A 71,104-nucleotide genomic window follows, 5' to 3' on the forward strand; every position below is an offset into this window, starting at 1 on the left:
GTGACCCCTTGTCCTGGACTTCCCCAACATCGGGAACAACCTTCCTGCATCTAGCCTGTCCAGCCCCTTAAGAATTTTGTAAGTTTCTATAAGATCCCCTCTCAATCTCCTAAATTCTAGAGAGTATAAACCAAGTCTATCCAGTCTTTCTTCATAAGACAGTCCTGACAAAACACACACAAGAGACAAATATACAGAAGGTTTTAAGCCTACAAAGCTATGAGAGAAATTGATCGGGTAGATGCACAGAGCCTCTTGCCCAGAGTAGGGGAATCGAGGACCAGAGTACATAGGTTTCTTGCCATAGAGGGAGTACAGAGAAGGTTCTCCAGACTGATTCCTGGGATGTCAGGACTTTCATATGAAGAAAGACTGGATAGACTAGACTAGAATTGTACTCGCTAGAATTTAGAAGATTGAGGGGGGAACTTATAGAAACTTGCAAAATTCTTAAGGGGTTGGACAGGCTAGATGCAGGAAGATTGTTCCCGATGTTGGGGAATTCCAGAACAAGGGGTCACAGTTTAAGGATAAGGAGGAAATCTTTTAGGACCGAGATGAGAAAAACATTTTTCACACAGAGAGTGGTGAATCTCTGGAACTCTCTGCCACAGAAGGTAGTTGAGGCCAGTTAATTGACTATATTTAAGAGGGAGTTAGATGTGGCCCTTGTGGCTAAAGGGATCAGAGGGTATGGAGAGAAGGCAGGCACAGGATACTGAGTTGGATGATCATATTGAATGGCGGTGTAGGCTCGAAGGGCTGAATGGCCTACTCCTGCACCTATTTTGTATGTTTCCATGTTTAAGATGAGGGGAAAGATTTAATAGGAGCCTGAAGAGTAGCTTTTTCACACAAAGGGCGGTGGGTGTACGGAACGAGCTGCCGGAGGAGGTAGTTGAGGCTAGGACTATCTAAATGTTTTAAAAAACCCATTTAGTCAGGTACATAGATAGGACAGGTTTGGAGGGATATGGGCCAAATGCAGGCTGGTGGGACTAGTGTAGCTGGGACATGTTGGCTGCTATTGGCAAATTGGGCTGAAGGGCCTGTTTCCACACTGTAAGACTCTATGATATGAAGTTCCATCTCTGTTTATGGAGCATTGTTCTACAAAGGCACTCGGGGCTGGATGAGGTTACGGAGAAAGGGAGGTGCCAGTCGTTTCCTGCAATGCCCATTTTATGTGTCCGGATTTTCTGAATAACTTTCTTCATTCAGCAAGGAGATAAGAATAAGGGGTCGGCCATTTAGAACGGAGACGAGGAAACACTTTTTCTCACAGAGAGTGGTGAGTCTGTGGCATTCTCTGCCTCAGAGGGCGGTGGAGGCCGGTTCTCTGGATACTTTCAAGAGAGAGCTAGATAGGGCTCTTAAAGATAGTGGAGTCAGGGGATATGGGGAGAAGGCAGGAACGGGGTACTGATTGGGGATGATCAGCCATGCTCACATTGAATTGGCCAAGACGTGAATTGGCCAAGATTGACTGGCAATTAATTCTAAAAGGGTTGACGGTGGATATGCAATGGAAGACATTTAAAGACTGCATGGATGAACTACAAAAATTGTTCATCCCAGTTTGGCAAAATAATAAATCAGGGAAGGTAGTGCATCCGTGGATAACAAGGGAAATCAGGGATAGTATCAAAGCGAAGGATGATGCGTACAAATTAGCCAGAAAAAGCAGCATACCGGAGGACTGGGAGAAATTCAGAGACCAGCAGAGGAGGACAAAGGGCTTAATTAGGAAAGGAAAAATAGATTATGAAAGAAAACTGGCAGGGAACATAAAAACTGACTGCAAAAGTTTTATAGATATGTGAAAAGAAAGAGATTAGTTAAAACAAATGTAGATCCCTTGCAGTCAGAAACAGGTGAGTTGATCATGGGGAACAAGGATATGGCAGACCAATTGAATAACTACTTTGGTTCCGTCTTCACTAAGGAAGACATAAATAATCTGCCGGAAATAGCAGGGGACCGCGGGTCAAAGGAGTTGGAGGAATTGAGTGAAATCCAGGTTAGCCGGGAAGTGGTGTTGGGTAAATTAAATGGATTAAAGGCCGATAAATCCCCAGGGCCAGATAGGCTGCATCCCAGAGTACTTAAGGAAGTAGCTCCAGAAATAGTGGATGCATTAGTAATAATCTTTCAAAACTCTTTAGATTCTGGACTAGTTCCTGAGGATTGGCGGGTAGCAAACGTAACCCCACTTTTTAAGAAGGGAGGGAGAGAGAAAACGGAGAATTACAGACCAGTTAGTCTAACATCGGTAGTGGGGAAACTGCTAGAGTCAGTTATTAAAGATGGGATAGCAGCACATTTGGAAAGTGGTGAAATCATTGGACAAAGTCAGCATGGATTTACAAAAGGTAAATCATGTCTGACGAACGGGGCTGCAGTCCGTTTGTCTTTTACTTTTTTGTGTTGTATTTTTTCGTTTTGTCTAGTTACGTTTTTGGTTTTTAGGTCGTGTTTATGTGGGGTGGGGGTGGGGGGGTGAAACGGGGCTTGCTGTCTCTCCCTACGGGGGAATACGACCTTTTTGTCGTATCCCCCTTCTCTGCCTCCGTCTGCACTGAGGCCTAATGGCGGAGCTGGCGACCTCGGGACTCTGGAGGCAGCTGACAGGACTCGCCCTGAGCTCCCGTGAGGGTGGCCCAGCCCGGGGCTGGAACTGCGCTCTCGTGAGAGCGGCCTGGCGAGGGGCTGAGAGACTCTCCCGTGAGGGGCTGTGGCCCGTCGGAGTGGCCCAGCCCGAGGGAGAACGGCACTCACGTCGGAGTGGCCCAGCCCGAGGGAGAACGGCACTCACGTCGGAGTGGCCCAGCCCGAGGGAGAACGGCACTCACGTCGGAGTGGCCCAGCCCGAGGGAGAACGGTACTCACGTGAGGGCGATCCGGCTCGGGGCTGGAACGGTGCTCCGGTGGCTGGGACGGCGTTCTGAGGCGGTGACCTGAGTCCTGGGTTCAGCCGCGGGCCAGCGGCTGCGTGTGCTGGACTGGAGGGCGGCAGCTTCGACCACCCCCGGGCCGCGGTGTTTGAACCGGCCCGTTTGCGGGGTTCGGTGAGCCGCGGGACTGTTGGTACCATCGCCCGGTGGGGAATCTCCTCAGCGCAGAGGGAGAAGAGGAGGGAAGAGACAGTAACCCTAAGATTTTTGCCTCCACCACAGTGAGGAGGTGCTTGGAGGATACACTGTGGTGGTGTTAATTTGTGTTTATTGTTGTTTATTATTGTATGATTGTATGTATGACTGCAGGCACGAAATTTCGTTCAGACCGTAAGGTCTGAATGACAATAAAGGTATTCTCTATTCTCTATTCTCTATTATAGAATTTTTCGAGGATGTAACTAGTATCGTGGATAGGGGAGAACCAGTGGATGTGGTGTATCTGGACTTCCAGAAGGCTTTCGACAAGGTCCCACATAAGAGATTAGTTTACAAACTTAAAGCACACGGCATTGGGGGTTCAGTATTGATGTGGATAGAGAACTGGCTGGCAAACAGGAAGCAAAGAGTAGGAGTAAACGGGTCCTTTTCACAATGGCAGGCAGTGACTAGTGGGGTACCGCAAGGCTCAGTGCTGGGACCCCAGCTATTTACAATATATATTAATGATCTGGATGAGGGAATTGAAGGCAATATCTCCAAGTTTGCGGATAACACTAAGCTGGGGGGCAGTGTTAGCTGTGAGGAGGATGCTAGGAGACTGCAAGGTGACTTGGATAGGCTGGGTGAGTGGGCAAATGTTTGGCAGATGCAGTATAATGTGGATAAATGTGAGGTTATCCATTTTGGTGGCAAAAACAGGAAAGCAGACTATTATCTAAATGGTGGCCGACTAGGAAAAGGGGAGATGCAGCGAGACCTGGGTGTCATGGTACACCAGTCATTGAAAGTGGGCATGCAGGTGCAGCAGGCAGTGAAGAAAGCGAATGGTATGTTAGCTTTCATAGCAAAAGGATTTGAGTATAGGAGCAGGGAGGTTCTACTGCAGTTGTACAGGGTCTTGGTGAGACCACACCTGGAGTATTGCGTACTGTTTTGGTCTCCAAATCTGAGGAAGGACATTATTGCCATAGAGGGAGTGCAGAGAAGGTTCACCAGACTGATTCCTGGGATGTCAGGACTGTCTTATGAAGAAAGACTGGATAGACTTGGTTTATACTCTCTAGAATTTAGGAGATTGAGAGGGGATCTTATAGAAACTTACAAAATTCTTAAGGGGTTGGACAGGCTAGGTGCAGGAAGATTGCTCCCGATGTTGGGGAAGTCCAGGACAAGGGGTCACAGCTTAAGGATAAGGGGGAAATCCTTTAAAACCGAGATGAGAAGAACTTTTTTCACACAGAGAGTGGTGAATCTCTGGAACTCCCTGCCACAGAGGGTAGTCGAGGCCAGTTCATTGGCTATATTTAAGAGGGAGTTAGATGTGGCCCTTGTGGCTAAGGGGATCAGAGGGTATGGAGAGAAGGCAGGTACGGGATACTGAGTTGGATGATCAGCCATGATCATATTGAATGGCGGTGCAGGCTCGAAGGGCCGAATGGCCTACTCCTGCACCTAATTTCTATGTTTCTATGTTTCTATGAATGGCGGTGCTGGCTCGAAGGGCCGAATGGCCTACTCCTCCACCTATTGTCTATTGTCTATATAACATAAACCCTAAACTTAAGCCCTCAACTTAAACTGAAACTAAATGTGAAGTAAGGAGCACACTTGTCCACGTTGGGTTTAGACACTGCTTCAATAAGACCAGATACTTATTAAACAAAGAAGGAAACTTTATTTGCTTTGTCGTCTTCCTGTTGCTTTGAAGGTTAAAATGGAGCCAGGTGGTGGCGGTGGTCTTCCCTACTGTTGGACCCTGCGGATGGATTGGATCTGGAAGGTGTGAGCGTGGGACCCCCACTCCCGCCAGTGCTTGTACTCGCCTCCATGACGGTCGCACTCCATGATGAACTGGAAGCCACGGTAGCCGGGGTACTGGTAACAAACCCACCTGGAGCCGAGGGAGGGGCAAGGCAAGTGGTTACTGAAGGTCGAACATCACAAGCATCCACATCCAATAGTCTCTATGGCACGGACTTAAACCCAGACCTCAGCCACCACAGATGGGGGTTTACAAAACCCTGGCGCAGTGGTAGAGTTGCTGCCTTACAGCGCTTGCAGCCCCGGAGACCCTGGTTCGATCCCGACCTCGGGTGCTGTCTGTACGGAGTTTGTACGTTCTCCCCTGCGTGACCTGCGTGGGTTTCCTCCGGGAGCTCCGGTTTCCTCCCACACTCCAAACATGTGCGGGTTTGTCGGCTTCGGTAAAATAGTAAATCGCCCCCAGTGCGTGTAGGACAGTGCTAATGTACGGGGTGATCGCTGGCCAGCATTCACTCGGTGGGCCGAAGAGCCTGTGTCCGCAATGTATCTATAAAGTCATAGGGTCACACAGGATGGATGCAGGCAATTCGGCCCGACTTGCACACACCGACCAACATGTCCCATCTACAGGTACACAAAAAAGCTGGAGAAACTCAGCAGGTGCAGCAGCATCTATGGAGCGAAGGAAATAGGCAACGTTTCGGGCCGAAACCCTTCTTCAGACTCATCTACACTTGCCAGCGTTTGGCCCATATTCCTCTAGAAGTGTAAAGTCTAAAGTTAAAGTTAAATAGGAATATGAGGGGTAACTTATTCACACGGAGGGTGGTGGGTGTATGGAACGAGCTGCCAGAGGAGGTAGTTGAGGCTGGGTCTATTCCAACGTTTGAGAAGCAGTTAGACAGGTACATGGATAGGACCGGTTGTGGGCGGGTGGGACTAGTGTAGCTGGGACATGATAGTCGGTGAGGGCAAGTTGGGCCAGTGTGGGCAAGTTGGGCCAGTGTGGGCAAGTTGGGCCAGTGTGGGCAAGTTGGGCCAGTGTGGGCAAGTTGGGCCAGTGTGGGCAAGTTGGGCCAGTGTGGGCAAGTTGGGCCAGTGTGGGCAAGTTGGGCCAGTGTGGGCAAGTTGGGCCAGTGTGGGCAAGTTGGGCCAGTGTTGCAAGTTGGGCCAGTGTGGCAAGTTGGGCCAGTGTTGGCAAGTTGGGCCTTTGTGGGCAAGTTGGGCCAGTGTGGGCATGTGGGCCAGTGTGGGCATGTGGGCCAGTGTGGGCTGGTGTGGGCCAGTGTGGGCCAGTGTGGGCCAGTGTGGGCCAGTGTGGGCATGTGGGCCAGTGTGGGCATGTGGGCCGGTGTGGGCATGTGGGCCAGTGTGGGCTGGTGTGGGCCAGTGTGGGCTGGTGTGGGCCAGTGTGGGCAAGTTGGGCCAGTGTGGGCAAGTTGGGCCAGTGTGGGCAAGTTGGGCCAGTGTGGGCCAGTTGGGCCAGTGTGGGCAAGTTGGGCCAGTGTGGGCAAGTTGGGCCAGTGTGGGCAAGTTGGGCCAGTGTGGGCAAGTTGGGCCTTTGTGGGCAAGTTGGGCCAGTGTGGGCAAGTTGGGCCTTTGTGGGCAAGTTGGGCCAGTGTGGGCAAGTTGGGCCAGTGTGGGCAAGTTGGGCCAGTGTGGGCAAGTTTCCACACTGTAGCACTCTATGACTCGCTGGAGGCTTTGACTGGAGTTTAGGTCGCGTGGAGGAACACGCTGGTGTCCGCGTGCGTTTTCTGGGGAGGTTATCGGTCGATACTTACGCGCCAGAGTGGACACGGAAGGATCCCACTTCATTGTTGCACCAGCCCATGGCCTGGAGGGAAGGGTAGTCATCACTCAGTTCCCCCTTCCTGCCCAGGAAGTTATCCCTCTCGAACATGGTCATCCTGCACTCCCGGTGATTCTGCGCAGGGGAACAAGCGGAACAAATCAACCGAGTCCGGAGATCGACACAGAATGCCGGCGGTCACTTCAACCCCGGGCGACACAGTGGCGCAGTGGTAGAGTCGCCACCTCACATGCAGCGCCAGAGACCTGGGTTCGATCCCCACTACGGGTGCTGTCTCTACGGAGTTTGTACGTTCTCCCCTGCGTGGGTTTTCTCCGAGATCTCCGGTTTCCACTCACACTCCAAAGACGTGCAGGTTCGTAGGTTAATTGGCTCAGTGTAAATGTAAATTCTCTCCAGTGTGTGTAGAATAGTGTTAGTGTGCGGGGATCGCTGGTCGGTACAGACTCGGTGGGCCGAAGGGCCTGAAGGGCACTGTGGATGGCTCGAATGTACCGAGTCCATGCCGACCAGCAATCACCCCCTCACACTAACACTATCCTACACACACTAGGGGCAATTCACAATTTTATCAAGCCAATTAATCTACAAACCTGGAGTGCGAGATGAAACCGGAGCACCCGGAGAAAACCCACGCGGTCACAGGGAGAACATGCAAACTCCGTACAGACAGCGCCCGTGGTCAGGATCGAACCGGGGTCTCTGGCGCTGTGGTTTCTTGTGGTCCGGTGCGATAGAGTGGCTGCGTGTTGACGGGAATACTCACAGCGCAGGCGATGGGCTTGAAGGAGGTCAGCCGCTCGGTGTGGTATGAATTGCTGCCGCTCCAGCTCTCCCATCGAGGGTACTCGCCTCTCTCCAGCACAAACTGCTGGCCCTGGAAGCCCGAGTGCTCGTACCCCACCCAGCTGCGGAGGAAGCACAAAACCGTCAACCATTCGGCCCATCAGGTCTACTCCGCCATTCAATCATGGCTGATCTATCTCTCCCTCCTAACCCCAATCTCCTGCCTTCTCCCCATAGCGTTTGACACCGGCAGTAATCAAGAATCTATCTATCTCTGCCTTAAATATATCCATTGACTTGGCCTCCACAGCCTCCTGTGGCAAAGAGTTCCACAGATTCACCGCCCTCTGACTCAAGAAATTCCTCCTCATCTCCTTCCTAAAAGAACATCCTTTAATTCTGAGGCTGTGTCCACTGGTACCCTTGGACAATAACTAGTTAATTAACGCACACCTCGATGTTGGGGGAGTCCAGAACCAGGGGTCACAGTTTAAGAATAAGGGGTAGGCTCTTAAAGATAGCGGAGTCAGGGGATACGGGGTACTGATTGTGGATGATTAGCCAGTGAATGGTGGTGTTGTCACTAAGGGTCGAATGGCCTACTCCTGCACCTCTTGTGTATTGTCTATTGACTGTTGCTCCTCGTTGGATTGCAACCTTGTCGAGGTCGGGGAGCTTGTGTGTCTCAGTGACCCCTAGAGCTATGCCAGAGGGAGATTCGTCTCCTGTTAGGGTCCCCCGTGCTGGACAGGTCGAAGGGTGGAGGCGAGGCGAGGAGCGATCCACTGGTCGTCCAGGTTGGAGGTTGAGCACAGGGCCAACAACCCTGCCTCGTAAAACACATACGTTACGGAAACAGCAACTGAAGGAATCGACACTACTGAGTGGAGGACCTTAGTTACTGCCCTACATGCCAGGAGGCAGAATAGGCAGTAAGTAAGTAAGTATTAATAATAATAATAATGGATGGGATTTATATAGCGCCTTTCTAATACTCAAGGCGCTTTACATCGCATTATTCATTCACTCCTCAGTCACACTCGGTGGTGGTAAGCTACTTCTGTAGCCACAGCTGCCCTGGGGCAGACTGACGGAAGCGTGGCTGCCAATCTGCGCCTACGGCCCCTCCGACCACCACCAATCACTCACACACATTCACACACAGGCAAAGGTGGGTGAAGTGTCTTGCCCAAGGACACAACGACAGTATGCACTCCAAGCGGGATTCGAACCGGCTACCTTCCGGTTGCCAGCCGAACACTTAGCCCATTGTGCCATCTGTCGTATTGACTGTTCGCAGATCAATTTCCCTCCTGGGATAAATAAAGTCCTATCGTATTGTATCGTATCGTATATGGTTGTCATGGTGATTCGTATCATAGCGTATCGTATCATTATGGTAATTCGAATCATTCCAGGTTGGAGCGCTCCGGGTTTCTTGGCCCTCCAAAATATTTCCAACTGGAATTTAAACTGGAGGTGGTGAAGGGAGGGCTTAAGCCAGAAAGGGTTATTGGGAAGAAAGAGCTACTTTAGCTAAATTTAGTTCCATTCCCGGCGTTCCCGGCCATTCCCGGCCATTCCCGGATACTCACGCTCCGCTCTCCACCTTCATGGAGCGCACGGTCTCGAATCCAAACTCCATGGTGTTGTAGCACTCCGCGGTGTATTCATGCCGCCGGCCCTGGAAGCACTCCTCATCCCAAATCACGATCTACAGGAGAACGGGATGCAGGTGAGAAACAACCTTCGCGGGCGCTGACACCACCCCCCCCCCCCCCGACCCCCACCCACCACCATCGACGGGATCGAAAAAGGCAGCCAGCATCACCATCACCAGAACCCCACACCACCCTGGCCACACACACATTTCACTCATACCATAGAACCATAGAAACATAGACAATAGATGCAGGAGTAGGCCATTCGGCCCTTCGAGCCAGCACCGCCATCCAATACGATCATGGCTGATCATCCTAAATCAGTACCCCGTTCCTGCTTTCTCCCCATATCCCTCGATTCCTTTAGCCCTAAGAGCTATATCTAACTCTCTCTTGAAAACATCCAGTGAATTGGCCTCCGCTGCCTTCTGTGGCAGAGAATTCCACAGATTCACAACTCTCTGGGTGGAAACGTTTTTCCTCACCTCAGTCCTAAATGGCCTGACCCCTAATCCTTAATCTTAAACCTTAATACCATTGGGAATAAGTTACCGGAGCCATTCTTGGGCGGCACGGTGGCGCAGCGGTAGAGTTGCTGCCTCACTGCGCCAGAGACCTGGGTTCGATCCCGACTACGGGTGCTGTCTGTATGGAGTTTGCACGTTCTCCCCGTGACCTGCGTGGGTTTTCTCCGAGATCTCCCATTTCCTCCCACACATCCAAAGACGTAAAGGTTTGTAGGTTGGTATAAATGTATAATTGGTCGGTATAAAAGGTTGATACAAATGTATAATTATCCCCAGTGTGTGTAGGGTAGTGCAAGTGTGCGGGGATGGCTGGTCGGCACGGACTCGGTGGGCCGAAGGGCCTGTTTCCGCGCTGTATCTCTAAACCTAAACAAAACTAAACTAGATGTTTTTTCTTTGCGAATCTGGCAATTTCATGGTCACCATTGCTGATGAAGAATTTCTATTACAGATTATTTAATTAACTTACACTCCCCGGTTGCCATGGCAAGGGTTTAAATCGCAATCCTGATCAAGGTCAACTCATTACCACTACAATAAGCCAACCACTGTGTTCGCTCCACCTTATTATTTGTCTCTTTCACGAATTCTCTTTGAGACTAAAACAGCCGTGCGGCACGGTGGAGTTGCTGCCCCGCAGCGCCGGAGACACGGGTTCGATCCCGACCACGGGCGCTGTCTGTCCGGAGTTTGCACGTTCTCCCTGTGGCCTGCGAGGGGTTTCCTCCGAGATCTCCAGTTTCCTCCCGCGCTCCAAAGACGTGCGGGTTTATAGGTTAATTGGCTTGGTGTAAATGTAAAATTGTCGCTGATGTGTATGCAGGATAGTGTTTTAATGGTCGGCACGGACTCGGTGGGCCGAAGGGCCTGTTTCCGTTCTGTATCTCTAAACTAAACTAAACTAAACTAAGTTGCCATGGCAACAGTTTGAGTTGCAATCATGATCGAGGTGACCAGTCATGCAGAACTCATGGACTTCATCAACTTCAATTTTCATCCTGCACTCAAATTTTACTTGGATAAATGTATTTATCTCTGACACCTCCCTCCCCATTCTTGATCTCACAGTCTCCATCACAAGAAATAGACTATTGACTGACGTCTATTACAAACCCACTGACTCCCACAACTATCTAGACTACACTTCTTCCCACCCTGCTTCCTGCAAAGACAGTATCTTCTACTCCCAGTTCCTCTGTCTACACCACATATGCGCCAAAGATGAGATGTTCCATACTAGAACACCCGAGATGTCCTCATTCTTTGGGGAACGGGGGTTCCCCTCTCCAATCGTAGATGAGGCCCTCACTCGTGTCTCCTCGGTACCCCGCAGCTCCGCCCTTGCTCCCCCTCCCCCTAGTCACAACAGAGACAGAGTCCCCCGGGTCCTTACCTTCCACCCCATCAGCCGTCGCATACAACGCATAATCCTCCAGAATTTCCGCCACCTCCAACAGGATCCCACCACTGGCCACTTTTTCCCATCCCTTTCCGCCTTCCGCAGAGACCGTTCCCTCAAACTCCCTGGTCAACTCATCCCTTCCCACCCCAACCACCCCCTCCCCAGGTCCCTTCCCCTGCAACCACAGAAGATGCAACACCTGTCCCAATACCTCCCCCCTCGACTCTGTCCAGGGACCCCAACAGTCCTTTCAGTTCAGGCAGAGGTTGACTTGCACCTCCTCCAACCTCATCTACTGTATCCGTTGTTCAAGATGTGGACTCTTATACATCGGCGAGACCAAACGCAGACTGGGCGATCGTTTCGACGAACACCTTCGCTCAGCCCGCCCTGAACCAACCTGATCTCCCGGTTGCTGGACACTTTAATTCTCCTTCCCATTCCCACACCGACCTTCCTGTCCTGGGTCTCCTCCATTGCCAGAGTGAGGCTAAACGCAAATTGGAGGAACAGCATCTCGTATTTGGGCAGCTTACAGCCCAGTGGTATGAATATTGATTTCTCTAACTTCAAGTAGCCCCGGCATTCCCTCTCTCTCCGTCCCTCCCCCACCCAAGTCGCACCAGCTTCTCGTTCTCACCCAACAAACAGCCAACAATGGCCTGTTTCCTTTGTCATCCTTACTATTTTGCACATATTTCATTCATTGTTCTTTATCTCCCCACATCACCGTATTGAAACATATAAGATTATTAAGGGTTTGGACACGCTAGAGGCAGGAAACATGTTCCTGATGTTGGGGGAGTCCAGAACCAGGGGCCACAGTTTAAGAATAAGGGGTAAGCTACATAGAACGGAGATGAGGAAACATTTTTTCTCACAGAGAGTTGTGAGTCTGTGGAATTCTTTGCCTCAGAGGGCGGTGGAGGCCGGTTCTCTGGATACTTTCAAGAGAGAGCTAGATAGAGCTCTTAAAGACAGCGGAGTCAGGGCATATGGGGAGACGGTAGGAAAGGGATACTGATTGGGGATGATCAGCCATGATCACATTGAATGGCGGTGCTGGCTCGAGGGGCCGAATGGCCTACTCCTGCACCTATTGTCTATTGTCTATTGTCTATTGTGTATATCTCTTGTTTCCCTTATCCCTAACCAGTCTCGAGGGTCTCGACCCGAAACGTCACCCATTTCTTCTCTCCAGAGATGCTGCCTGTCCCGCTGAGTTACTCCAGCTTTTTGTGCCTATCTTCGGTTTAAACCAGCATCTGCAGTTCCTTCAAGGTCAATGGATTACCACGACAATAACTGTGTTAGCTCAACTTTTTTTTGTAGTATGTTTCTCACGAAATCTATTCCAGGCTAAAAAATCGTAACAAGTGAGGTCTTTACGTCAGTGGAGGATTTAGCTATCAAGGTCCCCAGAGACTCAATGGGATGGAATATGCTGCATCATTTAACACTGCCCTGATGTTGTGTTGGATCTAGTATAGAAACATATAAAATTCTTAAAGGATTGGACAGGCTGGATGCAGGAAAAATGTTCCCCATGTTGGGCGAGTCCAGAACCAGGGGTAACACAGTTTAAGAATAAGGGGTAGGTAGACAAAAATGCTGGATAAACTCAGCGGGTGAGGCAGCATCTATGGAGAGAAGGAATAGGCGACGTTTCGGGTCGAGACCCACCCGCTGAGTTTCTCCAGCATTTTTGTCTACCTTCGATTTTTCCAGCATCTGCAGTTCTTTCTTAAGATTAAGGGGTAGGCTATTTAGGACTGAGATGAGGAAAGACTTCTTCACCCAGAGAGTTGTGAATCTGTGGAATTCTCTGCCACAGAAGGCAGTGGAGGCCAATTCACTGGATGTTTTCAAGAGAGAGTTAGATTTAGCTCTTAGAGCTAAAGGACTCTAGGGATATGGGGAAAAAGCAGGAACGGGGCACTGATTTTAGATGATCAGCCATGATCATATTGAATGGCGGTGCTGGCTCGAAGCACCTATTTTCTATGTTTCTATGTTTCTATGTTTCTATAACAGGCACACCAAGGTCAAATGAATCCACTTATTCACCACTCATTCTACTCACCTTCCAGTGACTGGAGAGTTTAGTGCAATGAGACATCTTCAATTCAGATTATGTTTTAGATTCAGCCCTAGGGATTAAAAGTAAAAACGGACAAAAATAAACACATTGCTGACAATGTCAAGTTTGCCTCTAATTGAGTCGCTAATTCTTACCGTGTAGAAATGTGTCTTTGATCTTGCCACCTTGTAGTTTACTTCAGAGATGCTGCCTGTCCTGCTGAGTTACTCCAGCTATTTGTGTCTATCTTTAGTTTAGTTCAGGTTAGTTTTTAGAGAGACAGCGGGCAGAAACAGGCCCTTCGGCCCACCAAGTCCGCGCCGACCAGCGATCCCCGCGGATACTAACACCATCTAGGGATGATTTACATGTACACCTACCTGTACATCTAAGTAAGTAAGTAAGTAAGTAGGTTTATTGGCCAAGTATTCACATACAAGGAATTTGCCTTGGTGCTCCGCCCACAAGTAACAAGCCCTGGGTAGACAAAAGTGCTGGAGAAACTCAGCGGGTGCGGCAAACAGGAGAACGTACAAACTCCGTGCAGACAGCACCCGCGGTCAGGATCGAACGCGAGTCTCTGCCGCTGTGTGGCACGGAACCCTGCAGGGTAGAAACCGGGAATCGCAGGTGCTGGTTTGCAGCAACAAAAAAGACACAAAGTGCTGGAGTAACTCAGCGGGTCAGGTAGCATCCCTGGAGAACATAGATAGGTTCTACAGCTGCACCACTATGCGCCAGTATCAGCTAAACTAAAAACTAAAAAAATCCACTCTCATCTTTTGAAAGGACAACTTTTATTTAGTTCTAATCCCTTCTGCCCCTCTGCACTTTAGTTCCTGAGATCGAGTAGCTCTCCTGATATCATTAGGCCATAAGTGATAGGAGCAGAATTGGGCCATTCGGCCCATCGAGTCTACTCTGCCATTCAATCATGGCTGATCTATCTCTCCCTCCGAACCCCATTCTCCTGCCTTCTCCCCACAACCTCTGACACCCGTACTAATCAAGAATCTATCTATCTCTGCCTTAAAAAATATCCACTGATTTGGCCTCCACAGCCTTCTGTGGCAAAGAATTCCACAGATTCTCCACCCTCTGACGAAAGAAATTCCTCCTCAACTCCTTCCTGAAGGAACATCCTTTAATTCTGAGGCTGCGACCTCTGGTCCTGGACTCTCCCACCAGTGGAAACATCCTCTCCCACATCCACTCCGTCCAAGCCTTTCACTGTTCTGCCGCATTTCAATGAGGTCTCCTCCCCCCCCCCCTCCTCCTCATCCTTCACGATGACACAGAAACACAATGTCTCACTCACCTTAGTGAACGTACAGTGTGAAGTACAGCCCAGGGAACGGTTTGCGTTCCCTCCCTGGGTTTTTATAGCGAGCAATTTCCACGGCTGGTCATTTGCTGAGATGTGTATTCTTCAAACTCCCTAGCTCAGCACGAGGGAGGAGAGGAGGGTGGGTTCACCGAGGGGCTCATTGTGTTCACGACAATATAGGATAATGTCCCCCGATCTATAGAGAACAGAGGGCAGGAGTGAAGGAAACTGCGTGCACATCACATCAGTTGAAACAACTTTGGATTTAACTCTTTGACCCAGGAATGTTACGCAGGAAGACAGGCTCAAAGAGCTGGAGTAACTCAGCGGGACAGGCAGCGTCTCTGGAGAGAAGGAGTGGGTGACGTTTCGGGTCGAGACCCTTCTTCAGACCAGATGCTGGTTGAAACCGAAGATTTCAAGCTGAAGAAGGGTCTGGACCCGAAACAATAGACAATAGAGAATAGGTGCAGGAGTAGGCCATTCGGCCCTTCCAGCCAATGTGATCATGGCTGATCATCCCCAATCAGTACCTGTTCCTGCCTTATCCCCATATCCCCTGACTCCGCTATTTTTCAGAGCCCTAGGTCTCGACCTGAAACGTCACCCATTCCTTCTCTCCAGAGATGCCGCCTGTCCCGCTGAGTTACTCCAGCATTTTGTGTCTCTCTTCTGTGTAAACCCGCACCTGCAGTTCCTTCCGGCACATTGCTCACAGTCTTGCTTTCTTCAATGGAAGGAGACCGGGCCTATTTGTATCTGGTGCCTATTAACTCTGAGTCCAGTCTCACACTTTGACCTCCAATAAACATTGACTTCTCCAATTTCCGGTAGCCCTTGCTGTCTCCTCCCCTTGTGTCCTCTCCTTCTCAGCTCTCCGTCAGCCCTCGGGCTCCTCCTCTTCCTTTCTCCTTTCTTCTCCCCGCACCCCCCCTCCCCCCCCCCCACCCTCCGATCAGTCTGAAGAAGGGTTTCGTCCCAAAACGTTGCCTATTTCCTTCGCTCCATAGATGCTGCTGCACCCGCTGAGTTTCTCCAGCACTTTTGTGTACCTTCGAGTTTCCAGCATCTGCAGTTCCTTCTTAAAAAATGACACTTATCAATCCTTTTTAGTTTAGATTATTGTTTATTGCCACGTGTACCGAGGTACAGTGAAAAGCTTTTGTTGAACCATCCTGCCACAACTAGAGAGCAGTGCTGATCAGCCATGATCACATTGAATGGCGGTGCTGGCTCGAAGGGCCGAATGGCCTATTCCTGCACCTATTGTCTATTGTCTACTATCAACCTGTTGGATTTCACTGCACCTTCGGGTGCACGTGACAAGTAAAATTGACTTGGACTTTGACCCTTGGACTTTGACCCTTGGACTATCCTTGTCTTTACTACAGTCTGATTCGAGAAATTCCTCCTCATCTCCTTCCTAAAGTAACGTCCTTTAATTCTGAGGCGACTGTATGTCCTCTGGTACCCTAAGTATATGTGACAGTAAGGTATCATAAATTAATCAAACAATGAATGAATTAATTATGCAATTAACGCACACCTCCAGATTCGGGGACAGTTTCTTCCCCAGCTGTTATCAGGCAACTGAACCATCCTACCACAACCAGAGAGCGGTCCTGAACTACTATCTACCTCTTTGATGACCCTCGGACTATCCTTGATCGGACTTTGCGGGCTTTACCTTGCACTGAACGATATTCCCTTATCATGTATCTGTACACTGTAAACGGCTCGATTGTGACCATGTATTGTCTTTCCGCTGACTGGTTAGCGCGCAGCAAATGCCGTCCACTGTACCTCAGTACACGTGACAACAAACTGAACTAAAGTGACAAAAACGAAACTAAACCAAACCAGTCAACGGAAAGACAATACATGATTACAACCGGGGCAACAGACAATGGGTGCAGGAGTAGGCCATTTGGCCCTTCGAGCCAGCACCGCCATTCAATGTAATCATGGCTGATCCTCCACAATCAGTACCTCGTTCCTGCCTTCTCCCCATATCCCCTGACATTTTCCTCCTCTCCATTCTAAATGGCTTACCCCTTATTCTCAAACTGTGGCCCCTGGTTCTGGACTCCCACAACATTGGAAACATGTTTCCTGCCTCTGGCGTGTCCAAACCCTTAATAATCTTAGGTACACAAAATTGCTGGGGAAACTCAGCGGGTGCAGCAGCATCTATGGAGCGAAGGAAATAGGCGACGTTTCGGGCCGAAACCCTTCTTCAGACCCTTAATAATCTTATATCTTTCAATAAGATAGCCTCTCATCCTTCTAAATTCCAGCGTGTACAAGCCCAGCTGCTCCATTCTATCAACATATGACAGTCCCGCCATCCTGGGAATTAACCTGGTGAACCTACGCTGCACTCCCTCAATAGCAAGAATGTCCTTCCACTAATTAGGAGACCAAAACTGCACACAATACTCCAGGTGTGGTCTCACTAGGGCCCTGTACAACTGCAGAAGGACCTCTTTGCTCCTAAACTCGACTCTCTATCCTATAGTCAATACACATTGACAGTGTAGAGATTTAAAGAGTGTGGAGTGATATGTGATTGTAGATGTGCTTGTGCGGCTAGGATGCAAATGGTCACTTGGGTTGGGTGGCGATGCAATGTCATCACTCATTCTGTGCCATACCTCTAAACCAAACCAAACTAAACTAAACAGTGTAGTACAGGAGGTACACAAAAATGCTGGAGAAATTCAGCGGGTGCAGCAGCATCTATGGAGCGAAGGAAATAGGTGACGTTTCGGGCCGAAACCCTTCTTCAGACTGATGTGAGGGTGGGGGGGCGGGCGGGAAGAAGAAAGGAAGGGGAGGAGCCACTGGGCTGAGGGAGAGCTGAGAAGGGGAGGAGAAAGCAGGGACTACCTGAAATTAGAGAAGTCAATGTTCATACCGCTGGGGTGCAAACTGCCCAAGCGGAATATGAGGTGTTGCTCCTCCAATTTACGGTGGTCCTCACTCTGGCCATGGAGGAGGCCCAGGACAGAAAGGTCGGATTGGGAATGGGAGGGGGAGTTGAAGTGCTGAGCCACCGGGAGATCAGGTTGGTTACTGCGAACCGAGCGGAGGTGTAGGACGAAGCGATCGCCAAGCCTACGCTTGGTCTCACCGATGTAGATCAGCTGACACCTAGAGCAGCGGATGCAATGGATGAGGTTGGAGGAGGTGCAGGTGAACCTATGCCTCACCTGGAAAGACTGTTTGGGTCCTTGAATGGAGTCAAGGAGGGAGGTAAAGTGACAAGTGTAGCAATTCTTGCGGTTGTAAGGGAAAGTGCCCAGAGAGGAGGTGGTTGGGGTGGGAAGGGAGGTAGTACAGGAGCTGGCCCTTCGGCCCACAATGTCTGTGCTGAACATGATGCCAAGGCCAAATTATCTTCTTGGTCTCGAGACTTGATCTTGCAAACGTCTGCCTTCTTTGCCCACAGGCGACACCCGAGCTTACCCATCGATGTACGTCGCGATATGTTTTTCCCAAATGCCCAGCCGTGTTGTTTGATTAACAAAACCGCCATGTCAGTCGCCTCTCCTTTGTGTCGGGTCAGCCGACGTGCAGATCAGCGGGGAACAAAGCAAACTGCTTCATTCAGCCGTCAGCGGACTGAGATTATTCCACCTCACCGGCTGGGAAAAATACTATCCTGCAATATGTGATGACTGCGAAGTTTGGACAGTGGACAGTGATGAGTTGTCAGAAGCATTGTCTGCTGGAGTTCAGCGACTGCATTTGCCAGAGTATAAATCAAGCCCCGTCCCTCCGTCTGACATCAGGTTGGACCAGCAATCCGCAGGTAAGAGACCTCTGGGAGCTGAACGAGGAAAGCGGGGAGGACCTAGAGGGAGGACGGACAGGATGGCTGGGGCGGCCAGCTGGTAGAGCTATTCCCTCCCAGCGCCAGAGACCCGGGTTCGATCCCGACCTTGGCTGCTATCTGTCGGTGTGTGTGTGTGTGTGTGTGTTTGTGGGCGTGGAGTTTGCACGTTCTCCCCGTGGCCGTGTTGGTTAGACTATAGATAATAGACCATAGATGCAGGAGTAGGCCATTTGGCCCTTCGAGCCAGCACCGCCATTCAATGTGATCATGGCTGCTCATCCCCAATCAGTACCCCGTTCCTGCCTTCTCCCCATATCCCCTGACTCCGCTATTTTTAAGAGCCCTATCTAGCTCTCTCTTGAAAGCATCCAGAGAACCGGCCTCCACCGCCCTCTGAGGCAGAGAATTCCACAGACTCACCACTCTCTGGGTGAAAAAGTGTTTCCTCGTCTCCGTTCTAAATGGCTTACTCCTTATTCTTAAACTGTGGCCCCTGGTTCTGGACTCCCCCAACATCGGGAACATGTTTCCTGCCTCTAGCGTGCCCAAGCCCTTAATAATCTTATATGTTTCAATGAGATCCACTCTCATCCTTCTAAACTCCAGAGTGTACAAGCCCAGCTGTGACAAGCCCAGAGACCCAGCCTGCTCAACCTCTCACTATAGCTCAGACCTTCAGGCCCTGGCAACATCCTCGTAAATCTTCTCTGTACCCTTTCCAGCTTGAAACAGTGTACAAGCCTCCTCCGGGTTTCTCCGGTTTCCTTCCACGTCCCAAAGACGTGCAGGTTTCGCAGGTCGATTGGCCGCCTGCTTGCGTGCGGGGAGCGGATGTGAGAGTGAGGCGACGTATGAACGGGTGATCGATGGTCGGCGTGGGCTGGGTGGCCAGTTTCCATCCTGCACCCTTCCATCGACCATTCACCGGCACGACCTCTGCCGAGTTTGCCCTTGACTCATACTGGCAGCATGGTCGTCACGAGGCCGTAGGAGATCGTGGGTAGGTCGTAGCAGGCCGCGATGCTAGTCGTAGGTACTCGTGGCATCAAGTAGGTCGGGGCGATTTTTCTTGCCTGATGAAAAATGTCCACGAGTAAAAAAGGTCGTGAAAGCCCTTAACTCAGCCGGTCAGACAGCACCTCTGGAGAGAAGGAATAGGTGACGTTTCGGGTCGAAACCCCTCGTGAGAGTTTAAAAATGAGGGTTTAAGAGTCAAGAATGTTTAATTGACTCATATATTGACAAGGGAACAATGAAGGCATGCCAACATCAACAAAGTTGAATTAGAAAGCAAATTTTAAAAGAAGCTTGGATCAAATCATGTTGTTAAATTAAAGACAGCAGTGTGAAGATAATGCAGCAGAGATCTGGAAGGTTTGGATCGAGTCAAAGTATAAGAGGAAATATCAGTGGTTAGAGTTTTAAAGTTGAATTCCGTTTTGTTTAGTGTCACCTGTACCGAGGTACAGTGAAAAACTTTTGTTGCGTGCTAACCAGTCAGCGGAAAGACAATACAAGATTGCATTCGAGCCATTTACAGTGTACAGATACTGTACGTGATAAGGGGATAATGTTTAGTGCACGGTCTGATCAAATATAGTCCGAGGGTCACCAATAAGGTAGATAGTAGTTCAGGTCCACTCTCTGGTTGTGGTAGGATGGTTCAGTTGCCTGATAACAGCTGGGAAGAAACTGTCTCCGAATCTGGTGGTGTGTGCGTTTTCACACTTCTGTACCTCTTGCCCGATGGGAGAGGGGAGAAGAGGGAGTGGCCAGGGTGAGACTGGTCCTTGATTATGCTGCTGGCCTTGCCGAGGCAGCGTGAGGCGTAGATGGAGTCAGTGGAAGGGAGGTTGGTTTGTGCAAGTCTGAAGAAGTTTCTCGACCTAAAACGTCCTTCTCTCCAGAGATACTGCCTGTCCCGTTGAGTTACTCCAGCATTCTGTGTCTAGATTGGTTTAAGAAACATAGAAACATAGAAAATAGGTGCAGGAGGAGACCATTCGGCCCTTCGAGCCAGCACCGCCATTCATTGTGATCATGGCTGATCGTCCCCTATTGTGCGATGGGTCTGGGCTGCGTTCACAATTCGCTGCGATTTCTTGCGGCCTTGGACGGAGCCGTTCCCAAACCAACCCGGGCTGTGATGCATCCCGATTAAATGCTTTCCACGGCGCGTCTGCAGATGTTGGTGAGAGTTGTTGGGGACATGAGGCTCTTCTGCGCAAGGGATGTAGTAAGTAATCTGGTTTAATAGGGTTATAAATCTCGAGGGAACCAGTTGTGAATTGCTAAGATTAACAAGATGATGGGAAGGCAACAAAACTCCAGAGAGTGAGACACAAAATGCTGGAGTAACTCAGCGGGACAGGCAGCATCTGTGGAGCGGAGGGAATGGGTGACGTTTCACAGAGTTACTTCTGTATGTTGTGTCTAACATAGAAACATGGAAAATAGGTGCAGGAGGAGGCTATTCGGCCCTTTGAGCCAGCACCGCCCTTCATTCTGATCATGGCTGATGGTCCCCTATCAGTAACCCGTGCCTGCCTTCTCCCCATATCCCTTGACTCCACTAGCCCCTAGAGCTCTATCTAACTCTCTCTTAAATCCATCCAGTGCCTCCACTGCCCTTAGTGGCGGAGAATTCCATAAATTCACAACTCTCTGGGTGAAAAATATTTTTCTCACCTCAGTCTTAAATGACCTCCCCTTTATTCTAAGACTGTGGCCCCTGGTTCTGGACTCGCCCCAACATTGGGAACATTTTTCCTGCATCTAGCTTGTCCACTCCTTCTATCTTCGGTTTAAACCAGCATATGCAGTTCCTTCCTATCCAAAGAGTGGGATTTGTTTGCTGTTATAGCGGCTTGTTTAGCTTACTGTAGGGGGCTGTAGTGAGAGCGGGATAACATAGAATGCAGTAAGGATCCAAATCATTTTTTTGAGTCTTAATTGAGGTGGCACGGTGGCGCAGCGGTAGAGTTGCTGCCTCACAGCCCCAGAGACTCGGTTCGATCCTGGCTACGGGTGCTGTCTGTACGCAGTCTGTATGTTCTCCCCGTGACCTGCGTGGGTTTTCTCCGGGTGCTCCGGTTTCCTCCCACACTCCAAAGACGTGCAGGTTTGTGGATTAATTGGCCTCTGTAAATCCTCCCTGGAGTGCAGGATAGAACTAGTATATGGGTCATCGGTCGGCACGGACTCGATGGGCCGAAGGGCCTGCTTTCGCGCCATACCTCTAAACTAAACTAAACTAATTGGACAAATCATTTGCTGATGGGAATGGAAAATCCAATATTTGCGCATTCCTGTTTGTTTTCCTGCATTTTGGCATTGAAAATTCTTGGAAATGCTAAATTATTAATGGAGACATGATGGTTTAGTTTAGATCTTGTTCAGAGATACAGCACGGCAACAGGCCCTTCGGTCCTCTGAGTCCACGCTGACCACCGATCCCCGCACACTAACACCACTAGGGACAATTTACAATTTTACCAAGCCAATTAATCTGCAAACATGCAAGGAGTGCGGGAGGAAAGTGGAGCGCCCGGAGAAAACGCACGCAGGTCACGGGGAGAGCGTGCAAACTCCGTACAGACATGCAACCATGGTCAAGGATGGAACCCGTGTCTCTGAGGCAGCAGCTCTGCCGCTGTGCCACCGTGCCGCTCCTCGTGGCATTGAACGGTGTTGCTTTCCTTGTCTTCATCCCCTGTATGTCAGAGAATTGATTTTAAAATCCTGCTGCTCACCTATAAATCACTACATGGTTTAGGGCCAAAGTATATCACTGACATGCTTCCACTATATAAGCCTTCTAGACCGCTAAGATCTTCTGAAATCAATCTGCTAGTGATTCCCAGAGTAAATACAAAACATGGGAAAGCAGGATTTAGTTACTATGCAACAAATAGCTGGAATAAACTTCCTGAAGATTTAAGACTTGCCTCAACTTTGACCACTTTTAAAACAAGACTGAAAACTTTTATGTTTACTTTAGCTTTCAGCTAAATCTTAACTACATTGCACTTTTAACTTTTGCACTTTTTATAATGCATTTTTAATTTTGCTTTCTTTTCTTTTAGTTCTTCTATTTTATTTCATTTTATTATTTCATTTATTGTATGACATGTTTTTATGTGAAGCACTTTGAGTCTGCCTCGTGTATGAAATGTGCTATATAAATAAAGTTGCCTTGCCTTGCCTTCATGTTTTGCTGCTGTGTTGTGGGAGCGCGTGACATTTCTGTCTCTTGTCGCCAGCTTCATATTGTACGTGAGGGTGCAGAATGTCTCAGACCACCAAGAGCACCACGCAGGATAAGGGCAGTGCCCCGGTTGCCACCCCAGGCTTCAAGAACCCAAAGACCAGAGAACCAGCTATGGGCAACTTCAAGGTAAGTTCACCACCCATGCCCCAAGCAACATTCAATGGTTTTGTACACTGGGCTTGTCACAGCTGGGCTTGTACACTCTGGAGTTTAGAAGGATGAGAGGGCATCTCATTGAAACATATAAGATTGTTAAAGGGTTTGGACACGCTAGAGGCAGGAAACATGTTCCCGATGTTGGGGGAGTCCAGAACCAAGTGCCACACACAGTTTAAGAATAAGGAGTAAGCCATTTAGAACGGAGACGAGGAAACACTTTTTCTCACAGAGAGTTGTGAGTCTATGGAATTCTCTGCCTCAGAGGGCGGTGGAGGCCAGATCTCTGGATACTTTCAAAAGAGAGCTAGATAGGGCTCTTAAAGATAGTGGAGTCAGGGGACATGCGGAGAAGGCAGGAACGGGGTACTGATTGGGGATGATCAGGCATGATCACATTGAATGGCGGTGCTGGCTCGAGGGGCCGAATGGCCTCCTCCTGCACCTATTGTCTATTGTTTATTGTTTATTGGTTCACTAGAGTCATAGAGTCATACAGACCTGGTCCTCTTTCCTGTCCAGCTTCCTTGTTTCAAGTGTTGACATCGCTGTCATCGTCCGTCCTGAAAAGGACGCAAGCTTCCGGCGACCATCAGTGGGAGCCATCACTTGTTGGAGTAGATGATGGAGGTAGCAGAATTAGCTCGGGATACTTCCAGCTTCCAGCCCCGCGACGTGGACGCTTCTGCTACGGGGGCCACACACCTGGTTGACTAAATGTGTAGGAAGGAACTGCAGATGCTGGTCCAAACCCGAAGATAGACACAAAGTGCTGGAGTAACACAGCGGGACAGGCAGCATCTCTGGAGAGAAGGAATGGGCGACGTTTCAGGTCACGACACCCGTTCCTTCTCACCAGAGATGCTGCCTGTCCCACTGAGTTGCTCCAGCACTTTGTGTCTATCTTAGCCCGGGTAGATCATCAGGCACAAAACGCTGGAGTAAGTAACTCAGTGGGACAGGCAGCATCCCTGGAGAGAAGGAATGGGCGACGTTTCGGGTTGAGACCTTTCTTCAGGCTGATCAAGATTGGTAGACTATCAGGGTTGATTAAGAGGGATCCAGTGGATGTGACTGATTTGAATTGTGGAAGAGGATTTGGTAAAGTACGAAACAAAGATTTGTTTGCTTAGAGGACGTTAATCCTCTGGAGCACCCTGCTCTGGAGAGCGTACTGATGCTGAATTGTGGAGTGGATATATGTTTAGGACTGAAAGATTTTGGATGGTGAGGTACTTGGCAAAACATGAGAAACAGGCAGGAAAGTAAACTTGACGTGGCCCATCAATTAGATTAGCTCGATCAGCATTGTGAGTATTCTTAGTCTTTCAAGTTGGATCATAGATCAGCTGGTTTCCAATTTGCAAGCCAAATGTTCCTTTCCTGTTAAGTCCCCTGTGCGTGGAATTATTTCAGTCTAATGCCGTTGACTCAGCACCAATTAAGGTTTGCGGATGATACTTCCAAACTTGCAACAAACTTTAAATGCTGAGGAGTTTCTTAATTATTCCCAGTGAAAGAACAAGTCCGATTTTTTTAGGCCAAGTCTCACAGGTCTGGATTCTTCATTCAATGGAACTAATTTCCCTTTATCAATCCATCAATATCTCAACATGAGAGGTTCGAGCCATCCACCCTAGACATGCAATGGTGTTATCGTCGATGAATCTCCGACCGTGACTCTCAGCACGGTGGCGCAGCGGCAGAGCTGCTGCCTTACACCACCGGAGACCCGGGTTCGATCCTGGCCACGGGCGCTCCCTGTACAGAGTTTGTACCTCCTCCCTGTGACCTGCGCGGAGTTTTCTCCGAGATCTTCGGTTTCCTCCCGCACTCCAAAGACGTGCAGGTTTGTAGGTCAATTGGCTCGGTGTAAAATGGAAAATTGTCCCTAGTGCGGGTAGGATAGTGTTAGCGTGCGGGGATCGCTGGTCGGCCCGGACTGGGTGGGCCGAAGGGCCTGTTTCCGCGCTGTATCTCGAAACTAAACTAAACTAAACTAAGTATCCTAAGGGTCAAATTTGACCTGAGATCAAATTGCATCAATAGACAATAGACAATAGGTGCAGGAGTAGGTCATTTGGCCCTTCGAGCCAGCACCGCCATTCAATGTGATCATGGCTGATCATCCCCAATCAGTACCCCGTTCCTGCCTTCTCCCCATATCCCCTGACTCTGCTATTTTTAAGAGCCCTATCTATCTCTCTCTTGAAAGCATCCAGAGAACCGACCTCCATCGCCCTCCGAGGCAGGGAATTCCACAGACTCACAACTCTCTGTGAGAAAAAGTGTTTCCTCGTCTCCGTTCTAAATGGCTTACTCCTGATTATAGACAATAGACAATAGGTGCAGGAGTAGGCCATTTGGCCCTTCAACTTATTCTTAAACTGTGGCCCCTGGTTCTGGACTCCCCCAACATCGGGAACATGTTTCCTGCCACTAGCGTGTCCAAGCCCTTAACAATCTTATATGTTTCAATGAGATACCCTCTCATCCTTCTAAACTCCAGAGTGTACAAGCCCAGCTGTGACAAGCCCAGAGACCCAGCCTGCTCAACCACTCCCTCAGGCCCTGGCAACATCCTCTTAAATTTTCTCTGTGCCCTTTCCAGCTCGAAATCGAGTCTCATTTTTAACCCATGGCTGGGTATATTTGTACTTGTTGTGGTGTCCAATGCAAACACAAGCTGCGAGTCCCACGGCTGTGCTTGGTACGTGACTGACTCTTGTCCTTTGCCCCAGATCTACATCTACGAGCAGGAGAACTTCCAGGGGCGATTCATCGAGTTCTCCAGCGAGTGCGTCAACCTGTGCGACCGCAACTTCGACAGAGTGGGCAGCGTCCGAGTGGACTGTGGGCCGTAAGTCACCCAGCAACGACCGGCCACAAGGTCGAAAAAAATGCTGGAGAGACTCAGCGGGTGCAGCAGCATCTATGGAGCGATGGAAATTTTCCTTCGCTCCATAGATGCTGCTGCACCCGATGAATTTCCCCAGCACTTTTGTCTACCTTCGATTTTCCAGCATCTGCAGTTCCTTCTTAAACACAATGACCACAAGGTCATCAGGCTAGGTGATAGGAGTAGAATTAGACCATTCAGCCCATCAAGTCTGCTCCGCCATTCAATCATGGCTGGTCTATCTCTCCCTCCTAACCTGTCTTCTCCCCATAACCCCTGACACCCGTACCAATCAAGAATCTATCTAGGGTACACAAAATTGCTGGGGAAACTCAGCGGGTGCAGCAGCATCTATGGAGCGAAGGAAATAGGTGACGTTTCGGGTCGAAACCCTTCTTCAGACTGATGGGGGGTGGGGAGGGGGAGAAAGAAGGAAAAGGGGAGGAGGAGGAGGAGCCCAAGGGCGGGCAGATGGGAGGGTGGGAGGAGACAGCTAGAGGGTTAAGGAAGGGGAGGAGACAGCAAGGGCTAGCAAAATTGGGAGAATTCTAGAGAGGAGGTTGTGAAACTGTCTCCGGAGAGAGGAGGAGAACTTCTTCAAAGTAGGCATACCTTGAGGAGATATCGCAGTGGAGTAGACAAAGTGTTCAAAAGAATCTATCTATCTCTGCCTTAAATATATCCACTGACTTGGCCTCCACAGCCTTCTGTGGCAAAGAATTCCACAGATTCACCACCCTCTGACCAAAGAAATTCCTCCTCATCTCCATCAGACAAAACGTCTTGTAGGAAGGCTTGTTGAGCCAGAGTGCACAGCGATTGTGTTTCCTGTTATGTGAGCTGGGCTTGTTTCTGCTTCATGTTCCAGCTGGGTTGCTTACGAGCAAGCAAATTTCCGTGGGGAGATGTTCATCTTGGAGAAGGGCGAGTACCCACGCTGGGATTCTTGGTCCAACAGCTACAGAAGCGACCGATTCATGTCGTTCCGCCCTGTCTGTATGGTGAGTGGTCACTTCACGCTCGAGTCTGCCGGGGCGGTGAGAACGCAAAGAAAATGGCGATCCTCGGGGCTGCAGTCTCCGCCAACGAGTGGTTCGGAAAGGAACTGCAGATAATAGATAATAGACAATAGACAATAGGTGCAGGATTAGGCCTATTCGGCCCTTCGAGCCAGCACCGCCATTCCATGTGATCATGGCTAATCATCCACAATCAGTACCCCGTTCCTGCCTTCTCCCCATTTCCCCTGACTCCGCTATCTTTAAGAGGCCTATCTAGCTCTCTCTTGAAAGTATCCAGAGAACCGGCCTCCACCGCCCTCTGAGGCAGACAATTCCACAGACTCACCACTCTCTGTGTGTTGCGGGTTCACACTGAAGATAGACCCGCAGAATGCTGGAGTAACTCAGCATTGGGGTCAGGCAGCATCTCTGGAGAGAAGGGGTGGGTGACATTTCAGGTCGAGTGTGAAGAAGGGTCTCAACCCGAAACGTCACCCATTCCACCCCTCGAGTGGTGCTGCCTGTCCCGCTGAGTTACTCCAGCATTTTGTGTCTTCCTCCGCCAACAACTCCTTCAGGCCCACTTTGGTTTTACGCTATGCTGGGGTGGCACGGTGGCGCAGCGGTAGAGTTGCCACCTCACCGTGTCAGAGTCCCGGGTTCGATCCTGACAACGGGTGCTTGCCTGTACGGAGTTTGCACATTTCTCCCCGTGACCTGCGTGGGCTTTCCTCCGGTTGCTCCGGTTTCCTCCCACACTCCAAAGACATACAGGCTTGTCGGTTAATTGGCTTCTGTGTTTGGACAGAACCAATGTACGGGCGACCGCTGGTCAGTGCGGACTCGGTGGGCCGAAGGGCCTGTTTCCACGCTGCTGGGATGATTTCTTCAGTCTGAAGGGTTTCGACCTGAAACGTCACCTATCCATGCTCTCCAGAGATGCTGCCTGAGTTACTCCAGCATTTATTGTCTCTTTGTGCATTTACCAGCATCTTGCAATCCGAAGGAGGGTCTTGACTCGAAACGTCACCCATTCCTTCTTTCCCGAGATGCTGCCTGTCCCGTTGACTTACTCCAGCATTCTATGTCCGACTTCAGTTTAAAGCAGCATCTGCAGTCCTTCCTACACATCTCGCAGCTTTCCTTGTTTCCGCACTATCCTGGTGAATCTCCCACGAACCTCTTCCCCTGCCGCCATATCCTCCGCTAGGGAAGGGTTAGACCAAAACTGTACACGGCCTTCCAGGTGTGGTGGCCTGACCCAACAGTGGAGAGGTGGAATGTTGCATCTCCTGAAGGGCCTTCTCCCAATTTGCGATTTTTTCGGGCAACTGCGAACGTCAGTGACTGGCGCCCTAAAAACCGCCAAGTCGTACGACACTCCGCGCCACCGTCGTGTCAAGCCGCGGCACTCCGCGTCACCCGCCTTCACAACACAAGAAGGTTACACCGAAGTATAATGGCTACATTGGAAATGAACTTATCTACAATAAATCTAAGGACCGATAACTTTTTAACGGATTAGTCGGCGTTTTATATACCCGCGTCACCGGGCGTCACCCGCAGGACAGCGTACGTCAGCGCGTGACACCCAGATGTCGCCTGAAGATTTTGAACATTCCAAAATCCAGGGGCGACAGGGAGACACCGCCCGTCACTAGTAAAGTAAAATTAAGTACATTTTATTTATAAAGGACGTTTAAATCAACTCGCGCTGAAACCAAAGTGCGTTACATAAAAGAAATAATAAAGTTTCCGTACATACATAGAAAAAATAAAAATAAGAAAAATGACACAACACATAATAGAATTCAACATGAACGTCCCACCACAACAGAACAAGACCAGGTAGGGACTAGGAAATACAGTTTCCCCTCCCCCCCCCCCCACATAAAAGACCTCCAACTAACATTTGGTTTTTTTTTAAACAGGACTAAAAATAAAAATAAGAAAGGGTGAAAGGGTGTACTGCAGGCAGAGCAGCCGTACACAACGGCACCCCACTCCTGCAGTCCGCACTTTCTACGCCCCGACCACGCCGCGACAACCTCTTTCCAGGCCGCCGCCGCCGAAAATGTGGCCCAAGTGGGACAGGCCCTGAACTGATTGCTTCTTGTATACTTGATTCACAGGATAACCAAGAGCATAAAATCAGCCTGTACGAAATGGCCGAGTTCCAAGGGAACAAGATGGAGATCATGGAAGATGACATCCCCAGTCTGTGGGCCTACGGGTTCAGTGACCGAGTGGGCAGTGTGAGGGTCCACAGTGGAACGTGAGTATCTGCAGAGCGATTTATACGGAGGGACAGCCGTACACGGGTTTAAGGTGCATTGTTTAGTTTGGTCTGGTTTAGTTTATTGTCACGTGTATCGAGGTACAGTGAAAAGCTTTTGTTGCGTGCTAACCAGTCAGCGGAACGACAATACACTATCGAGCCGTGTACATGATAAGGGAATAATGTTTAGCATCTAGGGTGCTCTTTTAGAAAGGAGGTGAGGCGGAACTTCTTTAGTCAGAGGGCAGTGAAATCTGTGGAGCTCATTGCCACAGAGGGCTGTGGAGGCCAAGTCAGTGGATAATTTTAAGGCAGAGATGGACAAATTCTTGATTAGAACGGGTGGGGGGGGTTCAAGGGTTATGGGGGGAAGGCAGCAAAAATGGGATTAGGAGGCAGAGATCAGCCATGCTTGAATGGCGGAGTAGACTCGATGGGCCGAATGGCCTAATTCTAACCCTATAACTTGTGAATTTGTCTAAATGTACTGCCCATCTAATGGCGGTAGATGGGGAAACAAGGCATTTGGAACAAGCACAAAGTGCTGGAGTCACTCAATGGGTCAGGCGGCAACTGTGGAAGACATGTGCAAGTAGTTTAGTTTAGTTTAGTTTATTGTCACCTGTACCGAGGTACAGTGAAGAGCTTTTTTGTTGCGTGCTATCCAGTCAGCGGAAATCCTATACATTATAATCAAGCCGTCCATAGTGTACAGATACGGGATAAAAGGGATAACGTTTAGTGCAAGGTAAAATCCCGTAAAGTCCGATTAAAGATAGACCAAGGGTCTCAAATGAGTAGATGGGAGGTCAGGACCTCTCCCTAGTTGGTGATAGGATGGTTCCGTTGTCTGATAACAGCTGGGAAGAAACTCCCTGAATCTGGAGGTGTGCGTTTTCACACTTCTGTACCTCTTGACTGAGGGGAGAAGAGGGAGTGGCCGGGGTGAGTTTGGGCCTTGATTATGTTGCTGGCCTTGCCGAGGCAGCGTGAAGTGTAGATGGAGTCAATGGAAGGGAGGTTGGTTTGCGTGATGGTCTGGGCTGCGTTTGGTCTCAGCGGGAGGGAACCTTTAACCTGCTGGATAGACACATGCAGAGTCATCAAATCAGATAATACCGTACAACATAGTTTGCAATATTATTATTATTATTATTATGTTTCAAAGGGGATCTGAGGGATAAGTGCTTTACACAGAGAGGGGTTGATATCTGGAATGGGCTGCCAGAGGAGGTAGTGGAAGCAGATACAATCATTGTGTTTAAGATACATTTAGACTGACACTTCAACAGGCCAGGCATAGTCTGTAGGAAGGAACTGCAGATGCTGGTTTACACCGAAGATAGACACAAAACGTTGGAGTAGCTCACGGGACAGGCAGCCATCTCTGGAGAGAATGGAGTGGGCGACGTTTTGGGTCGAGACCCTTCGAGACGGAGACACGGAGATAAGGAAGTGTAAGGTGTGAAAATGAGAGATCAAAGGGGATGGGTTTCAGATTGTTAGCTAACGTGGGTGAAGAGTAACCGATCAAAGGCTGATATCTTCCCTTCATTCACGCTCTTGTTGCAGTTGGGTCGGCTACCAGTACCCTGGATACAGGGGCTACCAGTACCTGTTTGAGATGGGAGACTTCAAACACTGGAATGAATGGAGCGCTCAGCAGCCTCTGATGCAGTCCATCCGCAGACTGCGAGACATGCAGTGGCATCAGAAGGGTTGCTTCCAGGTGTCCAGCAAGTGAGAACGTTCCACGCCCCACCACCCAGCTTGGACTCACGTTCAGACGAAGGTTTCGTCCCCATTTTTAAATCACTTGGAGCTGGCGATTTCTCTGCCCTTTACAATGTAAGGCAGGTTTTGTTTCAGAATCCCAAAATGTACTCTGTGATGCAAATAAAGAAAGTGGATGTAACGTCAGCTGCTTGGTCTCGTTCATAGGGCGGGCGTGCGATTCCCTGATCTTTCCAGAGGGGTGGAGTTTGGGAGGGGAAAAAATAACCTTTCACTGTACCTCGCTACACGAGAAAATAAAACCAAACTCAACGAGATGAGGAGGAAGGAACTGCAGACGTTGGTTTACACCGAAGATAGACAAAAAATGCTGGAGTAACTCAGCGGGACGGGCAGCATCTCTGGAGAGAAGGAATGGGTGATGTTTCAGGTTGAGACCCCTTCAGACTGAGAGTCAGAGGAGAGAGAGCTGCAGAGATAAGGAAGGGTAAGAGATCAAAAGATGCAGCACAAGGAAAATGTAGAATAGACCATTGTTAGCGAGGAGAAGGTGACAACGAAGCAAACAAAGATAAGATATAATCAGGGGGATAGTAAGACTGGTGAAAAGTAGTTTGTCTTTGGAAATTGCAGGGGAGGTAAACTAGAGGGGGTTGGGTCAGGATAGAGTTGAAGTGGACAGAGGATGTTTCCATTAAACTTTAGATTTACAGCGCGGAACCAGGCTCTTCGGCCTACCGAGACCACGCCAACCAGTGATCACCCCGTACACTAACACTATCCTATACAATAATCAAAATAGACAATAGACAATACTTGCAGGAGCAGGCTATTCGGCCCTTCGAGCCAGCACCGCCATTCACTGTGATCATGGCTGATCATCCACACTCAGTACCCCCTTGCTGGCTTTTCCCCATATCCCCTGACTCCGCTATCTTTAAGAGCCCTATCTAGCTCTCTCTTGAAAGCATCCGGAGAATTGGCCTCCACCGCCCTCTGAGGCAGCGAATTCCGCAGATTCTCAACTCTCTGGGTGAAAAAGTGTTTCCTCGTCTCCGTTCTAAATGGATTACCCCTTATTCTTAAACTGTGGCCCCTGGCTCTGGACTCCCCCAACATCGGGAACATGTTCCCTGTGTCTATCGTGTCCAAACTCTTAATAATCTTATATGTTTCAATAAGATGCCCTCTCACCCTTCTAAATTCCAGAGTATACAAACCCAGCCGCTCCATTATATCAACATGTGGCAATCCCCCCATCCAGGGAATTAACCTCGTGAACCTACGCTGCACTCCCTCAATAGCAAGAATGTTCTTCCTCAAATTTGGAGACCAAAACTGCACACAATACTCCAGGTGTGGTCTCACCAGGGCCCTGTACAACTGCAGAAGGACCTCTTTGCTCCTATACTCAACTCCTCTTGTTATGAAGGCCAACATGCCATTCGCTTTCTTCACTGCCTGCTGTACCTGCATTCTTATAGAATATAGTTGAATATCATTGTCAAACTCAAGTACAATAGGTGGAGCAAAGGGGAAGATACAGAGTGCAGGATATAGTTCTCAGCATTGTAGCGCATCAGTTCCAGAGACAAAGTCCAATGTCCGCAATGGGTACAGGTGAATTGGACAGTACCCTAGCTAATGGAAGGACCGTTCAGAAGCCTGATAACAGAAGGAAGAACCGGTTTAGACTATAGACTTTACTTCAGAGATACAGCACGGAAACAAGCCCCTTCGGCCCATCGAGTCCTACTATTGATCACACTAGTTCTGTGTTATCCCACTTTTGCGTCCTACACACTAGGCACATTTTACAGAAGCTAATAAACCTACAATTCTGCATGTCTTTGGAATGTGGGAGAAAACTGGAGCACCTGCAGAAAACCCACGCAGTCACGGAGAGAACGTTGAAACTCCACACAGACAGCACCCGAGGTCAGGGTTGAACCCAGGTCTCTGGCGCTGTGCGGCAGCAGCTTTACCAGCTGCACCACCGTGCCGCCCTCTATTTCCATTCAACAAAATGACACGTAGGAGAGGGTAACTGGCTGTTCTTTGTGGACGACAGATGGCACAATGGGCTAAGTGTTCGGCTGGCGACCGGAAGGTGGCCGGTTCGAATCCAGCTTGGAGTGCATACTGTCGTTGTGTCCTTGGGCAAGACACTTCACCCACCTTTGCCTGTGTGTGAATGTGTGTGAGTGATTGGTGGTGGTCGGAGGGGCCGTAGGCGCAGAATGGCAGCCACGCTTCCGTCAGTCTTACAGAAGTAGCTTACCACCACCGAGTGTGACTGAGGAGTGAATGAATAATGCGATGTAAAGCGCCTTGAGTATTAGAAAGGCGCTATATAAATCCCATCCATCATTATTATTATTTGTGCTGGATATTTCAGCGAGTCTGTCACTTTCTAACTCTCCGTTTTAGTCTTTGAAGGAAAAGACGTCAGGAGTTACTTTTAAAACACAACGGTAAATAGGTTTGTGGAACAAGCTATCAACATTGTGTGGCACGGTGGCGCAGCGGTAGAGTTGCTGCCTCACATCGGGTTGGATCCCAACTACGGATGTCGTCTGTGTGGAGTTTGTACCTTCTCCCCGTGACCTGCGTGGGTTTTCTCTGGTGACCTCCGGTTTCCTCCCGCACTCCAAAGCCGTACGTACAGGTTTATCGGCTAATTGGCTTCGGTAAAATTGTAAATTGTCCCTAGTGTGTGTGGGATAGTGTTAGTGTGCGGGGATCGCTGGTCGGCATGGACTCGGCGGGCCGAAGGGCCTGTTTCCACGCTGTATCTCTAAACTAAACTAAATTTGTTAACAGTGAGTGATGTTATGAATTCCCCACAGCTTCGGGTCAGTCCGTGAACAAGAGAAATGCTTGTTGCAAATTACTCTTTTTTCACCCAAAAATGCTCCTATTCAATGTCTGTCACACTCACCAGTTAAAAATAATTAAAATGTATTGTCCCGTTGTGACCTTTCTTGCGACTGAGGTCTGCCATTTAGATGCGACTACATACTGTATAATTCATCTTGATTTTTGTCACTTATGTTACTGTGTCTCTGGATCTAGTTCCTTTCTCAATGCCATTCTCAAAGCTCAGTGTGAGGGAATAGCAAATAGTCTAATGTTGCTCAGGGTCGATGCTATTATAAGATATGATTATTTAGTCATGAATCTTACTGCACCCAATCCCAGGCCTGACGTTCCAACGTATGGTTGGTTACAAATCAAGAAGGAATTCTTCCAGCTGACATCCTCAATCACAGTGCAACGGTGGTGATATTTTTGGGCAGGCTTTTTAACCAGTGCAGGCCTTGCATAGCAACTGTTGCTAAGCGGACATGTTTGATTCAGGTACTGTAGATGTGGGAACTCTGGGAATGAATCCTATGCTTGTGATTGCATTTATCAAGATTATTACAGATTGCACACGTATTCTAAGATTATTACTTTATCTGTTGCTGTTATCTTATCAAATGTTATGTCTTTAGCTTAATTGGGTTCATGTTCATCAATTCAAAGAAAAGTAGGCCACTCGGCCCATCAAGTCTACTCTGCCATTCAATTATATGGCTGATCTACCTCTCCCTCTCAACCTCATTCTCCTGCCCTCTCCCCATAATCCCTGACCCATAATAGAAAATCCAGGTGACCTATTCGCTGGAGAATTGAGTTTAGACTTTAGAAAACAGGCCCTTTCTTTTCCAAAGCCAATTAACCTACAAACCTGCACGTCTTTGGGATGTGGGAGGAAACTGGAGCACCCAGAGAAAACCCACGCAGGTCACGGGGTAAGTAAGTAAGTAAGTTTGAAGAAGGGTTTCGGCCCGAAACGTTGCCTATTTCCTTCGCTCCATAGATGCTGTTGCACCCACTGAGTTTCTCCAGCTTTTTTGTGTACCTTCGATTTTCCAGCATCTGCAGTTCCTTCTTAAATAAATAAATAAATAAATACATAAATAAATAAGGTACGTAAGTTTATTGGCCAAGTATTCACATACAAGGAATTTGCCTTGGTGCTCCGCCCACAAGTAACAACATGACATACAGTGACTGTTACGAATGACTCAGAAAACACTAAACATTAATAATAATAAAACATTAATGATAAAACCCAATTGATCAAGCATGCGAACCAACAACATACTTGTTGGTGCTCCGGTTTCCTCCCACACTCCAGAGACGTGCAAGTTAATTGTAGGCAAGGCAAGGCAAGGCAAGACAACTTTATTTATATAGCACATTTCATACACGAGGCAGACTCAAAGTGCTTCACATAAAAACATGTCATACAATAAAATGAAATAATAAAATGAAATAAAATAGAAGAACTAAAAGAAAAGAAAAGCAAAATAAAAAGTGTAAAAGTTAAAAGTGCAATGTAGTTAAGATTTAGCTGAAAGCTAAAGTAAACCTAAAAGTTTTCAGTCTTGTTTTAAAAGTGGTCAAAGTTGAGGCAAGTCTTAAATCTTCAGGAAGTTTATTCCAGCTATTTGTTGCATAGTAACTAAATCCTGCTTTCCCATGTTTTGTATTTACTCTGGGAATCACTAACAGATTGGTTTCAGAAGATCTAGAAGGCTTATATAGTGGAAGCATGTCAGTGATATACTTTGGCCCTAAACCATGTAGTGATTTATAGGTGAGCAGCAGGATTTTGAAATCAATTCTCTGACATACAGGGAGCCAATGTAAGGATTTAAGAATTGGTGTAATATGTTCAAATTTTTTGGTCTTTGTTAGAACTCTAGCAACAGCATTCTGAACAAGCTGTAGCTGCCTGACAGTTTTTTTTTGGAAGACCTGCAAGGAGACCGTTACAATAATCTAGCCTACTAGTAATAAAGGCATGTACAAGTTTTTCTAAGTCTTGAGCTGACATGAGTCCTCTTAATCTTGCTACGTTTTTGAGGTGATAGTAGGCCGATTTTGTTACTGATTTGATGTGACTGTCGAAATTTAAATCTGAATCCATAATGACCCCAAGATTTCTGGCTTTGTTTGAAGTTTACAGGGACAGAGAGTGAAGGTGTTAGGGTTACTTTAAGCCTTTCTTTTTTAGCACCAAAAACAATTATCTCCGTTTTGTCCTTATTTAGTTGGAGAAAATTTTGGCACATCCAGTCTTTGACTTGCTCAATGCACTGGCACAGCAGATGTATGGGGCGATAGTCATTTGGTGATAGTGCTACATAGATTTGAGTGTCATCGACATAGCAGTGGTGGTCAATATTATTATTTGGCATGATTTGCCCTAGTGGGAGCATGTAGATGTTGAATAAAGAGGGCCCTAAGATCGAACCTTGCGGGACTCCACACGTCACGTTGGTTGGTTCTGATACAAAGTCGCCAATGGAAACAAAATAGTTCCTATCTTGTAGATATGACCTGAACCAACTTAAGACTGTGCCTGAGAGCCCCACCCATTTTTCCAACCTGTCCAAAAGTATTGAGTGATCAACAGTGTCGAATGCAGCACTGAGGTCTAATAGCATTAATATTGAAACTTTGCCAGAGTCTGTGTTAAGACGGATGTCGTTTACAACTTTAATAAGGGCGGTCTCGGTGCTATGAAGAGGTTGAAATCCTGACTGGAAGTTGTCGTAGCAGCCAGTTGAAGCCAGGAAGTGATTAAGTTGCTGGAGGACAACTTTCTCAATGATTTTACTTATGAAAGATAGGTTTGATATTGGTCTATAGTTGTTAATAATAGAGGCATCTAGGCTCCGCTTTTTTAAAAGAGGTTTAATAACTGCAGTTTTCAAGGCTTTTGGGAAATTGCCTGATTGAAGAGAGCTGTTAACTATTTGCAGTATGTCTATTGCTAGGCAGTCAAAAACATTCTTAAAGAAGTTGGTAGGTAAAGTATCAAGGCAGCAGGTGGATGACCTTAGTTGTGTCACCGTTTCCACAAGAGTTGTAGAGTCTATGACATTAAAGCATGTCATCATTGCCACGTTACCTTTGCCTAAACAGGGTGGTGATCCAACATTTTTGTTTGAAGCGGTGATATTGATGGCACGTCTGATGCCTTCAATTTTATCTGTATAAAATAATGCAAACTCATTGCATTTCTGCGTGGAATGGAGATCAGGTGGTATTTGTGTTGGGGGGTTGGTCAGTCTGTCAACAGTTGCAAATAGGATTTTTGCCTTATTAGTGTTGTTAATGATATTGGAGAAAAATGTTTCTCTAGCACTTTTTAAGTCTAAATTGTAGGCACGGAGGCTCTCTTTATAGATGTCATGGTGAATATGAAGTTTTGTTTTCCGCCAGATGCGCTCAGCTTTCCGGCATTCTCTTTTCTGGGCTGTTACAAAAGCAGCTTTTCTCCAGGGTGCCTTTTGCTTACCAGAAATCGTTTTAACCGTAACAGGTGCAATGACATCTATAACTTTCACAATTTTGGAGTTAAAGTTATCTACAAGATCATCAGCAGAACATGAGTTTAGAGGTGGTAACAAGGAGATGGCATTTTTAAAGAGTACATTAGAATGTTCATTTATATACCGTTTTTTGACAGTATTTGATTTTAATTGTAGGTTAATTGTAGGTTAATTGGCTTCGGTGAAAATTGTAAATTGTCCCTAGTGTGTGTGGGATAGTGTCAGTGAGCGGGGATCGCCGGTCGGCGTGGACTCGATGGGCCAAAGGGCCTGTTTCCGTGCTGTATATGTAAACCAAACTAAACTAAACTAAACTTAACTCAACCCCGGTCACTAGTGCAGTCTGTAGCAGTCTTCGAATGTCCAAACTCGCAACCAAATAGGGGGGTATTTATAGAACTGACCTGTCCTGTCAGCTGTTGACTGCTTTATCACACTTGTGTATGTGTTTGTCCACTGGTAAATCCTTATCACATTTCCACTGCCCTGTGCGTGTAGCTGCCTGCCTGCTAGGACCCATTAGTGGCCGTTACCTCAAGAACCTTCCAAGCTCCCGACAACACAAGGGAACAGAGTTAGTGGCAGCTTTTTCACAGAAGGTACGTTCATGGTGGTGTGTGTGTGTCGTGGATGATTCTCGGTTGAAGGGGGATCAGCACTTTACTTTCCCGTTTGTGTCATTCTTTCTTCTTGGAGCGCTTCGTGTGTCGGCCGCGGGAACTCGTGTCGGAGGAGTTATTTTTAGTGATGTGGGGACAGCTGTTGCCAGGGTGGTGGGGCCTTCATCCTGAGGCCTTGCTGGCAACTCGGGGAGGCCGCGATTGTCAGTGTGGGAACAACGTCTCTGAAACTGTGTGTGTGTGTGTGTGTGTGTGTGTGTGTGTGTGTGTGTGTGTGTGTGTGTGCGTGTGAATATGTGTGTGTGAGAGTGTGTGTGTGAGTGTGTGTGTGTGTGTGTATGTGTGTGAGTGTGTGTGTGTGTATGTGTGTGAGTGTGTGTGTGTGAGAGAGTGTGTGTGTGAGTGTGTGTGTGTGTGTGTGAGTGTGTGTGTGTGTCTGTGTGTGAGAGAGTGTGTGTGTGAGTGTGAGTGTGTGTGAGAGTGTGTGTGTGTGTGTGTGTGTGTGTGTGTGTGTGTGTGTGTGTGTGTGTGTGTGTGTGTGTGTGTGTGAGAGAGTGTGTGAATGAATGTGTGTGTGAATGTGAATATCTGCCTCTGTGTGAATATGTGTGTGTCTGTCTGTGTGTGTCTGCATGTGTGTGTGAATATGTGTGTGTGTGACTATGTGTGTGAATGTGTGCGTGTCTATGTGTGTGTGAGTCTGTGCGTGTATGTGGAAGTGCGTGTGTGTAAATGTTTGTATATGTGTGTGAATCAAGAATCTATCTGTCTCTGCCTTAAAAGTATAAATTCTTGGCCTCCACAGCATTCTGTGGCAATGAATTCCACAGATTTACCACCCTCTGACTAAATGTGTGAAAGTGTGTGTGAGAGAGTATGAATGTGTGTGTTTGTCTGTGAGTGCATGTGTTTTGTGTGTGTTTATGGGGGTGTGTGTTTACATGTGTTTGTATGTGTATTTGTGAGTGAATGGGTGTGTGTGTGTGTTTATGTGTGTTTGTGTGTGTGTGTTGGGTGTGTGTGTGTTGTGTGAATGCGTGTTTGTGCTTGCGTGTGTGTATGTATGTGTGTGTGTGTGTGTGTGTGTGTGTGTGTGTGTGTTGGGGTTCTGTGTGTGTGGTGGGGTTTGGGGTTGCTGGGTGACAGGGGCTTATCTTCTGTTCTGTCCTCCAGCCGTATCCTGATGGGGGGGAGTGTTGTTCTTCCGCTCAGTGGGAGCAGTGATTCCAAACCCCCTCCCCCTCCCCCTCTCCCTCCCCCTCCCCCTCTCCCTCTCCCTCCCATCCTGCTGTAGAATCGGTATGGGTTGAACTGCGAGATAACCAAGGGCCGAAAACGCATGTTGGAGTTGTATACAGACCTCCAAGCAGCAATAGGGAGGTTGGGGATAGTATCAAGCATGAGATTAGGGATGCCTGTAGCAAAGGTACAGCGGTTATCGTGGGTGACTTTAATCTACATATAGATTGGGCCGGCCAAATTGGTAGAGCGCTGTGGAGGAGGATTTCCTGGAATGTATACGGGATGGTTTTTTAAATCAATATGGAGAAGAACTGATTAGAGGGCAGGCCATCCTACACTGGGTCTTGTGTAATGAGGAAGGATTAGTTAGCGATCTTGTTGTGCAAGGGCCCTTGGGCAAGAGTGACCATAATATTGTGGAATTCTACATTAGGATGGAGAGTGTCACTGTTAATTCAGAGACCAGGGTCCTGAACTCAAAGAAAGGAGACTTTGAAGGGAATTGGCTAGGATAGGCTGGCAAATTCTACTTAATGGGTTGACGGTGGAGATGCAATGGCAAAGATTTGAAGACCTTATGGATGAACATCCAGAAATTGTTCATCCCTGTCTGGCGAAAAGATAAAACTGGGGAAGGCGGCTCAACCGTGGCTAACGAAGGAAATCAAGGATAGTGTTAAATCCAAGGATGAGGCATATAAACTGACCAGAGGAAGCAGCAAACCGGAGGTACACAAAAATGCTGGAGAAACTCAGCGGGTGCAGCAGTATCTATGGAGCGAAGGAAATAGGCGACGTTTCGGGCCAAAACCCTTCTTCAGACTGATGGGGGGTGGGGGGGAGAAGGAAGGAAAAAGGGAGGAGGAGGAGCCCGAGGGCGGGGGGATGGGAGGAGACAGCTCGAGGGTTAAGGAAGGGGGACCGGAGGACTGGGAGAAATTTAGAACTCAACAGAGGAGGACAAAGGGGTTAATTTAGAGGGGGGGGGGGAAAGAGCATGATAGAAAGGGCGGTCACGGAGGCGCAGTTGTAGAGTTACTGCCTTACAGCGAATGCAGCGCCGGAGACCCGGGTTCGATCCCGACTACAGGTGCTGTCGGTATGGAGTTTATACGTTTGCCCCGTGACCCGCGTGGATTTCTCTGAGATCTTCGGTTTCCTCCCACACTCCAAAGACGTACGGGTTAGTAGGTCAATTGGTAAATGTAAAAAATGTCCCTAGTGGGTGTAGGATAGTGTTAGTGTGCGGGGATCGCTGGTCGGCGCGGAGCCGTTGGGCCGAAGGGCCTGTTTCCGCGCTGTTTCTCTAAACTAAATAAACTAAAAAGCTTGCGGGGAATATAAAAACGGACTCTGAAAGCTTCTTTAGCGATGTAGAAAGGAGAAGATTAGTGAAGACAATGTAGGTCCCTTACAATCAGAGACAGGTAAATTTACAATGGCAAACTTATAGAAACATTTTAAATTCTTAAAGGATTGGACAGGCTAGATGCAGGAAAAATGTTCCCGATGTTGGGGGAATCCTGAACCAGGGATCACAGTTTAAGAATAAGGGGTAGGCCATTTTAGGACCTGGATGAATAAGGGGTCGGCCATTTAGAACTGAGATGAGGAAAAACTTTGGAATTCTCTGCCTCAGAAGGCAGTGGAAGCCAATTTTCTGGATGCGTTCAAGAGAGAGCTAGATAGGGCTCTTAAAGATAGCGGAGTCAAGGGATATGGGAAGAAGGCAGGAACGGGTTACTGATTGTGGATGATCAGCCATGATCACAGTGAATGGCGGTGCTGGCTCGAAAGGCCAAAAGGCCTACTCCTGCACCTATTGTCTATTTAATTCTCATCTCTGGAAGTTGTATACCGCATGTATAAACTCTTCACGGTGGGACAGAGAGGACTGTTATGGAGTATTGATGTACAGACAGCACAATGAGGAAGCAGAGTCCAGAATGTGGTAAGGCCCATGCTGGAGTATGGAATGAGGAGCAAATAGTTAAGTTGAGTTTAGTGATACAGCATGACAAACAAGCCGTTCAGCTTACGGTGTCCGATCACTTATTTACCATCAATCATCCGTCCACACTAGTTCTATCCAACACACTAGGGGCAATTTACAGAAGCTAATTAACCTACAAAACTGCACGTCTTTGGAGTGTGGGTGGAAACTGGAACACCCGGAGAAAACCTTCGCAGGTTATGGGGAGAACGTGCAAACTCCGTACAGACAGCACCCGAGGACAGGATCGAACCCGGGTCTCTGGCGCTGTGAGGCAGCAACTCTACCCGCTGCACCTTGATTTGCGCAGGGCCTTGCTGGAGGTCCAGTGTGTGGGTTACGGTGTGATGGACAGAGGAGGACAGTGAAGGGATCGTCAGAGCATGTGGAGACCACGCTGTTGAACTGTACCCTGCAAGTTTCAGTGAAGTAGGCCAAGGCATTAAAGAGGCCTAGTGTAATGGATCAAGGCCTTGACTGCAGGCCCATTGGAGTAGTGCGTAGGCCGACACGGTGGCGCAGCTGTAGAGCTGCTGCCTCACAGCACCAGAGACCCGGGTACGATCCTGACCACGGGTGCTGTCTGTACGGAGTTTGCACGTTCTCCCCGTGACCGCGTGGGTTATCTCCGGGTGCTCCGGTTTCCCCACACGTTGCGGATTTGTAGGTTAATTGGCTTCTGTAAATTGTAGGATGGAACTAGTAAACGGGGTGATTGTTGGTCGGCGCAGACTTGAGGAAGGCCTGTTTCCACGCTGTATCTCTGAACGACTCTAATCTCAAGTCTAAAGGCTAAATATACCACGGACACTCTCAGAGAAGTGATTGCCAGTGTCCAGCGAGCCTCTTGGTGAGTGGGATCAGATCCATTTATATCCCTGGGTGGATTTCACAGTGTCTCGGTTAGTTTAGAATCAGAGTGTGTTTGTGGAGAAGAAGGCCATTCAGCCCATTGTGTCACTTGCTATTTACTCGACCTATCCCAGGCCACCATTTTACGGCACATCAACCACATGTTCGGGTACATTTAAATGTGTTACCACCTCCATCACACTTTCAACCAGCCATTTCCAAACCCCCACCCCCCCTCTGAGTGAACAGTTCTATCCTCATCTCCTTTCTCTTCCTTCTACCAACTAGTTTAGTTATTTCAGCTCATTGCCACATGAGCCGAGGTGCTTTCGTTGCTTGCTAACCAGTCGGTGGAAAGACTACACATGATTATAATCAAGCCGTCCACAGTGTACAGATACAGGAAAAAGGGAATAATGTTTAGTGCAAGATAAAGTCCTCTAAAGACAGTCCGAGGGTCTCCAATGAGGTAGATGAGAGGTCAGTTGCCTGATAACAGCTGTGAAGAAACTGTTCCTGAATCTGGAGGCGTGCGTTTTCACACTTCTGTACCTCTTGCCTGATGGGAGAGGGGAGAAGAGAGAGTGACCGGGGTGGGACTGGGCCTTGATGATGCTGCTGGCCTTGCCGCGGCAGTGTGAGGTGTGGATGGAGTCAATGGAAGGGAGGTTGGTTTGTGCGATGGGCTGGGCTGCATCCTCTACTTAGATCCACACCTCCAGCTTTTCATCCCTCTTCTCAGGAAAACAAATCAAAGAGTCATAAGGCATGGACACAGGCCCTTCAGCCCAGCTTGGCCATGCCGACCAATCTAATCTAGTCCCACCTGCCCACATTTGACACATCCCTCTAAACATTTCCTATCAATGCACCCGTCCAATGTCATTTAATGGCACAGTGGGTGGCACAGCGGTAGTGTTGCTGCCTCACAGCGCCTGAGACCCGGGTTCGATCCTGACTACGGGTGCTGTCTGTGCGGAGTTTGTACGTTCTCCCCGTGATTGCATGGGATTTCTCCGAGATCTTCGGTTTCCTCCCACACTCCAAAGACGTGCAGGTTTGTAGATTAATTGGCTTTGGTAAAATAGTAAATTGTCCCTCGTGTGTCAATAGACAATAGGCGCAGGCGTAGGCCATTCGGCCATTCAATGTGATCATGGCTGATCATCCCCAATCAGTACCCCGTTCCTGCCTTCTCCTCGAGTCTGAGGAAGGGTTTTGGCCCGAAACATTACCTATTTCCTTCGCTCCATAGATGCTGCGGCACCTGCTGAGTTTCTCCAGCACTTCCGTCCACCTTCTCCCCATATCCCCCGACTCCGCTATTTTTAAGAGCCCTATCTAGCTCTCTCTTGAAAGCCTCCACCGCCCTCTGAGGCAGAGAATTCCACAGACTCACCACTCTCTGTGAGAAAAAGTGTTTCCTCGTCTCCGTTCTAAATGGCTTACTCCTTATTCTTAAACTGTGGCCCCTGGTTCAGGATTCCACATGTTTCCTGCCTCTAGCGTGTCCAAGCCTTTAACAATCTTATATGTTTCAAATAATTAGTACAATTTTTGTAATAATTATCTGAAATGGATTGGATGAATGCACAGAGCCTTTCTGCCAAGAGTAGGGGAATGAAGAACTAGAGGACATAGGTTTAAGGTGATGAGGGAAGATTTAATAGGGGCAACATTTTCACACATGGGGTGATGCGTATCTGGAACGAACTGCCGGAGGAGGTCTTTGAGGCAGGTAATATAACAGAATTTAAAACATTTGAAGATAGACACAAGAAGCTGGCGTAACTCAGCGGGACGGGCAGCATCTCTGGAGAGAAGGAATGGGTGACGTTTCGGGTCGAGACCCTTCTTCAGACTGTTAGGGATAAGGGAAACGAGAGATATAGACGATGATGTCGAGAGATAAAGAACAATGAATGAAACGTGCAAAAAAGAAATGATGATAAAGGGGGTAAAGTAAATCCACCAATGGCCTGTTTCCTTTGTCGACGTTATTCTTTTGTATATCTTTCATTCATTATCTCTCCACATCACCGTCTATATCTCTCGTTTCCCTTATCCCTGACCAGTCGGAAGAAGGGTTTCGACCTGAAACATCACCCAGTCCTTCTCTCCAGAGATGCTGCCTGTCCCGCTGAGTGACTCCAGCATTTTGTGTCAGGACCTCCTGGCTATCCACCTACGGCTCGAGAATTTTCTTGCTACTCTCCATGGCGGCTTGCATTGAAAAATGCGCGGCGACCACAATGAGGCCGCGACTAGTTCCCAGAATGCGGGAACTCCTCGCGACCGTGAAGGCGACTCGCCGGCAACCACCCGTGAAAAATGGCGACCATGTGGCCACTGCATAGTCTCCTGCAGTCGCCTAAAAAGTTGCCTAAGTGGGACAGGCCCATTACTTGCAGCAGCACAACAGAATGTGTAAACATAGTAGTCTGCAAACAATATAATAAACATAAAACAAACGATAATAGTGCAATAATAACAAGTCTATGTAGTTCAGAGGTGGTAGTGTTCAATAGCCACATGGCTGCAGGGAAGAAGCTGTTCCTGAACCTGGTCGTTACGGTTTTCAGGCTCCTGTATCGTCTTCCTGATGGCAGTGGTGAAATGAGTGTGTGGCCAAGGTGGTATGGATCTCTGATAGGATCGCCAACATTCCCACTCCCAAATAAGGGGCAAAGGGAAAAAATAAGGGACAAATTCCCGACGGCATTTCGTTGACCGACTCGGCCGTGGCTGGGTGAATGATGAGTTGGCCCGGGTGCTGGACTGCACACAAAGCCCAGCCGGCGGGGCCAGCTGAGGGGTTTTGGCCCGCGCGACGCCGCTCGCAAAGTCACGGCGCCCCGTCCAACTCATGAACCGATGAACGGCCGTGAGAAGGAGGGGGTGGTGGTGGTGTCGGCGGTAAGCGAAGGTCCGGAGGTTGGACAGCTGGCCGGGCTGCCGACCGACCAACGGGGGCGACGGGCGAGGCGCTGCTGCTGCTGCTGCTGCTGCACTCCATGGGCTGCACTACGTCGGGACGGGTGAGGCGGGGCCGGACGTGGCGCTCCAACCCCACAGTCCCCTCGACCCGAGTAGCAGCAGTCAAATACGGGACAAGGGTGGTCCCGTATGGGACAAACCAATTTAGCCCAATATACGGGAAGTCCCGACTAATACGGGACAGTTGGCATTGAAACCTACTGAGTATTGAAAGGCCTTAGACAGAGTGGATGTGGAGAGGATGTTTCCACTAGTGGGAGAGTCTAGGGCAAGAGGGCACAGGCTCAGAATAAAAGGAGGTACTGTTAGAATGGAGGAGTTGGCGTCAAGGTGGAGCAGCAGTAGACCTGCTGCCTCACAGCGGCAGAACCCTAGATTCAATCCTGGGTCTTCAATCCATAATATCGACTCTGAGGAATTTGAAGTGTTCGACCATCGCTACTTCGGCGCCGTCAATGAAAACGTGCACCACCGCTTCACTTCCTGAAGTCGATCACCGTCTCCTTTGTCTTGCTGACACCGAGAGAAAAGTTGTTGCCTCGACACCAGGACACGAGGTTCTCCATCTCCTTCCTGTTCCCCGTCTCAACATTATGTTGATATCCAGCCCACAATGCGGGGTGTCGTCTGCGAATTTGGAAACTGAATGTGATTCGCACGTGGCTGCGCAGTCGTGGGTGTACAAGGGGTAAAGACGCGGGCTGAGAACGCAGCCTTGTGGAGCACCAGTGTTGCGGGCACAATCTGTTCCCGAAGCGTGCTGTGATGCCCCCCTGATATAATACTTTCTCCGGCGCATCTGTAGAAGTTGGTGAGGTTTTAGTTTAGAGATACAGCGCGGAAGGAAACAGGCCCTTCGGCCCACCGAGTCCACACCGACCAGCGATCACCCCCGCACACTAACGCTATCCTACACACACTCGCCACAATTTACACTTCCACCAAGCCAATTAACCTACAAACCAGCACGTCTTTGGGAGTGTGGGAGGAAACCGAAGATCCCGGAGAAAACCCACGCAGGTCACGGGGAAAAGGTACAAACTCCGTACAGGCAGCGCCCGTGGTCGGGATCGAACCTGGGTCTCCGGCGATGAAAGCGCTGCAAGGCAGCAGCTCTACCCGCTGCGCCACCGTGCCGCCCGGCAGGTACTGTCCCACTAGCGCGATTTTTTTGCGGCGACTTGCCAGCACCCGTCATAGTCGCAGCACGTCTCCAAAAATGTAACCAAACAGGATCAAACAGGTGTCACGTGACGCCTGTATGGCCGAGAGTAGTTGCCCAATGAGTCGTACCTTTTTCTGGTCGCCGCTGGATTTTCAACACGTTGGACATTTTCGGTGACCTGCTGCAACTATGACGGGTGGCGGCAGTCGCCGATAAAGATCGTGTTAGTGGGACAGGCCCTTTGGTGTTGGTCTGCAGGCCGGGAAACATTCAGCATGTGTCGGAATAACGTCAGGCTGAAGAGCAGGGGATTGGTGTGCCTTGTTCAGGAACTGTGCCATTGGCAGGCGACGCTTGCTTCATCCCTGAGAACGACTGAGCACATTAATCAACAGGGAGATGGCGGAAGCCTGGTGGGACACCGGCTCGTCAGCCTCCGCTCGGTTAAGTGGAGTATGGTCGACTCATTAAAACAGGAAGAAATCTTAGCTGTGGAGGAGCAGCAGAGCTGTTTGTTTTTTTTTTGTCTTCATTTGATTAATAAAAGGACTGATTTGGACTCGTGGCCTGCAGAAAAATTGAAGATAAGTTTGAGGTGTCAATGTTTCAGTGAGCAGAGTTACAAGGGAGGGGGGGAAGGGGAGTGCAGGCAAGAGGGGGGAAGGGAGAGATCTGTTGTGGGGTGGGGGTGGGGGGGTAATATAGGCAAACGCAAACAAAGGGCCTGATTCTATTTCTTAAACCAACCTCTTGGTATAATAGACACAAAAGATTCAAGATTCAAGAGAGTTTATTGTCATGTGTCCTTGATAGGATAATGAAATTCTTGCTTTGCTTCAGCACAACAGAACATAGTAGGCATGACTACAGAACAGATCAGTGTGTCCATATACCATTATATAAATATACACACATGAATAAATGAACTGATGAAGTGCAAATAACAGATAATGGGTTATTAATGTTCAGAGTTTTGTCCGAGCCAAGTTTAATAGCCTGATGGCTGTGGGGAAGTAGCTATTCCTGAACCTGGTCGTTGCAGTCTTTAGGCTCCTGTACCTTCTACCTGAAGGTAGCGGGGAGATGAGTGTGTGGCCAGGATGGTGTGGGTCCTTGATGAAGCTGCCAGCCTTTTTGAGGCAGCGACTGCGATAGATCCCCTCGATGGAAGGGAGGTCAGAGCCGATGATGGACTGGGCAGTGTTTACTACTTTTTGTAGTCTTTTCCTCTCCAGGGCGCTCAAGTTGCCGAAAAGTTGCGAAAAGCTGGAGTAACTCAGCAGGACAGGCAGCATCCCTGGAGAAAAGGAATAGGTGACATTTCAGGTCGAGAACCTTCTTAAGAGACTCAGTCCGAAGAAGGGTCTCGACCCGAAATGTCACCTGTTCTTTTTCTCCGGAAATGCTGCCCGCCCCACCGAGTTACTCCAGCATTTTGGTGTCTATCTTCGTTGTAAACCAGCATCTGCAGTTCCTTCCTACCCTCTAATGTTCTTGTTTAGTTTAGTGATACGCCGAGTCCACACTGACCTTCCATCACCCCGTTGACGCTAGTTTTATTTTATCCCACTTTCTCATCCACTCCCTACACTCCAGGGGGGCCGAGTAACCCAGAAACCGGCACGTGGGAGGAAACCGGAGCACCCAGAGAAATCCCACGCAGGTCGCGGGGAGAACGTGCGAAAACTCCGCACACAGACAGCGCCCGTGTTCAGGATCGAACCTGGGTCTCTGGCACGGTGAGGCAGCAATTCTCCCGCTGTGCCACCATGCCCGACCCTTAATCGATCCAGGGCGGCACGGTGGCGCCGCGGTAAAGTTGCCGCCTCACGGCGCCAGAGACCCGGGTTGGATCCTGACCAAGGGCGCTGCCCATGTGGAGTTTGTACGTTCAGACTGAAGAAGGGTCTCGACCTGAAACATCACCTATTTCCTTCGCTCCGTTGATGCTGCCTCACCCGCTGAGTTTCTCCAGCATTTTTATCTACCTTCTCACAGGCTGTAAAATGCTCTGGGTCATTCAGAAAACTCTGCTTAAATAATTGCTCTCTTTATCCATTCCCTGCCGCACACTTCTCAATATGAAGCCCATGAAATTAGGCCATTCGGCCCATCAAGTCCACTCCGTCATTTAATCATGGCTGATCTATCTCTCCCTCCTAACTCCATTCTCCTGCCTTCTTGGCTCTCCCCCCCCCCCCCCCCCCTCTTTCTAGGATCCTTTTAAGAATAGCGTACTAGTCAGAACTGATGAACAAAGTGATCTGGATGTCTAACACAGTCGCATGCCCTTTCAGGGAGGTATCGGCCTCATCAGCCTTGCGGGCATGTTTGCCATCGACAGCCTGTGCTAAGTTAGGTCTGATTTGCATCTATATAAAGCTTCCCGAGTCACCAGAACAAGGAGCCAGGCTCCGTCACCACCGGCAACCAATTCAGGTGGGACCTTGCTCCTCGGTACAAAACAGCAGGTCACCCTCAGCTTTCACAGGGAACAGGATGATCGACTTACAGGCAGGTTGGCTTCACAGAGCCGTTCAGCACACGAGCAGGCCATGTACGATACGGCACGATACGGGGCGATACGATAGAGAACTATTTGTACCACGAGGAAAACGCAGGAAGGAACTGCAGATGCTGGTTGGCAGGCAGAAAGTGCTGGAGTAACTCAGCGGGACAGGCAGCATCTCTGGAGAGGAGGAGTGGGTGACGTTTCGGGTCGAGACCCTTCTTCGGACAGAAACGGGGCCCTTCAGCTCAACTTGCCCACGCCGACCAACATGCCCCATCTATACTGGTCCCACCTGCCCGCGTTTAGCCCGTATCCCTGTAAACCTGTCCTATCCATGTTTACCTGTCCAAGTGTCTGTTTAATGCTGTTATAATTCCTCCTCAACTACCTCCTCCCGCAGCTCGTTCCATGTGCCCACCACCCTCTGAGTGAAAATATGCCCCTCAGTATAGAAGTTGGGAGGTCATGTTGCAGTTGTATAAGACGTTGGTGAGGCCACATTTAGAGTATTGTGTTTAGTTCTGGGCACCGTGTTATAGGAAAGATAATGTCAAGCTGGAAAGGGCACAGAGAAGATTTACGAGGATGTTGCCAGGACCTGAGGGTGTGAGCTACAGGGAGAGGTTGAGTAGGCTGGGTCTCTATTCCTTGGAGCGCAGGAGGATGAGGGGTGATCTTATAGAGGTTTATAAGATCATGAGAGGAATAGATCGGGTAGACGCACAGAGTCTCTTGCTCAGAGTAGGTGAATGGAGAGGACACAGGTTTAAGGTGAAGGGGAAAATATTTGATAGGAATTTGAGGTGTAACTTTTTCACACAAAGGGAGGTGGGCGTATGGAACGAGCTGCCAGAGGAGGTAGTTGAGGTTGGGACTATCCCAACATTTAAGAAGCAGTTAGACTTAGACAGGCACATGGATAGGACAGGTTTGGAGGGATATGGACCAAGCGCAGGCAAGTGGAACAAGTATAGCTGGGGCATGTTGGCCGGTGTGGGCAAGCTGGGCCGAAGGGCCTGTTTCCATAATGTATCACCCTATGACTCAGGTTTCTATTCAATCTTTCCCCTCTTACAGATCTAGAGGGCACAGCTTTCAGGTGAGAGGGACAATGTTTAATGGAGATTTGCGGGGCAATTATTTACACAGAGGGTAGTGAGTGACTGTCTCCCCTCCCCCCCCACCCCTCCCCAATCTTTGCACATCACCCAACCCTTTCCTCTTTAATTTCATGTTTCATGGATTTTGTGTTTTTTTTATGACTGTTGGCAGATCAATTTCCTTCCTGGGACAATTAACGTTCTATCGTATTGTATCATATGTTGGGCCGAATGGCCTTTTCCAACACTTTATCACTCTATGACTACTCTTCTTCTATTCGTGTTCATCGTCCGTCCCGTAAAGGACGCAAGCTTCCGGCGACAACTGGGCTTGTACTCGCTGGAATTTAGAAGATTGAGGGGGGGATCTTATAGAAACTTACAAAATTCTTAAGGGGTTGGACAGGCTAGATGCAGGAAGATTGTTCCCGATGTTGGGGGAAGTCCAGAACAAGGGGTCATAGTTTAAGGATAAAGGGGAAATCCTTTAGGACCGAGATGAGAAAAACATTTTTCACACAGAGAGTGGTGAATCTCTGGAATTCTCTGCCACAGAAGGTAGTTGAGGCCACAGTTCATTGGCTATATTTAAGAGGGAGTAAGATGTGGCCCTTGTGGCTAAAGGGATCAGGGGGTATGGAGAGAAGGCAGGTACAGGATACTGAGTTGGATGATCAGCCATGATCATATTGAATGGTGGTGCAGGCTCGAAGGGCCGAATGGCCTACTCCTGCACCTATTTTCTATGTTTCTATGTTAATCAGTGGGAGCCATCACTTGTCTCAATAGACGATGGTGGTAGCAGAGTTAGCTTGGGATACGTCCAGTTACCAGCCCCGCGATGTGGATGCTTCTGCTATGGGGCCACTATCACTCCATGACATAGAGTTCTCTCCTACACCCTAAGGACAATTTTTTTAAAAGGTAGCCAATTAACCTACAAAACTCTTTATAGCCCTGTCCCACGGTACGAGTTCATTCCAAGAGCTCTCCCGATTTAAAAAAATCAAACTCGTGGTAAGCACGGAGAATGAACGTAGCGGGTACGTCGGAGCTTGGGGACGTCTCTTAGCACTAACGGCAGGTACTCGGGAAGACTCGCTAACGGCAGGTAAGCTCGGGAAGACTCGTGAGGATTTTTCAACATGTTCAATAATGTCCACCAGAGCCCCGAGTACCGACGAGCGGCCATTACCGTAAATCTCCGAGTTCAAATTGACCTTAGATTAGGTTCATGTAAACTCGGGAGAACTCTTGGAATGAACTCGTACCGTGAGACAGGGCTTGTGGAATGTGGGAGGAAACCGGTGAAAACCCACGCGGTTACGGGAAGAACGTGCAAACTCCGTACAGACAGCATCCGTAGTCAGGATTGAACCTGGGTCTCTGGCGCTGTGAGGCACAGACTCTACCGCTGCGCCACCCCACTGCGTATCTATCTTAGAATAATTTCAAACCACGGTCCTTTTACAACTGCGCTTCCCTATTTTGTAGAAATATGCAGTGATTAGGAAACAAATTTTAGATTAGGTTCATGTAATTTAGATTATCATACGGCCCAAAGCACATGTTCTAAGCAATTCTTTGATGAAGAGCTCGCTGCAATCTTAAACGAATTACAATTGCTAAAGCACTGCTCTGTGGCAATATCAGTCAATTAATTCAATATAAGGCGGCACAGCAGGGCATCGGTGGAGTTGCAGCCTCACCCAGGCAGCGGCAGAAACCCAGGTTCGATTCTGACCTCGGGTGCTGTCTGTACGGAGTCTGCACGTAATCCCTGTAACTGCGTGGGTTTTCTCCGGGTGCTTCGGGTTTCCTCCCACACTCCAAAGACGTGCAGGTTTGTAGGTTAATTGGCTTCTGTAAATAGCCCCTTGTGTGTCGGATAGGACTGGCCTACGTACGGGAGGTTGTTGGTCGGCGTGGACTCGGTGGGCTGCGGGGCCTGTTTCCATGCTCACTATCTCTAAACTAAACTGAGCACAAGGAACTGCAGATGCTGTTTTATTTATTTTTTAAAAGACACAAAGTGCTGGAGTAATTCAGCAGGTCAGGGAACAGCGACAGGTGATATTTGCGAACAGGATCTTCTCAGGATCCTTCCAGAACAGTTGCTCTTACAATCAATGAGTACGAGAACTGACTTTACTGCAGTTTTTGCTTGGATTAGCTTTCTCATCTAGTCTAAAATACTGAGGTGTGTGTTGGAAGGAACTGCAGATGCTGGTTTACACCGGAGATAACTACAAAATGCTGGAGTAACTCAGCCGAACAGGCAGCATCTCGGCAGAGAAGGATTTGCTGACATTTCTTCAGACTGAAGAAGGGTCTCGACCCAAAACGTCACCCGTTCTTTTTCTCCAGAGATGCTGCCTGACCCGCTGAGTTCCTCCACCATTTTGTGCCTATCTTCGGTGTAAGCCTGCATCTGCAGTTCAATAGACAATAGACAATGGGTGCAGGAGTAGGCCATTTGGCCCTTCGAGCCAGCGCAGCCATTCAATGTGATCATGGCTGATCATCCCCAATCAGTACCCCGTTCCTGCCTTCTCCCTATATCTCCTGACTCCGCTATCTTTAAGAGCCCTATCTAGCTCTCTCTTGTAAGTACCCAGAGAACTGGTCTCCGCTGCCCTCTGAGACAGAGAATTCCACAGACTTATAAAAACATATATAAAATTCCACAGACTTATATAAAATTCTTAAGGGATTGGACAGGCTAGATGCAGGAAAAATGTTCCCCGATGCACAGTTTCTTCCGGCAGGTGGAAGACTTGGAGCTCGGATTTGGCATTTTGGAATGGAAAATCTCTCCGATTGGGATGAATCCATTTGCCAGCAGGGCTGGTCTCCTCTTCTCTGGTGAGCTCGATCATCTCCTGCTATTTTACACACACATGCAGCAAAAACGAATATAGAAGACAAACCTTACTCGGTCTTGGGTGTTAATCCTTAATTACGATACTGCGGCATTGAGTACATTTGAAAGTTACTTTATCGGCCATGCGGTCCGTTGGGACCTTTGGAGGTCGTGCAAGGTGCCATTATATCTTCTGGCCTTTTATTCTTAATTAGTTTATTTTTATGCCCGCCTTCAATTTTTAGAGACATGAGCCTTCTGACATTTATTCATTCTCCTTTATTCCCCTGTTGACTTTGTATATCACATGCACTTTCTCTGCATATATGCTGTGTTTACAGCCTGAGAGAACGTTTTACTGTTGGCTTTTCCAATCACCAATTCACACTAGCTTAGTTTTGTTTCGTTCCCTGGAGAGACACAGCATGAAAACTGGCCCTTCGGCCCAACGAGTCCATGCTGACCATCAATCCCACTGGATTAAGGGGCTGTCCCACTTGGGCGACCTGGTTGGCAAATTTAGAAGTGTTTGAAAAAATGACATGTTAAAGATCTCCTTCGAATATAATAATAATAATAATGGATGGGATTTATATAGCGCCTTTCTAATACTCAAGGCGCTTTACATCGCATTATTCATTCACTCCTCAGTCACACTCGGTGGTGGTAAGCTACTTCTGTAGCCACAGCTGCCCTGGGGCAGACTGACGGAAGCGTGGCTGCCATTCTGCGCCTACGGCCCCTCCGACCACCACCAATCACTCACACACATTCACACACATTCACACACAGGCAAAGGTGGGTGAAGTGTCTTGCCCAAGGACACAACGACAGTATGCACTCCAAGCGGGATTCGAACCAGCCACCTTCAGGTTGCCAGCCGAACACTTAGTCCATTGTGCCATCTGTCGTATGTAGAAGACCTCCTTCGACCTCCTTCGACTAGCTACGACTAGCTACGACAAACTTCGGGAAAATTGGACACCGAATAGTGGAGAGTGAAGACGACCTCCTTCGATCTCCTTCGACCTCCCTTCGACTATGATGAAGACTATCTACGACTACCCTCGATTACCTACGACTAACATGCCGACCTACCACGATTAAACCCACGAGGAAAAAAAGTATCGATTTTTTTTTCCCATGGCGACCTTTATTTACTCGCGGGCATTTTTTTAACATATTGAAAAAAACGCCGCGACCTAGCTGAGGCCTCGAGTACGCGGAGACCACTCTCGAGCATGAAGGAGAGTTACGAAGACCTCCTGCGACCTCGTGTCGACCATGCTGCGAGTATGAGTCGAGGGCAAACTCGCCAGAACTCGCGGATTAGGTCGCCCAAGTGGGACAGGCCCTTTAGTTTAGTTTAGTTTAGAGATACAGCCCGGAAACAGGCCCATCAGCCCATCGTGTCCATGCCGACCATCAGTCAATCGTACTTTAGTTTAGAGATACAGCCCGGAAACAGGCCCTTCAGCCCATCGTGTCCATGCCGACCATCAGTCAAACGTACTTTAGTTTAGTGTAGTTCAGAGACACAGCACGGAAACAGGCCCTTCAGCCCACCAATGATCACCCATGCACTCGTTCTATCCCACGCACTCGGGGAAATTTACAAAAGCCAATTAACCTACAAACGTCTGCACGTCTTTGGAGTGTGGGAAAAAAACGGATAAAACCCCCAGGGAGAACGTACAAACTCCCTGTAGATAGCAGCCGATGTCAGGATCGAACCCAGGTCTCTGGCGCTGTAAGGCAACCACTCTACCGCTGCGCCACCATGCCGCGCTAAAGTAAGGGAGCAGTAAATGCAATTTTATTCTTGCCTAGTCAGCATTTATTTCGAACAACAACCTTTTATTCACATTGCATCTGTTCATTAAAAACCTGCAAATGAGTCATGCAACGGGAACAGATCACGCATCGGGAACAGAGCAGGGTGAAAGATATTAGTCAAAGACTATTTAAAGGAGATAAATGTGGAAAGGATTCGGTCGTGTCTGGTAGTGTACTGGATAAATCACTGGATTGGCATCCACTGCTTGGGCTTTAGATTTAGGGATACAAGTTCGAACCCCAGCTAAGCAATGAAGTCTGTTCATTGAATGGAGTCACAGAGTCTTACAGCATGGAAACAGGCCCTTCGGCCCAACTTGCCCACACCGACCAACATGTCCCCTCTACACTAGTCCCACTTGCCTGAAGATGAGCTGTATTATGTATAGTAAAGGGCCTGTCCCACTGTGACAACTGAAGAAGGGTTTCAGCCCGAAACGTTGACTATTTCCTTCGCTCCATAGATGCTGCCTCACCTTCTGAGTTTCTCCAGCACCGAGCCAGCACCGCCATTCAATGTGATCATGGCTGATCATCCCCAATCAGTACCCCGTTCCTGCCTTCTCCCCATATCTCCTGACTCCGCTATCTTTTAAGAGCCCTATCTAGCTCTCTCTTGAAAGCATCCAGAGAACCTGCCTCCACCTGAGGCAGAGAATTCCACAGACTCACCACTCTCTGTGAGAAAAAGTGTTTCCTCGTCTCCGTTCTAAATGGCTTACCCCTTATTCTTAAACTGTGGCCCTTGGTTCTGGACTCCCCCAACATCGGGAACACGTTTCCTGCCTCTAGTGTGTCCAAACCCTTAACAAACATATAAGTTTCAATGAGATGCCCTCTCACCCTTCTAAACTCCAGAGTGTACAAGCCCAGCCGCTCCATTCTCTCAGCATATGACAGTCCCGCCATCCCGGGAATTAACCTTGTAAACCTACGCTGCACTCTCTCAATAGCAAGAATGTCCTTTCTCAAAGTAGGGGACCAAAACTGCCACAAAGCCTTTGGGATGTGGGAGGAAGCTGGAGGAAACCTCCAGGCGGTCACAGGGAGAACGTGCAAACTCCACACACAGGTAGCACCGGCGGTCAGATTGGACCCGGGGTCTCTGATGCTGTGAGGCAGCGGCACTACCCGCTGCGCCACCGTGCCGCACCCCCCCCCCCCCTCCCGTCCTACTGCTTGTCAGGTGGGCCTTATCTGTGGGAGGATACAACGTTAATGAAGACTGACCCTTCCTCGTGTCCGGCCATCTTCTATATGACGTCTTTCCCGTGGTTGGCGCAGGCGAGCGCAGCGGCATTTGGTTCGGCCAGGTCATCTTCGGTACTTTGTGGAGCTTGGCTACATCTCATGATGTGTTCCATGGGGTGGGATTTGCTACACACACACACACACACACACACACACACACACACACACACACACGCATCGGAAGTTGTTATTACCCATTTCTTCACGGACACCTTGCAGCGTCCTTCGCTGACCCGCAGTCGGTTCAGTCTTTTCCAGACAGCCCAAGGTTGATCGTGGCCGGTAGCGAATGAAGACTGACCCTTCCTTTAATTCGAAGACAGACACAAAACGCTGGAGTAACTCAGCGGGACAGGCAGCATCTCTGGAGAGAAGGAATGGGTGATGTTGGGGAAGTCCAGGACAAGGGGTCACAGCTTAAGGATAAAGGGGAAATCCTTTAAAACCGAGATAAGAAAAACTTTTTTCACACTGAGAGTGGTGAATCTCTGGAACTCTCTGCCACAGAGGGTAGTTGAGGCCAGTTCATTGGCTATATTTAAGAGGGAGTTAGATATGGCCCTTGTGGCTAAGGGGATCAGAGGGTATGGAGAGAAGGCAGGTACGGGATACTGAGTTGGATGATCAGCCATGATCATATTGAATGGCGGTGCAGGCTCGAAGGGCCGAATGGCCTCTACTCCTGCACCTAATTCCTATGTTTCTATGTTTCAACTTTTTTTTGAGTTGAGACCCTTCTTTATTCTTTTAATTCATTCTTCCATGTCTGGTCCCAGGTTTCTGAAACTGCTAGTCGTATTTGAAGTGTAGGAAAGAACCGCAGATGCTGGTTTAAATATGAAGACAGATGCAAAAAGCTGGAGTAACTCAGCGGGGCGGGCAGCATCTCTGGAGAGAAGGAATGGGTGACGTTTCGGGTCGAGACCCTTCTTCAGACTTATTTTAAGATTTTGCCAAGGGTTTTGAACTTGCCTCCTGTCTCGATGATTTAACAGGTTGAGACTTTGCGCGTTTCGCAGAAGGCAGATTTTGTAATTAAACACAAGCCTGTGGCAACAACCTTTCACGATCAGAGATAATCGACCATGTCTTGGTGTGTGCAAATTGAAAGGGATGAGGGTCCGACATCCTCTCAGTCCTGTTAACATGGGGAAGCAAACAGCCCTTTGGAAAAGCCTTCAATCATTTGTGTGATGTCTGATTAGAATGGAGACGAGGAAATACTCTTTCACACAGAGATTTGTGAGTCTGTGGAATTCTGTGCCTCAGAGGGCGGTGGAGGCAGGTTCTCTGGATACTTTCAAGAGCTAGCTAGATAGGGCTCTTAAAGATAGCGGATTCAGGGGATATGGGGAGAAGGCAGGAACGGGGTACTGATTGTGGATGGTCAGCCATGATTACATTGAATGGCGGTGCTGGCTCGAAGGGCCGAACTCCTGCACCTATTGTCTGTTGTCTATTGATTATATATTTTGAGTTTAGTTCCGTTTCAGTTCACAGATGCAATGGGGAAACCGGCCCTTCGGCCCACTGTGTCCGTGCCGACCAGCGATCCCCGCACACAAACATGTTAACACTACCCTACGCACATTTACGCTAAGTCGATTAACCTACAAACCTGCACGTCCATGGAGTGTGGGAGGAAACCGAAGATCTTGGAGAAAACCCACGCGGGGGACTGTTCGATGTTGTGTGCTGGAATCACTCAGTGAGTTGGCATGGACTGAATGTGGATGATCAGCCATGATCACAGTGAATGGCGGTGCTGGCTCGAAGGGCCGAATGGCCTACTCCTGCACCTATTGTCTATTGACTCCATGGGTTAAAATGGCCTCCCATAGCCTAGAATTGCCTTGGCACCATTATTGCCAATACCTCCGTGTGAACTGAATGAATGAATAGTTTATGGTCACTTGTGGCAAGTCCCAGTCACATTCTTTGCTTTGTGTACCCGAGGCGTGCGCATAGTTGCCACCTAGATAGATAGATTCTTGATTAGTACGGGTGTCTGGGGTTGTGGGGAGAAGGCAGGAGAATGGGGTTAGGAGGGAGAGATAGATCAGCCGTGATTGGGTGGCGGAGTGGACTTGATGGGCTGAATGGCCTAATTCTCCTCCGATTCCTTGTGATCCCATAAAGGGTAAAGATGCAAAGTATCCTGCGTCAGGTCCTCTTTGTTCTGCACCCCCCAACCCCCCCCCCCCCCTCCCCCCCTTCCCCTCCCCCCCCCCCCCCACATGGCAGTCCTCCCACACTGGTTCCTCCTTCATTCCCTCCGCGGTCTTCCTCCGGCACCCACAGACCCATCTGGGTTCTATATATATTGTAAACATCCAAGGAGTTAAATCAGAACTGACGTGCATTGTCTCACCCTCAGCTCTGTCGAATTGGACTGACACTTGGCCTTTCTGGTCATTATCCATAATGAATAAGTTTAATTAAGGCAGTAAGTGTCGGAGACACAGACTGTCCAGTTTAGTTTAGTTCAGTTTACTGTTGTATGTACCGAGGTACAGTGAAAAGCTTTTGTTGCGTGCTTTCCAGTCAGCGGAAAGACAATACGTGATTAGAATCGAGCCGTCCACAGTGTACAGATACAGGATAAATATCCTAAATGACGTTTCGTCCAAGATAAAGCCAGTAAAGTCTGATCCAAGATGGCCCGAGGGTCACCAAAGAGGCAGATAGTAGTTCAGCGGAAAGACAATACGTGATTACAATCGAGCCATTCACAGTGTACAGATACATGACAAGGGAATAACGTTTAGTGCGGTAACATCCGATCAAAGATAGTCAGAGGGTCACCAATGAGGTAGATAGTAGTTCAGGGCTGCCCACTGGTTGTGGTAGGATGGTTCAGTTGCCTGATAACAGCCGGGAAGAAACTGTCCCTGAATCTGGAGGTGTGCGTTTACACACTTCTGTACCTTTTGCCGGATGGGAGAGGGGAGAAGAGGGAGTGGCCAGGGTGAGACTGGTCCTTGATGATGCTGCTGGCCTTGCCGAGGCAGCGTGAGGTGTAGATGGAGTCAGTGGAAGGGAGGTTGGTTTGTGCGATGGGTCTGGGCTGCGTCCGCAATTCGCTGCGATTTTGTGCGGACTTGGATGGAGCCGTTCCCAAACCAAACTGTGATGCATCCCGATTAAATGTTTTCTATGGCGCATCTGTAGAAGTTGGTGAGAGTTGTTGGGGACATGCCGAACTTCCTAAGCCTTCCAAGGAAGTAGAGTCGTTGGTGTGCTTTCTTGGTCGTTGCTTCAATATGGGTGGCCCATAGGGTTGCCAACTGTCCCGTATTAGCCGGGACATCCCGTATATTGCCCTTGTCCCGTATTTGACTGCTGCTACTCGGGTCGAGGGGACTGTCGGGTCGGAGCGCCGCGTCCGGCCACGCCTCACCCGTCCCGACGTAGTGCAGCCCATGGAGTGCAGCAGCAGCACCTCGCCCGTGGCCCCGTGGGTCGGTCGGCAGCCCGGCCAGCTGTCCGACCTCCGTACCTTCGCTTACCGCCGACACCACCACCACCCCCTCCTTCTCACGGCCGATCATCGGTTCATGAGTTGGACGGGGCGCCGGACTTTGCGCGCGGCCCCCGGGCCAAAACCCCTCAGCTGGCCCGCCGGCTGGGCTTTGTGTGCAGTCCAGCACCCGGGCTAACTCATCATTCACCCAGCCACGGCCCAGTCAGTCAACGAATTGCCGTCGGGAATTTGCCCCTTATTTTGACCTTTTGTCCCTTATTTGGGAGTGAGAAAGTTGGCGACCCTGGTGGTCCAGGAGGAGTTGCCGGTGTTATTTACTCTCTGTATTCATCCCATCTCATCCTCATCGACATCTCCGTGAGTGAAAATGACATTTGTTTCTCCTTGTGACATTTTCCCCTACGTACGTTTTGGTCTAATCTATGTTTTCTCTCCACTGTTTTCACTGCCTTTATGTCATTTGTGAAAATTCTGTGCCATCTTGTCACCCGCCATGTAGTGTTGATGCCTCCATTTTCTTCACGTCGCCCAGCGTGGGATCTGAGCCAGTAACGCACCTCCATTAGACTGTAGGAGCATGGCTGTTTCTTCACGGCTCGCACTGTGGGAAGAGAAGGAAAGTTACCCCATCCTGGGTCACAGGTTCACGTCCTGCATGCATGCGGCACAGAAGATGTATTGCCTTGGCTTTTGGAAGTGTGCAGGAGTTTTGCCCCCTAACAAGGCGACAGATAGATCTCGCTGGGTTCGACACCAGGCATCCCGAAATTCAGACACTGTCAGAAACATCTCACTTTCCCTAGGGTGGCATGGTGGTGCAGCGGTAGAGTTGCTGCCTGAGTCCCCGGCTCGTCCCTGACCACGGACCCCGACCTGCGCGCGTTTTCTCCGGGTGCTCCGGTTTCCCCACCCGCACCCCAAAGACCTGCAGGTTTTTGGGTTAACTGGTTTCTGCAAATTGCCCCCCAGTGTGTGGAGAATAGAACAAGCTAATCGCTGGTCGGTGTGGACACGGTGGGCCGAGGGGCCTGTTTCCACGCTGTATCTCTAAACTAAACTAAACTAAACGACCAACATTGGGAATTCTATCAAAATCCATCTCTTCATGCACCTGTGATGACAATTTGTGATTATGGGGAGAAGGCAGGAACGGGGTACTGATTGGGGATGATCAGCCATGATCACATTGAATGGCGGTGCTGGCTCGAAGGGCCGAATGGCCTACTCCTGCACCTATTGTCTATTGTGATCTCACTTAGGGAAGCTTATTTAAAGTGAGGTACAAGGAACCGCAGGCACTGGTTTACAAGACCCCGGACTGAAACGTCACCTGCCCCATGTTTAGTTTAGAGATACGGCTCAGAAACAGGCCCTTCGGCCCACCACGTCCGCACCGACCAGCGATTCCCGCACACTGCCCTACACACACACACACACACTAGGGATAATTTTACATTGTCACCAACCAAGCCCATTAACCTATGAACCTGCACGTCTTTGGAGTGTGGGAGGAAACCGAAGATCTCGGAGAAAACCCACTCAGAACGTGCAAACTCCGTACAGACAGCGCCCGTGGTCGGGATCGAACCTGGGTCTCTGGCCCTGTGAGGCGGTAGCTCTACCACTGTGCCGCCATGTTCACTGGAGATGCTGCCCAGCCTGCTGAGTTACTCATAGTGATTTGCTCAGTCATCCCATAGGTTGCTAGCCAAGATGGTTCTCGCTGCCAATACGCTGTCCAAATGCTCTGCATGCTCCTGGATCCAACATGGGCAGTTCCTTGTATCTCTCCACTGCTATTCTGCCTCCTACAAAGATGTGTTCTGGAGATTATGAAGATAAGACCATAAGACAGAGGAGCAGAATTAGGCCATTCGGCCCATCGAGTCTACACCGCCATTCAATCATGGCTGATCTATTTTTTCCTCTCAACCCCATTCTCCTGCCTTCTCCCCATAACCTTTGATGCCCGTACTAATCAAGAATCGTTCAATCTCCGTTTTAAAAACACCCATTGACCTGGCCTACACAGATGTCTGTGGCAATGAATTCCAGATTCAACTCCCTCTGACTAAAAAAGTTCCTCCTCACCTCCTTCCTAAAGGAATGTCATTTTATTTTGTGACTGTGCCCTCTGGTCCCAGACTCTCTCACTGGCACACACACACACACACACACACACACACACACACACACTGGCACACACACACACACACACACACACATACACACACACACACACACACACACACACACACACACACACACACACACTGGCACACACACACACACACACACACACACAGTGGCACACACACACACACACACACACACACACACACACACACACAGTGGTCACACACACACACACACACTCCATCTCCCTCTCCTCCCCCCATCTTCCCCCTCTCCCTTCCCCCCTCCCCCCTCCACCTCCCCATCTCCCTCTCCCTCCCCGCCCTCTCTTCCCCTCTCTCTCCCCTCTCTCTCCCCCCTCTCCACCCCCTCTCCACCCTCTCTGTCCCTCTCTCGCTACCTCCCTCTCCCTCTCCCTCACTACCAACCTCTCTCTCTCTCTCCCCCCCACCCCCCCAGCCCCTGTCAGGACACGTACATTTATCCTTGCTGTATAGTAGGCTGCGTCACCATGGCAACGACTAAACCAGTGAAGTTGGCGGTGTGACATTAAGCTGCTTGCTTTCATGAGTGAGTGTACGTCTGTCTGCGAGAGGCTCCAGTCTCCGGGGATTTACATCCAGCCTCTGCTGAGTATTGTGTTGGAACCATTATCATCACCAGTCACTTTGTCACCCTTTGTCCACCCATCTGCTGATCAAAACCCTGTATCCACCTATCACTCGCCAGGCTTTGTCCCCCCCATTACAATCAGTCCCGACCGAAAACGTTGCCTGTCCATTCCCTCCACAGACGCTGCCTGACCCGCTGAGTTATTCCAGCACTTTGTTTGTCTTACTCAAGTTCCCAGCATCTACAGTTTAGTTCGGAGATACAGCGCGGGAACAGGCCCTTCGGCCCGCCGAGTCCGTGCCGACCGACCGACGATCCCTGCGCACCGTCCTACACGCACCAGGGACAATCCACAGTCGCACCAAGCCAGTTAACCCACAAACCTGCACGTCTTCGGAGTGTGGGAGGAAACCGAAGATCCCAGGGAAAACCCACGCGGGTCACGGGGAGAAGGTAAAAACCCCGTACAGACAGCGCCCGTGGTCGGGAATCGAACCCGGGTCTCTGGCGCTGTGAGGCAGCAACTCTACCGCTGCGCCACCCAAACGCTCCTCGTTCCTTGTGTGCCCATGAAGTTCCTTTGTCTTTACCTGCTGTTTCTTGAAACCAGTTCTTGAAAGCAAGCATCTCAATAAATAATGGCCACATGGGAGCAATATCAATCGCACAGTTAGCTACAGTTGTAATTCTGTGTGGAAATACTGAATAGATTTATACGCATCAGGAAGCACTAACGAACCTAGGGGTAATCCTATATACTCAAGATGATTCAAGGTATTATTCTGGCATAATGACACATTTCTGGTGAATCATCATTTTAATTCATTTCACCTATCGTCCAGTTTTATGTCTTCACTCATTCATTCATACATTCATTTCATCATTCCCTTCCATTCTCCATATTGTGTCATCAAAATTTCCCCAACCCTTACTTGAGCTTTGCTTTTGCAAGAGTGAGTATATTTTTTACTTTTAGTTCGACAGCGCGGAAACAGGCCCTTCGGCCCACCGAGTCCCCATCGACCAGCGATCCCTGTACGCGAACTAGTACTATCCTACACATGCTAGGGACAACTTTGCACTTACCCCAAGCCAATTAAACTGCAAACCTGCCGACCAGCCATCACCTCGTACAATAATAATAATAATGGATGGGATTTATATAGCGCCTTTCTAATACTCAAGGCGCTTTACATCGCATTATTCATTCACTCCTCAGTCACACTCGGTGGTGGTAAGCTACTTCTGTAGCCACAGCTGCCCTGGGGCAGACTGACGGAAGCGTGGCTGCCAACCTGCGCCTACGGCCCCTCCGACCACCACCAATCACTCACACACATTCACACACATTCACACACAGGCAAAGGTGGGTGAAGTGTCTTGCCCAAGGACACAACGATGCACTCCAAGCGGGATTCGAACCGGCTACCTTCCGGTTGCCAGCCGAACACTTAGCCCATTGTGCCATCTGTCGTCCCAAAGTACACTAGTTCTTTGGGGTGTGGGAGGAAACCCGGAGCTCCCGGAGAAAACCCACCCAGGTCACGGGGAAGATCCGTAGTCGGGATCGAACCCGGGTCCCCGGGGCTGCAAGCGCTGAAAGGCAGCAACTCTACCGCTGGGCCACCGTGCCGGCCAGGTTAGAGATCCAGCATGGAGTGTATAGTTTAGACATCCAGCATGGAAAGAGGCCCTTCGGCCCACCGAGTCCAGGCTGACCATCGATCACCCCGTTCACAGTAGTGCTATGTTATCCCATTCTTGCGTCCACTCAATGAACACCAGGGACAGTCAACCCACAAACCCGCACGTCTTTGGGACGTGGGAGGAAAAAAACCGGAGCACCCGGAGGGGACCCATGCGGTCACGGGGAGAGCGGGCAAATTCCACACACGGACAGCACCCGGGGTCAGGATTGAACCTGGGGCTGTGAGGCAGCGTCTCTACCAGCTGCGCCACTGCTCAAAACGCAGCCTCGCCAACGTCTTGCACAACTCATGTCCACAGGTGATGGGAGCGGAATTAGGCCACTCGGCCCATCAAGTCTATTCAATCGTGTCTGATCTATCTCTCCCTCTCAACCGCATTCTCCTGCCTTCTCCCCATAACCTCTGACTGTAGCATAAGGTCCCAACTCCGACACTCAAATCCCTGACCCATGAAGGCCAACGCATCAAACGCCTTCGTTACCTGTGGAGCCATGAATACAGATGAAATCTTCTGGAAAGTCAGAGGCATTTTGAACAAGCTTCTTCCACAGAGGTTTGACAAGCTATGCCTTGACCTCCTCAAATGTGGGTGTCGACTCAAAACTGGCCCCTAGAAGGGATCATTTTACTGATAGCTCGTTTAAGAAGGAACTGCAGGTGCTGGAAAAATCGATGGTAGACAAAAATGCTGGAGAAACTCAGCGAGTGAGGCAGCATCTATGGAGAGAAGGAAAACAATGGACCTTGGAAATGTTACACTTGTCGCTTTACCTCCCCCCCTTGACTCCATCCAAGGACCCAAGCGGTCTTTCCAGGTGCTGCAGAGGTTCACCTGCACCTCCTCCAACCTCATCTATTGCATCCGCTGCTCCAGGTGTCAACTGCTCTACATCGGTGGGACCAGACGCAGGTTTGGCGATCGCTTCGCCCAACACCTCCGCTCAGTTCGCATTAACCAACCTGATCTCCCGGTCTCCCCCTTCCCATTCTTCAACTCCCCCTCCCATTCCGAATCCGACCTCTCTGTCCTGGGCCTCCTCCATGGCCAGAGTGAGTCCCACCGCAAATTGGGGGGAGCAGCACCTCATATTTCGCTTGGGCAGTTTACACCCCAGCGGGTATGAACATCGACTTCTCCAATTTCAGGTAGTCCCTGCTTTCTCCCTCCTTCCCCTCCCATTACCAGTTCTCCCTCCGCATCTTCCTTTCTTCTTCCCGTCCCTCCCCCCATCCCCACATCAGTCTGAAGAAGGGTCTCGACCCGAAACGTCGCCTATTTCCTTCGCTCCATAGATGCTGCCTCACCCGCTGAGTTTCTCCAGCTTTTTTGTCTACCTTCGATTTTTCCAGCATCTGCAGTTCTTTCTTAAGCATATTTTTAGTTTTATTTAGTTTAGTTGAGAGGTAGAGGGCGGAAACAGGTCCTTCGGCGCACCGAGTCCGCGCCGACCTGCGATCCCCGCACACTAACGCTATCCTACACACACACTAGGGGCAAGTTACATTGATACCAGGCCATTTAACCCGCAAGCCTTACGTCTTTGGAGTGTGGGAGGAAACCGGAACACCCGGAGAAATCCTAGGCAGGAAACGGGGAGAACGTACAGACTCCGTACGGACAGCACCCGTAGTCAGGATGGAACCCTGGTCTCTGGTGCTGTGAGGCAGCAACTCTACCCGCTGTGTCAACGTGCCAGATAGTTTGTTTAAATTTATATTCCTTAATCCTTTTGGCTGCGATTTTTTTCCCCCTCTCAAATCAATATTTTGAAACATAAAAAAAACCATAAAACATAAAATATATTTGAGAATAGAAAGATCATTACTTCATGTTTTAGGAGGAGAATTAGGCCATTCGGCCCATCAAGTCGACTCTGCCATTCAATCATGGCCGATCTATCTCTCCCTCCGAACCCGTTCTCCTGCCTTCTCCCCGTAACCCCTGACACCCGTACTAATCTAGAATCTATCAATCTCTGCCTGAAAAAAAAATATCCATAGACCTCCACAGCCTTCTGAGGCAATGAAGTCCACCGATTCACCGCGTGATGAGTAGACTCGATGGGCCGAATGGCCTAATTCTGCTCCTATAACTTATGAATTTATGAACTTCACCTGAACTGTAAAGGCCCAATTCCCTTTCTCCAAATTCCCTAGTCTCTCGGCATCCATCCGGTTAATCCCATTCAAAATGAGATCACCTCTCATTGTCAGTCAAAGTCTCCTCTTGGGACAATCCCCTCAGCCTGAGAACCATTTAATGAATCCTAGAGTCCAAGGCAAATATTAATTTCATTAGTTCGGAGTTTAAAACAGTACGGAGTACTTCGAAGGAAGCCCTCTCCAAATGCCGCGCAACCTCAGCGGTAATCCCTTATTTTCCTTCCTTCAGACTGCCGAGAGGCAGCGCGGAAACAGGCCCTTCAGCTCACCGAGACCAGCGATCACCCCGTACACTAGCACTGACCTACACACACTGGTGGCGAGGCCGATTAACTTACAAACCTCCACCTGTCTATGTAGTGTGGGAGGAAACGTGCAAACTTCGCACCCGTAGTCAGGATCGAACTCGGGTCTCTGCCGCTGTAAGGCAACAACTCCACCGCTGTTCCGCTGACCACAAAGGCCAAAGTCAAATTTGGGAAAAAGGTACAGAAGTATTAACGCACACACCTCCAGATTCAGGGACAGTTTCTTCCCAGCTGTTATCAGGCAACTGAACCATCCTACCACAACCAGAGAGCAGTGCTAAACTACCATCTACCTCATTGGTGACATGGAAACATAGAAACATAGACAATAGGTGCAGGAGTAGGCCATTCGGCCCTTCGAGCCTGCACCGCCATTCGATATGATCATGGCTGATCATCCAACTCAGTATCCTGTACCTGCCTTCTCTCCATACCCCCTGATCCCTTTAGCCACAAGGGCCACATCTAACTCCCTCTTAAATATAGCCAATGAACTGGCTGTGTTTATGTTCCATCTCCCGTGAACCAGTGCATCCCAAAGCCCACCGCGTACACAACATTATTAGCTGGGCACAAAATGCTGGACTCACGCAACGGGACAGGCAGCATCTCTGGAGAGAAGGGATGGGTGACGTTCCGGGTCGAGACCCTTCTTCAGACTGAAAATCCCCCGGATGGGAGGCCCTCTACCTTCTTGAGACCCTTTCATTTCCAACTGCCAAGGGAAAAAAATAGGCCCCTGGCCCAAACATTAGTAGCTTCTCACTGTTAGCTTCTAGCTGTTTTTCCTTCCGTCCTACCAATGTGCATATCTGGTCATTGACCCATATCAGCCTTTATCTTGCCCACCTGCCCATACTCATTTAGTTTCTTGGCCTTCCATCATTGATTCTATACGCTCAGCTAGACTGAATCTTCGTAATCTTTTCGAGTTTGCATCATGCTTCGATAGACAATAGGTGTAGAAGACCATTTGGCCCTTCGAGCCAGCACCGCCATTCAATGTGATCATGGCTGATCATCCCCAATCAGTGCCCCGTTCCTGCCTTCTCCTCATATCCCCTGACTCCGCTATCTTTAAGAGCTCTATCTAGCTCTCTCTTGAAAGTATCCAGAGAACCGGCCTCCACTGCCCTCTGAGGCAGAGAATTCCACAGACTCACCACTCTCTGTGAGAAAAAGTGTTTCCTCATCTCCGTTCTAATTGGCTTACCCCTTATTCTTAAACTGTGGCCCCTGGTTCTGGACTCCCCCCAACATCGGGAACATGCCAAACATTCGTCTCTCGACAATTATTGGTGTCACTGGAAGCAATGCAGGTATTGGAATAAGTAGGAAGGAACTGCAGATGCTGGTTTTCACCGAAGATAGACACAAAAAGCTGGAGTAACTCAGTGGGCCATCCCTGGGGAAAAGCAGTAGGTGACGTTTTGGGTCAAGACCTGAATATTGGAATATTCCAAGTGTGGTATTTTGTGTGTTCTGGTTTTATGTAGAGATGGAGGCATGGAGTCAAACAGCTTGGAAACAGCCCTTTGGCCAAACTTGTCCACGCTGGCCAAAATGCCCAATCTCGGCTAGTCCCGTCTGCCCGCGTTTGGCCCTTACCCCTCTAACCTTTCCTATTCCAAACAAACACCGCCCAGACAGCACCCGTGGTCAGGTTCGAACCTGGGTCTCTGGCGCTGTAAGGCAGTAACTCAGAGGTGTTTCTACATTCTCCCCGTGACCTGCGTGGGTTATCTTCGGGATCTCCGCTTTCCTCCCGCACTAAAAAGACGAACAGGCTTGTAGGTTAATTGGCTTTGGTATTATTGTAAATTGTCCCTCGTGTGTGCGGGATAGCATAGGTGTGCGGGGATCGCTGGATGGCATGGGCTGAAGGGCCTGTTTCCGTGCCGTATCTCTAAACTAAAGTAAACTCTACCACTGTGCCATCCTTAATTTTTAGGGTTTTTTTGACGTAAAACTCTTGGGCATGGCAGTACCATCTTTGGCCGCATTAAAATAACCCCAGGCTGTAAAACCCACTGTATGAGTGCTAACACAATTGAACAGTGTGCTGGACTCTATCTCTGCCTGCTAACACCAGTCGTGAAGCAAACGTTATGTAGAGTATTGACATGTTTCCTGCTGCTGTGTCCCGTGCATGTTTGATTGGAAAATTAGTCGATTGATGAAGTGTCTTTGTGCAGAGCGATCGCACAAAACGCAGGCCATCAGGATTCAAAAGATAGACACAAAATGCCGGAGTTACTCAGGCATCGTCTCGGGAGAGAAGGAATGGGTGACGTTACGGATCGAGACCCTCAGTTAAGGGAGAGGGAGACGAGAGATCTGGGGGGGGGGGGGGGTGGGGGGATAGCGAAAGATACAGAACAAAATGAATGAAAGAAATGCAAAAAAGTGTCGGTGATAAAGGAAACTGCTGCGGGAGAGGTGAAAACGGGTTGCAGACAATGAAACTCACCAGGATGACAGCGAAACTAATACAACGACTAGGGCGGGGGAGGGGCGGGGAGTGCAAAGGCTACTTGAAGTTAGAGAAATCAGTAGATAGGGAAATGAAATCAACCAGGATGCCTGTTCTTTGGACACGACTGGTGTTTCTGGTCACATGAGGGGCCATTGTGCCAGACTCTTAGGGTCCCACTAATCATGAGTGCGGCTCGGAAGATGAGGCGGCGTTGGCTGGGATTTGGCGGGGTAATCATTCGCAAGGCTGTGTGATGGTAGTAACATCCTGCATTACGGCCACACTGATCGCATTGGTTTGCTCTTGGACGTCAAGGAAGGGGGGAGTTAGAACGGTCGGCAACCTGCAGATCCAGCAGACCTGAGCTCAGCTTAGTTTAGTTTAGGGATACCGCGTGGCAACTGGCCCTTCGGCCCATCGATTCCCCGCCGACCAGCGATCGCCCCGTACACTAGAGTTAGTGCGTGGGGGTGAAGGGCCCGCTTCAAATGCCTTCTATCCCTGAACTACCCAAAAGTAACGTTGGAGTGTCCGTCGGGAGAGATATAATTGGGAATGTGCCAACGGGAATAATGGGAAGAGATGGGTAGGCAAGAGTCGTTCATTGTCACACGCCCCAATATGGAGCAATGAAATTCTTACTTGCAGCAGCACAACAGAATATGTAAACATAGCACACTGTAAAACTCAGAATAAAAAGCAAAACATATATATATATATATGTATAGATATATATATGTGTGTGTGTGTGTGTATATATTCTTGGGCCCCCTTCGGACATGGCTGACCATGGGTGTCTCCAGGGTGCTATTCCCTATATGGAGGACGCCAGTGCATGACTTTGTTTAACGTGGGGAGACTGGTGCACAGACAGCCGCCGCACGGTCCTTGGCAGATCTGGGTCAGGATCCAAGACGACCGGAAACCCTTTTCTGCTGCAGCCTTCATCCGCCTTCCCAGCCGTTGTGACGCTCCACTAAGGTCAGCCATCGTCCTCCGCCTGTTCCCCCGTTGAGGTCTTGGTTGGATTGCTCTTGGTCAGGGACCTCCCCCTCGACCTCACCGCTATGGGTGGCCCTACCAGGAGCATAGCTTCAGACGGCATCGATCTCATGTGTGGACCTGAGATCCTATGTATGTGTGTGCAAATATATATATATATGGGCCAATAGAGACACACACACACACACACACACACACACCCCCACACCCCCCCCCCCCCACACACACCCACACACACACACACACACACACACACACACACACACACACACACACACACACACCCCCCCCCCCACACACACACACACACACACACACACACACACACACACACACACACACACACACACACACACACACACACACACACACACACACACACACACACACCCCCCCCACACATACACACACACACACACACACACACACACACACACACACACACACACACACACACACACACACACACACACACACACACACACACACACACACACACACACACAGAGAAGAACAGGCAAATAACTAACTAAACAAATGGGTCCAAACGGCATCTGGCTTCTCGCTGGGTCTGCGTGTGTTTTCACCGCTGGATACCCAGTGCATGGCGGTACGCCGCAAGGAATGCCCGGGCGAACGGCGACTACCATTCTAACGTGTGTCTTGGCCCACTCCGTGTGCGACTGTAGATCAAGCAGGAGGAGCAGCCCACGCCCCCCGTCTCCCCCACCTCCCCCGTCGCCGCCGCCGCAGGGTTCATCAAGCGGTTGGTCCGCCAGACCGAGGAGGAGGCGAAGGAGAGCCGTCTGCAGGAGAAGGAGAGGAGAGGCGACCAGCAGGTGAGCAGGTTCCAAGTTATTTGTCACATGCATCATTAGGCGCTTGATGCCGCTCGATGTAAGAGTGATAGCCCTGTCCCACGGTGCGAGTTCATTCCAAGAGATCTCCCGAGTTTTAAACAAAATCAAACTCGTGGTAAGCACGGAGAATGAACGTAGAGGGTACGTCGGAGCTCGGGGACGTCTCTTAGCGCTAACGGCAGGTACTCGGGAAGACTCGCTAACGGCAGGTAAGCGCGGGAAGACTCGTGAAGATTTTTCAACAAGTTGAAAAATGTCCACGAGAGCCCCGAGTACCGACGAGCGGCCATTACCGTAAATCTCCGAGTTCGAATCAGGGCAAACTCGGGAGAGCTCTTGGAATGAACTCGTACCGTGGGACAGGGGTTTAAGATTTCAAGAGAGAGTTAGATTTAGCTCTTAGGGTTTAAGGAATCAAGGGATATGGGGAGAAGGCAGGAACGGGGTACTGATTTTAGATGATCAGCCATGATCATATTGAATGGCGGTGCTGGCTTGAAGGGCCGAATGGCCTACTCCTGCACCTGTTTTTCTATGTTCTACGTTTCTATTTGCCTCCAGATTCAGGGACAGTTTCTTCCTAGTTGTTATCAGGCAACTGAACCATCCTACCACAACCAGAGAGCAGTCGTGAACTACTATCTACCTCATTGGTGACCCTCGGACTATCTTTGAAGCAAATCCTTTGGGCCGTCCATAAGAATCTAAATTGTGCTCAAGGCTACAAACAGAACAAAGAGGAGCAGCTATAGAAATGAATGGGTCGACTGGCCTTATACTCACTGGAATTTAGAAGGATGAGAGGATATCTTACAGAAACATACACAATTCTTAAGGGATTGGACAGGCTAGATCCAGGAAAAATGTTCCCGATGTTTG

At 49.3% G+C, this 71,104-nt stretch overlaps 3 protein-coding genes across 3 annotated transcripts in view; 2 read left to right on the forward strand and 1 right to left on the reverse strand.

Annotated features, from left to right (window-relative positions):
* Positions 1 to 4,768: 4,768 nt before the first annotated feature.
* Positions 4,769 to 14,532, reverse strand: cryba4 (crystallin beta A4). The gene is made up of 6 exons (XM_033043801.1): positions 14,468 to 14,532; positions 13,153 to 13,219; positions 9,075 to 9,193; positions 7,460 to 7,601; positions 6,665 to 6,807; positions 4,769 to 5,007 (listed from the first exon to the last, which is right to left on the reverse strand). The coding sequence occupies exons 2-6, from the start codon at positions 13,186 to 13,188 to the stop codon at positions 4,860 to 4,862; spliced, it is 588 nt and encodes a 195-aa protein (XP_032899692.1). The 5' UTR covers positions 13,189 to 13,219; positions 14,468 to 14,532; the 3' UTR covers positions 4,769 to 4,859.
* A 3,643-nt stretch (positions 14,533 to 18,175) lies between these two features.
* On the forward strand, positions 18,176 to 30,833 carry LOC116987616 (beta-crystallin B1-like). Its single transcript, XM_033043800.1, has 6 exons — positions 18,176 to 18,290; positions 22,577 to 22,710; positions 25,482 to 25,600; positions 26,508 to 26,640; positions 28,773 to 28,915; positions 30,491 to 30,833. Exons 2-6 carry the CDS (start codon positions 22,603 to 22,605, stop codon positions 30,660 to 30,662), a joined length of 675 nt encoding a protein of 224 aa, XP_032899691.1. The 5' UTR covers positions 18,176 to 18,290; positions 22,577 to 22,602; the 3' UTR covers positions 30,663 to 30,833.
* Positions 30,834 to 63,865: 33,032 nt separating this feature from the next.
* The window catches only part of myo18b (myosin XVIIIB), a 140,969-nt gene continuing 133,730 nt past the window's right edge, over positions 63,866 to 71,104 (forward strand). Inside the window, exons 1-2 of the mRNA XM_033043064.1 lie at positions 63,866 to 63,934; positions 70,055 to 70,204. Of these exons, the coding sequence (XP_032898955.1) occupies positions 63,866 to 63,934; positions 70,055 to 70,204 (219 nt within the window). The remainder of the gene's footprint in view (positions 63,935 to 70,054; positions 70,205 to 71,104) is intronic.

The sequence above is a fragment of the Amblyraja radiata genome, chromosome 25 (assembly GCF_010909765.2).
Source record: "Amblyraja radiata isolate CabotCenter1 chromosome 25, sAmbRad1.1.pri, whole genome shotgun sequence".
Classification (NCBI taxonomy): domain Eukaryota; kingdom Metazoa; phylum Chordata; class Chondrichthyes; order Rajiformes; family Rajidae; genus Amblyraja; species Amblyraja radiata.

Bases quoted from the DNA above. Each gene is read 5' to 3' on its own strand.
- cryba4 (XM_033043801.1), bottom strand. From the start codon at position 13,188: ATGTCTCATTGCACTAAACTCTCCAGTCACTGGAAG. The intron at 7,602-9,074 runs GTGAGTATCCGG...CTTCCTCCGCAG, and splicing joins ATGAAGGTGGAGAGCGGAGC to CTGGGTGGGGTACGAGCACT. The intron at 5,008-6,664 runs GTAAGTATCGAC...CCTCGGCTCCAG, and splicing joins TTCCGTGTCCACTCTGGCGC to GTGGGTTTGTTACCAGTACC.
- LOC116987616 (XM_033043800.1), top strand. From the start codon at position 22,603: ATGTCTCAGACCACCAAGAGCACCACGCAGGATAAGGGCAGTGCCCCG. The intron at 26,641-28,772 runs GTGAGTGGTCAC...CTTGATTCACAG, and splicing joins CGTTCCGCCCTGTCTGTATG to GATAACCAAGAGCATAAAAT. The intron at 28,916-30,490 runs GTGAGTATCTGC...CTCTTGTTGCAG, and splicing joins GTGAGGGTCCACAGTGGAAC to TTGGGTCGGCTACCAGTACC.